The sequence below is a fragment of the Apium graveolens genome, chromosome 11 (assembly GCF_009905375.1).
Source record: "Apium graveolens cultivar Ventura chromosome 11, ASM990537v1, whole genome shotgun sequence".
NCBI lineage: Eukaryota > Viridiplantae > Streptophyta > Magnoliopsida > Apiales > Apiaceae > Apium > Apium graveolens.
The window spans coordinates 84,415,317-84,487,405 of NC_133657.1; the positions used below are offsets into that span (position 1 = coordinate 84,415,317).

The 72,089-nt window shown below is 35.2% G+C and overlaps 1 protein-coding gene, 1 non-coding gene and 1 pseudogene across 2 annotated transcripts; 1 reads left to right on the forward strand and 2 right to left on the reverse strand.

Moving 5' to 3' along the window:
• The first annotated feature begins 5,796 nt into the window (after positions 1-5,796).
• Positions 5,797-5,903, forward strand: LOC141699417 (small nucleolar RNA R71). Its single transcript, XR_012565881.1, has one exon. It is a non-coding gene; the product is annotated as a small nucleolar RNA R71 (small nucleolar RNA).
• A 9,892-nt stretch (positions 5,904-15,795) lies between these two features.
• On the reverse strand, positions 15,796-48,353 carry LOC141695650 (uncharacterized; annotated as a pseudogene).
• A 1,506-nt stretch (positions 48,354-49,859) lies between these two features.
• LOC141695651 (uncharacterized) lies at positions 49,860-52,214 on the reverse strand. Its single transcript, XM_074499881.1, has one exon. It carries the CDS (start codon positions 52,212-52,214, stop codon positions 49,860-49,862), a length of 2,355 nt encoding a protein of 784 aa, XP_074355982.1.
• Between the last annotated feature and the right edge of the window lie 19,875 nt (positions 52,215-72,089).

The window sequence follows — 72,089 nt, forward strand, 5'->3', positions numbered from 1 at the left end:
ACCTGTTCATGCATGAAGCAGGGAACATGGAGTAATTAGTAGTGCCACTCTTGAACTTCCAATGAGTCTCAGGCACACAGAGAGTAGCAATAATAAGATCCAAATCAAAGTCCTCTGGCGTCTTATCGTTCCATGTGTCCTGACCCACCTTCCTCGCAGGCTACTCAATCACCCTCCTGATAGCCTCTGCACTGTACTCAACAGTCATCCCTCTCACCACCGTGAAACCATTCTTCTCCGCCTTCGCCTTGGCATAAAACTCCCGCACAACACTCATGGGCACAGCAGCGGGAGCATCACAAAAAGGAACCCAGCCCATCTCAAGGATCATCTCCAAAAGCTTACCATCACTCCCTGATGGCAAAAACCCCTCTCCTTAGCAATAGGCTTCGAGAGAAGCCTCGTGTACTCCTCTTCATCCCCAGGAGTAGAAAATCTGGGCCTTACACCACCAGTAGATGATGAATTGGCGCTGTTGCTTCCAACTTGAGTTCTCTGTCTTTTGGGTGCCATCGGATTGAAAAAGAGTGAATAAAAGCTTAAGTGTTTAGAGAGAATTCGTGTTTGAGTGTTTGTGAATTGGTGGAGAAGTTGTGTATAAGTGTATGTATTTATAGGTGGAGGGGTGTGAATTTGATAAGGAATATAAGTGGGATTGATTATGGGAATCGTGGAAATAATGGAATTGACTGGGAGAGGGAATTATGGGGTGTGGAAGAATAAAAATCGAGTTTGAAATGATTTTGGAATTAAAATCCTGATTTTTCCTTATAAAACTGTTGTTTTTATTTTTTTTTCTGAACAGGGACTTGGCGCGGCCGCGCGCTGAGATAGCGCGGGCGCACTCTACTTCTGGAAAAGAAGCGCGGGCTACTAGAAAAACGGCGCAGCCGTGCGCTAGAACAGCGCAGGCGCGCCCAGCTTCTGTACTTGGCCCTGAAATTTTTTCTTTTTCTAATTTTTTTGTGTTTTTCTCTTTTCTTCTTGCTTCCTTTACCTACTAATGTACAACAAACTTGGGTTGCCTCCCAAGAAGCGGTTCTTTTATGTCGCTAGCTCGACGTAGAATCTTGAGATCAAGTGGATAATAAAACGGCACTAACCACCTCGCGGTTTGTCGTGTCACCATAATAATGCTTCAACCGTTGACCATTTACCTTGAATGCTTGGCATGGATCATTCTCAAAAATTTCCACCGCTCCATGTGGAAACACAGTTTTGATTATGAAGGGCCCTGACCATCTTGACTTCAACTTTCCAGGATAAAGACAGAGACGAGAGTTGAACAAAAGCATTTGTTGCCCCGGCACAAATTTCTTGAGCACTAGACCCCGGTCGTGCCACCTCTTGACTTTCTCCTTGTACATTTTGTTGTTCTCATAAGCTTGAAGTCGAAATTCATCAAGTTCGTTCAATTAAAGCATCTTTTTCATTCCAGCTGCATCCAAGTCCAGATTCAATTTCTTTGAAGCCCAGTATGCTTTATGCTCGAGCTCCAAGGGAAAATGACACCCCTTGCCATAGACCAATTGAAACGGAGACATTCCCAATGGAGTCTTATATGCTGTTCAATACGCCCAAACAGCTTTATCAAGCTTCAAAGACCAATCTTTCCTTGATGAACACACAACCTTCTCTAGAATGCGCTTGATCTCTCTGTTAGATACCTCAGCTTGACCATTTGTATGAGGATGATAAGCCATAGTAATGCGATGATTCATATTGTATCTTTTCATCACAACAGTGAACTTGCGATTACAAAAATACGACCCCTCATCACTAATTATGACTCTTGGAGTTCCAAACCTTGTGAATATTTGCTTGTGAAGAAAATTAAGCACCACTTTCACATCATTTGTTGGAAAAGCCTTAACTTCAACCCATTTCGATACATAATCAATCACCAACAGGATATACTGATTGTTGCAAGATGAGACAAATGGCCCCATGAAGTCAATTCCCCAAACATCGAAGACCTCAACCTCGAGAAGCACATTAAGAGGCATCTCATCCTTTTTAGAAATATTACCCACACGTTGACATCGATCACATTTCAAAATGAACTGATCCGCATCTTTAAACAATGTTGGCCAAAAGAAACCTGCTTGAAGAACACGAGCTGTTGTCTTTTCTCCACCATAATGTCCCCCATAATTTGTTTAGTGGCAATCTCGCAAGATCCCCCCAGTTTCGTTGTAAGGAATACATCTCCTGATGATTTGGTCAGCTCCTTGGCAAAAAAGAAATGGGTCATCCCACATATACCACTTCACTTCATGTAGAAACTTCTTCCTTTGAGCATAAGATAAGTCGGGAGGCATGATGTTACTCACAAGGTAGTTCACAATGTATGCAAGCCACGGTTCTTCTTCTTGCACTCCAAACAGCTGGTCTTCAGGAAAAGACTCATTTATCAAGGTCTTATCCAATGAAGTAGCATTAGGATTCTCTAATCGCGAGAGATGATCAGCAACTTGATTTTCAGTTCCTTTTCTATCCTTGATCTCTAGTTCAAATTCTTGGAGCAAAAGAACCCATCTAACCAATCTAGGCTTCGAGTCCTTCGAGACGAGATATCGAATGGCTGCGTGATCAGTGAAAACTGTCACCTTAGTCCCAAGTAGATAAGATCGAAATTTCTCAAAACCATAGACAATAGCCAAAAGTTCTTTCTCCGTAGTAGTGTAATTCAGTTGAGCACCATTTAGAGTCTTACTAGCGTAGTAGACTACATAAAATATATTGTTCTTTCTCTGCCCAAGAACTGCTCCAACTGCATAGTTACTTGCATCGCACATCATCTCAAATGGCTCATTGCAATCAGGTGCAGTTATGATTGGTGCCGAGATTAGACTCTTTTTCAATGTCTCAAAAGCCGCAAGGCACTCGTCATCAAATTTAAAAGGGACATCTTTCTCTAGTAAACTGCATAATGGCTTTGAAATTTTCGAGAAGTCTTTGATGAAATGCCTGTAGAAACTCGCGTGACCAATAAAAATGCGGATTCCCTTAACGAAAATAGGTGGGGGAAGATTCTCAATGACACCCACCTTGGCCTTATCCACCTCAAGACCCTTAATGGAAACCTTGTGCCCGAGAATTATGCCTTGACGCACCATAAAGTGACATTTCTCCCAATTGAGAACCAGATTGGTCTCAACGCACCTCTTGAGGATGTGTCCAAGATTTTGCAAGCATTCATCAAAAGAATCACCAAATACTGAGAAGTCGTCCATGAACACTTCCATATTCTGGCCTATCATGTCAGAAAAGATGGCCATCATCATCGCTGAAATGTGGCTGGTGCACCACACAGACTGAAAGAAACTCGTCTAAAGGCGAATGTACCGAATGGACAAGTGAAGGTAGTTTTCTCCTGATCTTCTGGAGCGATACAAATCTGGTTGTAACCCGAATAACCATCCAGAAGACAATAGTACTCATGACCAGCCAACCTGTCAAACATCTGATCAGTGAAGGGTAGGGGAAAGTGATCCCTTTCTAGTGGCTTTATTCAGCTTCCTATAGTCCATACCGACTCTCCACCCCGTGACTGTTCTTGTAGGAATAAGTTCATTCTTCTCATTTGCTACTATAGTAATACCACTTTTTTTGGTACACATTGAACTGGGCTTACCCATGAACTGCCAGAGATAGGATAAATGATCCCTGCATCTAGCCACTTCAAAATTTCCTTCTTTACTACTTTCTTCATGATTAGATTAAGTCTTCTTTGCTGCTCGACTGTAGGCTTTCTACCTTCTTCTAACAGAATTTTATGCATGCAGTTGGAAGGGTTGATTCCCTTGATATCTGTTATAGTCCATCTAATTGTCGATTTAAACTCTCTCAGAATTCTCAGAAGCTTTTCCTCATCACTACCTGAAAGGTCAGATGCAATAATAACAGGCAGAGTAGATGCATCACCTAAAAAAGCATACCTCAAATGTTCAGGTAAAGGATTAAGCTCAAGAGTAGGAGCTTCTTCAATAGAACGCTTGAGGCGTTTAGGAGCTTTGCTCAATTCTTCCATTCCAAGAGATCCAAAAGGTATATCTATCTTCCTCTTCTAGGGAGACACATTCAAATATTACAATTGCTCATCTCTTTCATCATCTTCACTGCCTGAATTTCCCAACAAGGCTTTTTCTAAGGCATCAGACCTTAGCATTTGATCAAGTTCCAATATGACCACCGAGTCGACCAACTCGACTTTTAAGCACTCCTCATTATCAGTAGGAAATTTTATAGCATTGAACACATTAAAAGTCACATCCTGATCCAACACTCGCATTGTAAGCTCACCCTTCTGCACATCACTTAAGGTCCGGCCAGTTGCCAAGAAGGGCCTTCCCAAGATTATGGGAATCTTCTTATGCTTCTCGAAATCAAGAATGATAAAATCAGCAGGGAAGATGAGTTTATCCACCTTGACCAATACATCCTCCAAAATACCTCGTGGATACGTAATAGAACGGTCGGCCAACTGCAAGGTCATATAAGTTGGTTTTGGATCAGGCAAGTCCAACTGTTTGAAGATTGATAAAGGCATCAGATTGATGCTAGCTGCCAAGTCTCATAAGCATCTGTCAAAAGACACTTTTTCAATAGTACATGGAATAGTGAAGCTTCCTGAATCTTTAAGCTTTGGAGGCAACTTCTGCTGCAACATAGCACTACATTCCTCCGTGAGTGCGACAGTCTCTAAATCATCTAGCTTCACCTTCCGAGAGAGAATACCTTTCATAAACTTTGCATAACTAGGCATCTGCTCGAGAGCCTCGGCGAAAGGTATGTCGAAATGAAGTTTCTTGAACACCTCCAGAAACTTCTCAAATTGCTTTTCCAGCTTTTTCTTCTGCAGCCTCTTAGGAAAAGGCGGTGGAGGATAGTTCTATTTCTCCACTGTATTACCCTCAGGCAGAGTGTGCTCAACAGTAGTCTTCCTTGGTTCCACTTCTTCATCCTGCTGCTTTGCTTCTTCCTCAACCCCAGCTTTTTCAGTCAATTCTTGAGTGTGATCGGGATTTGCAACCTTCCCAGACCTCAAAGTAATTGCCTTTACCTGCTCCTTAGCTTCCTTCTTCCCTGGTACTTTAGTGTCACTAGGTAGTGTACAAGTTTGACGATTTAGCAAGGCATTGGCAATTTGCCCAATTTGATTTTCCAAGGTTTTTATAGAAATGGCTTGGCTCTTGCACATAAGCTTCAACTCCTCTAATTCAGATTTTTCATTAGCTTGCTGCAGCTGGAGTTGTTGTTTTGGTGCATACTGCGGTTGCTGAAACCCATGGGGGTTGTACTGCTTAGCTGGATACTGCTGATAAGGCTGTTGAACCGCATTCTGAGCATTACTCCAACTGAAATTAGGATGATTGTGGTTGTTAGGATGATAGGTGGCTCGCACAGGTTGTTGCGATAGCTGGAAGTTGCTCAGGAACTGAGCTGATTTATTAGAAATTGCACACTGATCAGTCTGATGGGCACTAGTACAAAGCTCACAGACACTAGTAATTTGATTAACTCCATAATTAGCCAAAGTGTCCACCTTCATTGTCAAAGCCTTAAGTTGGGCAGCTATAGCAGTTGCTGCGTCCAACTCCAGAATTCCTGCTACTTTTCCCTGTCAGTCTCTGGGAAGGATTCTGGTACTTATTAGCAGCCATCAGTTCAATAAGTTCATAAGCTTCATCATAGCTTTTAGCCCACAAGGCTCCTCCTGATGCTGCATCAAGCATGGGCTTAGAAGCAGGACCCAATCCATTGTAGAAACAGTTGATAATTATCCAATCAGGCATGCCATGGTGTAGGCACTTTCTTAGCATCTCCTTATATCGATCCTAAGCCTCACACAGAGATTCTCCAATTTGTTGTGCGAAATGGGTAAGAGCATTCCTGATTGCTATAATCTTCGCCATGGGAAAAAATTTAGTGAGAAACTTTTAAGCAAGATCTTCCCAAGTTGTGATAGACCCTGCCGGTAGAGAGTGTAACCAGCACTTAGCTTTGTCCCTCAAAGAGAATGGGAAGAGTCGCAGCTTGATAGCATCTTCAGTCACACCATTGAACTTGAAAGTGTCGCAGATCTCGATGAAAACCCTGATGTGCATGGTGGGGTCTTTGGTAGGAAAACCCCCAAACTAAACTAAGTTATGTATCATCTGGATCGTGCTTGACTTAATCTCAAAAGTGTTAGTCGCGATGGCTGGTCTAATGATGCTAGACTGAATGTCATTAAACTTTGGCTTAAGATAGTCCATCAAAGCCTTCGGATTTTCTGCTTGATCACCATAGCTACTATAATTGGCTCTTCAATTTTATCTTCTTCTTCTACCTTCTTTTCTTCCTCGGAAACTTCCCTGCGAATTACCACAAGTTCTTCCTCGGCTTTATCCAGTGTTCTCTTACGAGTACGCGAACTCGTATGCATACACCCTCAATAGATCACCTGAAATAAAACAAGGAAACAAATAAGTAACAATGTCCAAGTCAATGAACTTTAACGACCACTGATGGAAAGCACATAAACTAGTAATTAACACTGTAGTCCCCGGCAGCGGCGCCAAAAACTTGTTAGTCGCTAAACACGCGCTAATATTACACGCAAGTATACGAGTTCGCAAGTAGTATAAGATATAAATCAAATTCAATCCCATAGAGACTGTTTTGGTTAACTATCTAAATTACGCACCTAAGCAACAATGTATGGTTATTATTCAATGCCTAGATAATAACAAAGTGAGGATGTTTATAACTAAGGATTACGCTAATAATTATAACTAAGAGAATAAAATAGACTGGATTAATATATATGACAAACATGGGATTCTAACTTCATTAAGTACTTCATTCAATAGTTTTATTATTCTCAACCTTAGAATGCATTGGTGATGACACTAATCAGATAACACGAAACTGATAAATGCCAACTTTCATTGCACGAGTACCATTCTACCATACATCCACAAAAGAGATGGAAGCTGAATAGGCACCAATTATATTGAGACCCTATATATCTATAGAATTTGACAACATAATGGTTTAAGCACAAGTTATCGATCTTGATTACATAGGGCAAGTAAGATGGGTAAAATTACCTACGAATCATGCATAACAATACATGAACCTATGCTAGCATGGCAAGTTCTAAATCCTTAAATTCACTTTCGCTTCATTAAGAATTAACACGCTGTCTTATAAGTTCGCGACGCTCATAAGATGAATAAACACAACCATAACTAGGATATCATACAATCACCACACACTAAGGCATCAAACAATTCAACTAAAGAAATCCATAAATAAATCCGCTAGAACCCCACGATAACGATTAGTCCATAATTGAACTCATCGCCAATGTGGGTTCCAATGAAAACATGATATAGCAAACGTAGTCTTTATACGAATAAATAAACCAAGTACACATAAGAATATAGGTTCAGCAAAACAAGAAACAAGCATCCAAATTATAACTCAAAACAAAGATTCACAAGAATAAACTAGATCGTCTTCGCCTTTGTTGAATAGTGCCAAAAGGTCTCTTGTTGTCTTCTCCCTCCTTGATGTCTTGAAAACTCTGGATATCTGAATATCTCCTTGAAAAATGACTTAAGTTATGTTTGTACAGCAGTCCATGCATTCCCAGGAGTCCAGAATTCGAATTGCAAAGGAATTAGGATTTTTAAATCCCAACACAGCGCGGCCGCGCGCTTCACCAGCGCGGGCGTGCTGACTTTCTGTTCCCCTGGCGTGGCCGCGCGCAATACCAGCACGGGCGCGTCTGCCTTCTGCCAAAACTTTATTTTTTCTTCTTCTTTATTCCTTGCAGCTTCGAGCCAATCTTTCAAGCTATTATTTCAACACATCCTAAACACCATATTAGCATCAAAATAATGCTAATTCACCTGATTCACAAAGTAAAGCTTGAAATGCAAAAACACTTGAAAACACGTTAAAACACAAATAACTTGAGTACAAATACACCAATTTAAAGCTTATTAGAGCATAAATAAGTGTCATAAATGCCACTTAACATGTGCCCAAATTAAAACACTACTAAAGGTTTTTAACCTTCTTGTAGTCACAACACACACAAGTGATGGCGTCCCATCCAACTCTTATCACACAGACATGTATACCTTGTGTTCCCTATAGTTAGGTTGTTCATCTCAGTCAGAATAAAAATATAAAAGGAATTCAAAACTAATTGAATAATCAAGGGTTTCTAATAAACGACTTGTTAATGCAATCCTTGGATCAAAACTGAAAAGGTTTCAAAGCTAATATTTTTGGAGAAAAATGAAATCCAGAAAACAAGATTCTGGCATAAAATAGCCAAGTGGTGTCATATCACCAATAAACCATCCACCATAAAAAGATAGGTGGAAATTTCAATATCAGAACTTGACAAAGCTATCAAGACCTGAAAAATAGGCTTCATGACAGCCTCTGGCACATTACGTAATTGAAAACGGGTGTTAACAGATACCTCTTTTTGAGAGGTGTCAAGAGAAGTTATAGAAAGAGAAGGTATTGTCAAGGTTTTAATACTTATCTTCTATTTGAACTCTTATATTGACTCGCCATCCGATTCTAGGCACTTTTTCATCTTCTAAGAATATCGATAATCTTCATTGTCGTCGAATCGTAGTAGCCCCAGAAGATTCCATAATAGAAGTTTGAAACTGCCAGGAGTTTTGTCCAGCTCAACACAACCATCTCCAACGAATGCGCATATCTTAGCTTACTCTTTAGTACTATATCCAATAGTCCAACATGAACTCGATATGAGCTCAAACGTCCTTACATAGCTATACACAATCCTACACACTCTCGTTTCTAAGTTACTATAACCTCAGCTCTGATACCAACCTGAAACGCCCCCAAATCCGGGGTCAGGGGATTTGGTCATCACGATGAAACCTCAATCCAAAATAACCTGTTGAATTAATAAACAAATGTCAGCAACTAAAATATAGCTCATGTGACCCCAAACTATACCAAGATCTTTTTAGGTTACAGTTCTAGTAACAAGAATTCCAAATTCCATAAATAACTTTTTCTCTTTCTTTTAAAACTATTTTCAACAATATACAAACTCCAAACTTAACCCGCTAGTATAACTTCAAAAAAAAGTAGACTAGGACCCACTATACAATACATAATTATAAAGTAATATAATATAAATAATTCTACATAATAATCTTACACTAGTCCGCAAACCCTGGACCAACCACCTTCCAAAAGTTTCTTCATTGCTTCTTCAAATTACGCGACTAAACAGCGCAAGCTAATCCTCACTAAAAGGTTAAATTTAAAAACAGGAAATTATGAGCGAAAGAAATGCTCAACAAGTTAAGTATGTTATATAAATGGTCTTTTTATATAAAAACCGACATCAGCAATGGAGCAAAACATTTAAATCAGAAATTGCTGAATCGGAAAAGTTTTAGTTAAGGAATCCCAGAATTGGTTCCTTATTTGTATTCAAAACGCTTTTTATATATTCTTTTGGGCGAAATGATTCAGCAATACTTTGAATCATGACGAGAATAAAACTCGTAAAACAGCGTTTACGGAAATATCATAAACAACAATAACATGAAAAAGTGATTATGTACAGAATCATAAACTTTATTTAAAACCGAACTCTTGATATTAATATTCATTTTCTTATCATATCAAATTAGATATCAATACTAACTTAGATGCTCACAACATACCATTACTAAAGTATTGAAATCAACATCAATCATATATATCAATACCACTTTTGATATTAACAACAAACTAAATGTCAACATCAAGCAAAAACTGAATCAAAATTGTATTTCACCTTTCTATTCAAAATACAAATACTTGATAAATCATTTATTATATGATTGTCAAAACAATATAATAATTTAGATTGGAATCTTTCTCTGACGGACGTACTATCATATGCTGATCAGCCCGTGTGATAGCACTGGATCATGATTCGTAGAAACATGTCCCAAAACACGAGTACTCAAATAAAGGCAATAAATCCTCCTATGGCATAGTTTGTATTATTAAATATTTCATATAATATATGGCCCTCCGTTGGACCGTCCGCCATGGTCACTTACGCATTCATCCAATCTTAAAACCTTTTATGGAAGGGGTCACAATAATCCACACCCTAAATAATTTTATTCCCCCATTCACTTGGGCAGGAATACTGGAAACCAAATCATTTTTCTCAAAATCCAAAACATTTATAAATCCGGTATTTGGATAAGTAAAAACACTTAACTATACTGAACATAGAGTAGCAGAAGAGTACTTGCATAATAACATTTTACGCAACGATATGTAACTCATTTATCTATTATAAACTAAGAATAGGAAAGTAGTACTTGCATAATCATAAGCAGTTGGATTTGAAAAACATTAAACTATTCAGGAACTAGAATAGCGTAGAAAACTTTCCTTTGGTTTTTAGCAGTTAGTCACACTCGAAGTAATGCAATTATCTCAGTCTGGCATCTCAAAACATCACCATCTTTTATTCCAACAATTCACTGATATTCTGCTCCTGCGATTGTTAGAAGCCAGATATCCAATATCATTCCATTTCATTCCTTCCAACGTCTGGTCTTGATCAACTCTAATGATCCGCATTTATAATTAAAATATACAACTTTAATCGTCTAAACAATAATTAATTGACGAACTGCGCGTCAAAACCCTATCGTTTACCCATACGATAACCCACACATAAAGGAAACAGTCAAACACAAGACTCTTGACCCATGTACGCATGTAATTCACATAGCACGTAAGCAAATAACTCACGTATCACATAATTCATATATCAAATAACTTAGATTATCAAAATATTCGACTCGATATGTTTAAAACTAAAATCGAGTCAAAATACGACTTTTCCATAAATACGCGACTCAGAATTGACTTGTAAAACAAGCGTCCTTTCGAAACAAAAGGATTTGTATCTCAAAAGTATTTTTAGCAAAAGAGGAATATTTTTCTGAGTCTAGACGCATTCGGTTCATATTAAAAAAATGAACGGTCTATTTTAAACGATTAAAATAAGAATAATTCAATTAATAATAATATTAATTAAATATTCAATACCTTTATATAATTTTTAAAAGCTCAAAAGAATTTTAGAATATTATTTGGCTCAATTACAAATATTTACACTTTATTTAACTATTTATAAATAAAATAATTGATTAAATTAATTAATCAATAATTAAATGAATAAATAATTAACCAAAACAAATTATAAATAATTAAATCAAATTATAATTTTCGAAAATAATAAAAGATAATGATTTTAAATTAAAATAGATATTTTACAAAAAAAATCAAAATAACATCTTTGTAAAATGGACTTTTCCCCGGGGTCAGAGCTCCTCAAAATCAATTTCAAACAATACAATCCAACTATACTCTAATAAAACGGGCCTGCAAGGGTTGGCTCAGTTGGTTAAAGTGGGGATAATTATCCTCTTTGTCACAGGTTCGAATCACACGGGAGGAGAATTTATGATTATGCCTCCTGAGCCAGAGTATGTCGCTTAAATGCGGTTTACCTAGGCTCACGTGGTTTGCAGGCTACTGCGTGACCCCGTAGGGTTTATCCAAGTGCGCACCCGAATGGTAGCGGCTACGGGTTACCTACGATAAAATAAAAATAAAAAATATATTAAAACGAAAATATGGCACGAACAATTTCTTCTCAAAATCTTGCAATATATATACCTATGCGTAGGTATCGAAGCGCTGATGAAAATTAAAAGTATATAAATGGGGGAGGGACAGAGACAACAGAAGGAGAGGGAGTATGTATTTTGGTAAAAGGAAAGGGGGGGTTTAACCTGGATAATGTAAATAAAACGGGGGGGTTTGGTTTTCCATGATAAGGTGGTGGCTGTGTTTATCTGATCCTTTTTTTTAAACAGAAACATGTGCAACAATTAACAGGGCACGTGTCCCTCCTTGACTTGTGTCCTCTTATGACCTGAAAACTATTTTTTTACTCGCATTCTAATACAGTAACGATACTATTTACGAGTAAAAATAAATCGAAAAATTTACAAAATACTATTAAAATTTCCAAAATATTTGAAAACTAATAAAATAAAATTTTCATAATTTTTAAAACATTTTTGAATTGTGCATCTGACCCGCATTTTTGATTTAACCAAAAAACTTGTAAGTAAAACTAACTCGAAAAAGTACCGAAATACTTCTAAAATTCTCATAATATTTAAAATCTAATAAAATAAATTTTCATAAATTACTATTTTGTCTCCCTCCCTGATCCATAGTTGTTTTGACCTTTATTTCTACAAAACTTCTTGTTGTGTCAACACTTCTGTGAGGTTCTTACTTTCTTCTTCAAATTTTTTTAAAGACACCTTATTTCTTCTACCTCTAGTGGTACTAATCACTTTTTTACACCTTGCAATTTGCCTCTTAAAACTCATATTAACCTCTTGCCCCCAATTTACCAGCATTTTTGAACATCTTTTTCACTTTTCTTGTAACGATCCTATTTGATACTTCTCTCATGTTTTTTATACAATTTTTCTGACAAATTGGCTCCCGTAATCAGGCATTCCCAAAATCTGAAATGCTTTAAATTAGAAGTCAATTCTTCTTTAACAGGCTCAATAAAAATGGGGCAATGATATGAAGTTGATACTTCAAGATTTGAGAGTTTTGCGTCCGTAAAAGTTTTCAAATCAGCTTTTTGACACTAAAGCTCTGTCTAACCTTATCTCACTCCACCTATTCGTTCCTCTAACTCTCTCCCATGTGAATGAATGTCCATTTAAGTCCAAATCTATCAGCTCACATTTTTCAATTACACTTTGAAACCCTTGCATCAACTATGTAGGATACATTCTTTCACCTCGTTTATCAGCTTGCCCTAGGACATTGTTCATATCACCTATCAAACACCACAGTAGGTTATTATCCATTTCCAGATGTCTTATAAGGTCCCAGGTTGCTCTCCTTTTGGTTCTGTTAGGCTCACCATAAAAACCCGTTATACAGAAACCACTCTAACCCTGAACATTAACAACCGCATCAATATGATTTGTACTGAAAAATCTAATATTCACCTCATGCTTATCTCTCCAGATAAGGGCCACTCCTCCACTATGTCATTGGCAATAAACTGACAACATACCCTTAAAACCTAAATGTTTTGTTACGCTTTCAATTTTTTGTTTTTTGCATAAAATTTCACACAGAAAAATTATGTTGGCCTTCTTTAGAGCACTGACTCCTTAAGAAATTGTAAATCCCATGGGGTCCCAAGCCCATGGAAATTCCAACTTAAAATACTCATAACGATTGGTGGGCTTTCGTACATCATAACCCATCACTTATCTGTTTTTTAGCTCATCGTTCGTATCTTGATCCATATTTATCAAATTATCTTCTTCAGAGTCCACACCAAGCTCAGTATTTTGGCCCGTTACATGGTCCATTTTTATTCTTCTTTTCTTATTTTCCATTATTGAGATATTCCATTTTCCCTCGTTGATAATCTTATCTCCAGTGATTGACTCATTAAATTTTTTTTTTATTTTTCGCCAACTAAATAATCCCCAATAGGAGTATCTCCATAATTTTTTCTAGCAACATTTATACCCGAGATTTCCACGCCTGATTTTTCTACAATCTCCAGTCCTCCCTGTTTGTGGCTCTAAGCACTGCTCCCTGCATCCACGTTTATCAGGAATTCATCACCTTCATTACGTAGCCAATTTTCCCCGATTAGCTTAGTTTGTCTTCTGAGAGGTGCTCTGTTGAGTGGCATTTATGACATTTTATTACGCTTCGTAAAGCTTTGAATTGGTGTATTTGTACTCAAGTTGTTGGTGTTTTAATGTGTTCTCTAGTTTTTTTGCATTTTCAGGCATTATCCAGGTAATTAGGTGAATTAGCATTGTTTTGGTGCTAATTTGGTGTTAGGGAGGTGTTGGAATAAAAGCTCTTAGAAAATCGGCTCGAATCAGCAAGGAAAAATGAAGAAGTCAGAATTTTCATCAGGAGGCCAGCGCGCCCGCGCTATGATAGCGCGCTCCCGCGCCCAAAGTCCAGAAACTCAGCGCGCCCGCGCTGGTCAAGCGCGCGGCCGGGCCAAGTCAAGAAAAGAAATCATGATTCTATTGGGCTTTTGATCCAGAAGACTTCTACTCTGCATTGGGCTGTTATATATACATAATTAAGCTCATTTTTTTATGGAGAGACATACGAGAGCACAGTAAGAAGGCGTAAGAAGACCGTTTTAGCACAATTCAACCAAGGCGAAGAAGATCTAGTTTTAATTTGTGATTCTTTGTTTAAGTTGTAACGTTGGATGCTAGTTTTCTTATTCTTGAACCTATACTCTTATTTTGTACTTTGTTTATTATTCGTTTATAAAGACTACATTAATTATACCATGCTTTCATCAAACCCCACATTGATGATAAGTCCGATCATGGGCTAATCGTTATCGTGGGGTTCTAACGGATTTATTTATGGATTTTTTAGTTGATTTGTTTCGATGCCTTAGTGTGTGGTGATTGTACGATGTCCTAGTATTGGTTGTGCTTATTCATCTTATGAGTGTCGCGAACTTATAAGATAGTGTGTTAATTCTTAATGAAGCGAAAGTGAATTTAAAGGTTTATAACTTGCAATGTTAGCATAGGTTCATTTGTTATTGTTATGCATGATTCGTAGGTAATTTCAACCATCTTACTTGCCCTATGTAATCATGATAGATAACTTGTGCATTAAACCGTTATGTTGTCAAATTCTATAGACATATAGGGTCTCAATATAATTGGTGTCTATTCAGCTTCTATCTCTTTTGTGGATGTCTGGTAGTATGGTCTTCGTGCAATGAAAGTTGGGGTTTATCAGTTTCGTGTTATCTGATTAGTGTCATCACCATTACATGCTAAGGTTAAGAGAGAAAAGGATATTGAATGAAGTATTTAATGAAGTTAGAATCCCATGTTTGTCATATATATTAGTTCAACCATTCTTATTTTCTTAGTTATAATTGTTAGCTTATGTTAGTTAAAAACAATCCTAATTTATTAATCGTCTTAGCATTGGATAATAACCATATCATTGTTGCATGGGTGCATATTCTTAAATTAACCAAAGAGTCTCTGTGGAAACGAATTTGATTTATATCTTATACTACTTGCAAACGCGTATACTTGCGTGTATTATTAGCGCGTGTTTAGCGACTAACATGCTCTCATCCAAGCACCATAGGGTTTAACTCTTTCAATTTCATGCTTTTCAGATAGATGACTGCAAAACTTGTCCGAGTGACCTAGAATTTCACAGTTGAAGCAGAAATTTGGGACATTTTTATATTAAAACATTATCTAGATCCATTCATTTCCTGACATCCTTATTTTCATACGTCTTTTGATATGTTTGGTAAGATCAATTATTACTCAAAATCTCAGGTATTCTCTCCACACCCCTTTGAAATTACTTGGGCAAGAAATTACAAATCTTCCCACTTCATTGCCTACTTCTCTGATTATCTTATCTGAATTGAAGCTTGGCTGAAGGTAATATATTTGCACCCATAGATCAATGTTATTCAGAGGAATGCATCAGGGGTTTATACCCTCCTGGCATACGCGAAATGATAAGCACTTTCTTGTTGAATGATCACGGAGTACCTTCAATTACTCGATTAAAATCAATCTCGTGATTGAATTGAAAGACAAACAAATTGACATCTAATTATCTAATATATACCCCCTTTACTGGCCTTCATAATACTGCTAAGTTCTGTTGCATTGCTTGAAAACCCAACACCCCTTCCGTAAGAAAACGGCTTTCCAGACACAATTTCACGTCTCCTGCATTTAGAGATGCCTCCTTATCATTATTATTCTCCACTTCAAACGCAATCCCTCGTTCCTCCTCTTCCTCTTCCTCCAAGATTATACTATTCATGGTTTGTGTGATGTTCTCCATGTTTGATACCGGATCAAAGAAAGTTTGTAACAAAACTTGAGAAATGCAAAAACTTTAACAATTGGACGAATCTAACACAATTAACAAATTAACAATCGACTCATGTCAATGGACAAGACTCATGTCAATTGACAAGACTATGAAATTTTATTTTTTTAACTATAGTTAGAACACAACAAAATGTGTGCAAAAAGTCAAACGTAGTACATTTTTAAAACGGATGGAGTACTTAAAATAAATTTTGGAGATGATTTTGAGATAAAAACATAAAATATTCTTTTTTATTTATATTTAGAAATAAAATAGGCTCCGTGTTTGTTAAATTTTAATTATATTTATAAATATTGGACATTTTTTATCAGCAAGTTGTTTTGCTATTAAAAAACTGTACTATGAAATATTTTTAGCTTAAACACTGTGGGTATATCAGTTTATCTATTTTGCTATGTGTTTATACCTAATAATTATATAAACAATTTATAACACAAAGGTGAAATAGATGGAAAAATTAAGCAGTGTAAAAGAAGAAAATTTCTAGCGGGAATTAATGTGTAGAGTATGGGCTCATAATTAACAACTATAACGAATGAGTTTGAGATATCTATAATTATACTAAATCGTTTTGTTTTGAAAGAGTCATATCTTTTTTAGAGAATTCATCTAACTGAAACTATTTGAGTGACAGCCAAATTTTATTACGAACATGAGAATAAGGTTGGATATTACTCCAGTATTCTGAATAGATATCGGGAAATGGAGGCAGTGATATGCTAAAAATAGTTCAAGTAGTAATGAAAGTTTAAAATGGCTTCAGTTGAAGGCATGGACTATGAGTAGGTTTGAGCATAATCATTCTGAAACTGCTTGCGCCGTACAAACCGTACTAGCTAAACCAAAATTTCAATTTTTAATGGCTTGCTTTGGTTTCAGTTTATAATAGATGAGAACCGATATTTTTTTGTTTGGGTTTGGTTTAATGAATTGTTCGACCGAATAAATCAAATTGAACCCAAAATATATATTTTACATATATTATATATATATCATATATGGATATATAACTTATATAAAATTTTTAATTATAACATATGTAAATACTTCTTATTTTAAGTCCTGATGCTAAGAATTCTAAACTAGAACACCTTTTTTGATTCATGTCTTCTCGTATTCTCCTACCAGTCTACCCGCAAACCTCTGAAGTGTTCAATGATTATTAGATTTACACTGCGATTATGTTTATAGTTTGGGTTACATTGTTTACCTGCATGACATTAGACGTCTGGACTATCAAATCATGATCGTTTGGTAATTATTAAACAATATAATAAGGTTAAATTTGAAGTTAAATTCCATATGTTTACATTTATGCATGCAGGTACAATATTTAGAGGTGGCCAAACAAGCGGGCCGAGCGTGCCATGCCGAGTTTCCGGCGGGCTGGTTCACTAACACTGAGCTTATTAACGGCACGTGAAGATACACGGTCCGTGCCGAGCTGGGCCGAGTTGTTGAAATGGTAAATCGTGCACAGCTCGCGAATTAGGCAATTTTGCGGTTCAAGGACATCTGGCGAGCCATGCCATGCCGGGCGAGCCGAGCTGTTCGTTTTTTTCTAGTAGCACAATGCAGTAATTGTCTAGTTAATTATCTCAACAAAATCTCATATGTTTAATATATATATATATAGTAGTAGTTATTTTACTCAAACAAACAAATATCATTTCATTATTTTAAATATTTTAGTAGCTATTTAATTTCTAGCTAAAAGAAGCAGAAGAAGAACACGCAGAATGAATTCGGGAAACTAACATACATGTGTTAAAATAATTAAAATAAGAAAAAGAGGACAGTAGAGCTAAAAATTTTATTAATTAAAAAAATTACAATTGATTTGAGAGGACTCCTCTCTAAAAAATGGGACAAACCGTGTATATAATTTAAACAAAATACAAAATAAAAAATTCTAAAAATACATGGCAAATATATTATATTTTATTTATTCAAATTCTTCTTGTTCTTGTTGTTCGTTCATTAACATTTCCGATTCCGATGAAGTGTCCATGTTCATTCAAGTCTCATCTTCTCCCTCCGAGTCATCTTATTTCCTCTCTTGTTGTCTCTTTGCCGCTTGATCCCAAACCTTTTTGCAAACACATATCTTTATCACATCTGACACAAGACTTGATCTCTTCTCATCCAACACCCTTCTATCGGCACTAAAAGCGGACTCGGACGCAATTGTAGAGGCGGAAACTACTAAAATGTTCCTTGCAATTTTAGCTAAGACCATAAATTGGTTCTCATGGTTCCTCCACCCCGTTAGTATTGAAAAATCCTTATCCAACTCATAGTTATATGAAAAAACTCTCTAGTCATGCTAAATGAAGTTGTAGGTGCAGATGATGTAGTAGAAATTTTACACTTTTATTTTTTAGTTAGGATACCAATAATTGTACTATTAAACCTACTAGAATTACTAGGCTTAGGTTGTAATATCTCATATTTGCAGATATTATTATTATAATTATTTGGAATTGTTTATGTGATTTTTATGTGAATTTTTGTGAATTATATGATAATTGGAATTGATGTTTGGATGTTTATATTTGATATTATTTGAGTATTTTAATTTGTAATATGTCCAGAATAAAGTATAGATAATTATGGTATTTTTCTGGTAATTTTTGGATTATTATATGATTTTTATAATGATTTACAGATTTAATAATTATTTTCCGTATAATTACAAAACTATTTTATAAAACCGGGAATCATCCAACCTCGACCGTTTTTACGTTTTTACAACCCGAAACTCTTCCGAAAACTCCTTCCTAACCAAATCTGTAATTCCGGACATTTTCCGTATTTTAAATTTTTCAATCCGGGTTACGGTTTGACCCGTACGCGTCCCGGCGTATAATTTTCGAGACGACAATCATTTCGGTTGATTAATAAAACTCGTATTCTCGAGAGACATAATATTTTTACATTATTTTCTCATATGGTGTTTATAGTTACTTAGCGGCTAAGTAATCTATTTTCGGATCATTTTGAAGTTACTTAGCGGCTAAGTAACTAATTTATCGATCCAATACGATCCAACACGAACCAATATTCCATAAATATATATAGCCCTTTTATTATTTCATTTTATTCGTATAATCATAATCAATCTGTAAAATTTCATAATTATCGAGAGAAACAGATGAGTGTTTTTCGCGTTCTTCATAATCAAACCAAGATTTGGAGGTATTACCAAAGTCGGATTTCGACGTACAAGTAGTCAAATTGAAGCACTCGACACATAGAATCCAGTTTAATCATCCACAGTGTCCCAGATTTCATCGGTATTTTTCTATTATTTTTAAAAAAAATCGAATTATTTTGTAAAAATATAAATTTTCGTAAACGATTTGGTTTGTCGGATTCGATGATTGTATGTTATAGAGCATCTACTGCCATTCAATTTGATATATCATATGTTGAATTTCGAGTTCCATAACATGCTCAAAAGGCTGTTTGATTTTCAGATTAAGTTCTTGAATGTTCTTCGTGTTCTTCGTGTTCATGAGAATCAAATTGAAATTTGGAGGCGTTATCGGACTCCGTTTGAAACGCTCTTGTAACCAAATCGAAGCTCTCATCACCACCCTTCCAAAACACTCATCAAATTTGGTGTGAAACCAACTTCAAAATTTGAGTTATTTTTCATAATTTGAATAAATTCTTTAATTTTCCGGAAAATCCAAAACTTTATGATTCCTGTGTGATATGTCCCGCGAGTGGGTTCGATAAGCTAGAGGGGGGGTTTAATAGCTTATCACCTTAAAAATTTAAGAGTTTGGCTTTTAAAAATTTATTTTCTCCTCTTTAATGTTAACTACTTGTAAACAAGTTAATTAAGTGCGAAAAATAAAGATACGAAAAGAAGATGCAAGACACGGTCGATTTATCCTGGTTCGCGATGGCCAACTCAACAATCGGAGTCCACTCACCCCTAATCCAGTCCCCGAGCTCCTTCCCGAACTCGAGATTTTCTCTACTATAAAAAACCTCCTCTATAGTAAGCGGAGAAACCTTTACAAACTAACCACCATTTAAATGTCTTGGAACGGTACACACAAGTAACTTTCTCAAAATAAATAGCAACCCTATTACAAGACTATCTTGGAGCGTAATAACCTAGTCACCTCCTCAAGCACTCGTAAATCCTTTTACATAGCCTTCGTCCTTTTTCTTCTTGGCGGGTCTCGGATCTAGGTCTTAGATCTCAGGTCTTTCCTTTGCCTCACGGTGCAAAGGCTACTAACTCCTCGTTAGTACGCCTAAGACTTGGGTCTTAGCACAAGGATCACCCCACTTCACTTCACCTCACTGCAAAGAAAAGAAGACAAGTTACAAGCATACAAGCAAATAAGCAATAAATATATGACGAGAAAATATATAAATCGATGCTATTACGCGTTAAACTATTCAGCTTTCGCCACGCTAATACGCGTTACACTAGTGCGGAAAGTATATAAAAGATTGTCGGGATATGTCACGCAAGGGACAAATCACACAAACAATATGCAAGACAAGCAAATAAATATGAATGCAAGTGTGTGTTCTATTCGGCCAAGGATGAACACGAAACACGTAAGGGCTGAATGAACAATTTATAGGCTCGTTCTTTAAGTCCTTTTAAGATATAGAATGAAAGGGTCAAGGACTTAAGAATACAATTCTATACCTTTCTAAATGCACTTGGTAAATAGATCGAAACTATCAAAATGCAACCAATGTTCATAGCAAAACTATTCGACCAAAAATAGTGAAACCGAATGCATTTCCGTCTCATTTCTTTAAGTTCTTTCAAGAGAAAGTATGAAAGGGTCAAGAACTTAATAACACAAGACTATAGCTAGCTTAGTGCACTTGTTAAAGAAAGAAAAACAAGCAAGCAACGCAAGGCACTAGAGCTTTTGTATTCGGCCGAGTATAACAACTCGTATGGTCGAAAATTTGAACTTGCTTCTTCAAGTTCAAATGGCCTAGTTTGTTATGTTCTTTTTCAAGATAACTCATCTTGATAATCAAGATTCAAATAAAAAAATCAAGACCAAACTTAGATAAGATTTTGGTATTCAAAAACCAAGAATAAAACCACTTACGGTTTATGCTCGTTTAGGGACGTTGGTTTTAACCGAAAATCGTCTAAATGCCTTTAATCACTTCAAGCTCCTAATCTTGAGTGAAAGGACTTAAAAGTCAGTAGATCTTAGCTACTAACTCTTGGTATGTTCCTACTAAAGCTCCAAAACATACTACATGAATAAATCAAGAACAAGTGCGTTTTTATGCCAAAGTTTACGGAACTTGCACCAAAGTGTATCAAATGGTTAGATCTAGCAAGGATGGGTTCAAGAACACTCAATACACTCCAAATAAACCAATATTATGACTCTTGACCTTACAAAGGCTCAAGCCCCTCAAAATAGAGAAGACTACAAGAGATACGAGATGGTGAATCCGAAAAACACACAAAACTAGTCGCCGGAAAAGTCGCCGGAAAAATGGCCGAAGGGTGGCTTTGGATATTGACTTTTCAAGTCTCAAGTTGTCACTCAAAGGCAGCAAAATAAGGCCAAGAAAGTTCCTAAGAGAGGTGGCCAAATGGGTGTGTATTTTGGTGAGAAAGGGTGATAAAAACCAAGCCAAAATTAAGTTAAAACATGAAAGAAGGAGGGCTTAAGCTCTAGAAACTTTTTTTCAATTTAGTAGCAGAATATAGATGTTTCTAGAGTGGTTTTATCAGCATAAGATTGGTTCACCAAGGGTTTGGGGAAAGAGGAGGGTTAGGGGTCCTTTTATAAGCCAAATATTAGGGTTTTTAGCTTCAGAATAAAGCTAACACATCTTCCAAGGCAAGGAAAAGTGGGGGCTGGTCCATACAACTCATTTACAGCTTTAGAAATTAAAATTTGGAGGCCAAAAATTGGTTTGCCACGTTTTTGTATTATTTAGACAGAGCTGAAAACGTTCTGCGCGCTTACCGACGACCAAAATTGCGTATTTCACTAAAAATCGAAAAATCAATGAAATATTATGAAATTTTGGGGATCCTCTAGAAATAATATCTTAGGATCATGTTCAAAATTTCACCTTGAAATAAGTTGACCATCTATGACTTTTAAGCGACCGATAAATCAATTATGTATCGTTTTTGGGGTCCCGGAAAAAAGTCATGCTAAAATCACGGACATAATATTTGTGAAAGAAGGAAAGATAAGAAATACAAATCCCAATTTTTAAGTCTAAAATACATTTGGAATTATTGTTTAGGATTTTTATGAATGTTAAAACAACCTTCCGGAGCGCTCGGAAAATACATTTGTCTTTACCGATGAGGCAGACAAAAGTTTTGACTTCAAAACTATTCAATAATAATATTCCTTATAAAATAATGATTATGAGGTCCAAGGAATAATTATCTTTGAATTTTATATGATTTTATCCGGATAAATAATGATTTACGGGTATTTTGGAATAAAATCTGTTTTGGGTCTTTTGGAATGACTTTTGGCACTAAAAATTTGAACATAAATATTCAATAAATATATTCAATATATTTGAGAGTAAAACATTTAAGTGTGAAATGCTTTTAAATAATTTGATCATTTTTGGTTCGTAAAAGCAGTGTTCGAAAATTCTCGGTTTCTGTGCCTTTAGCCGTAAGCCTAGGTTTGTTTGACAAAAACAACCTAATATAGAATATATCCTTGAGTTGATATATCTATCTCAAGTCATGTCATTTGAAGATGTGTCGGAAGCATTTTAGTACGGTTTATCCAAAATGACTTAGTTCGACTTGATTCCGGTAAGTGCCTCATATAAAACCCTAAGGGAGGATTCTACGTGACCTAGGAATCTAATTTAATTCTCACTTTTACTTTTGAAAATCACCAAAACCTAAAGGGTAAAAGCGTTGACCTCTCAATCTTCCCCTTTTTGGTATTTGTCAAAACCTACTAATGAAAATTAAATATGTGTGTGCAAGAACTACTTCCCCTAAAAGTATGCATGATGCAAGATACAAATAAAAATATGGAGAGTAGCTTCGCCTAAGTATAAGTACACATACAAGCAAACACGTAAGCAAGCAAATAAGCAAGCAAACAAGCAAACACGTAAGCAAGCAAATAAGCACGTAGAAAGAGAAAATTTTAGAAGTTACCCCTTGTGACAAGCGTCGGAACATATCACTCCGTATGATCCTCTTTCGTACCTACAAAACAATGTTAGCACAAGTAATTTTCATTTTTATCCCGTAGAATACTTTATTCCCCTTTCTGGCAAAAGCCAAAAAGTGAGAATTAGTATTGAGGGAGGGAACAAGGGAAGTGGGTTGGTACGTGATTAAATCCTGATTATTAGAACCAACACAAGACCAATCTCCTTATTACTCTGAACCAATCAAAACATCCCGAATCTTCACATTTGGGACTGGTTATTAATTACAAATTCGTCAAAACCTATTCTACGAATACATAAAGACCACCCATTTTTACAAGATAAAATAGATTACAAAATGTTAGGTTCGTCTTGAAAATGGTCCAATCTTGATTTGTTTGAACTTGGTTTTTTGATCGAATTTGTTCCAAATTAATTGCAAAAGATTCAATTTTTAAATCTGCATTTGGATATAAGTTGTTAGTATCATATCTTCATTAGGAGCATAACAATTTATAACAAAAAGTTTGAGAAATTTGGATCGAATTGTTTCAAGTTTGTTCGAATTTTCCAGAAATTCGAATTTTCCATATATAAGCCCATGATCCATTAAGTTTCTGCAAACATTCATCATTTAACATTGTTAGTACTTTTATAAAATATCTGTAATTATATATCGAGTACTTAACAATTTATTCGATTTAGCTAGATTAATTCGTATTGAATGAATATTATGGCATGCTTTTAATTCGAGATAAAATCTAGCTATAGCAAAATATCATTAAACCTACTAACTATGAAATTTTAAACTATAAAGAGTCGTAGAGGTTTAAGGATAGTATGCTACACAACCGAGTATATATTTTACCAAAAATAATTCTAAATACACAATAGTTATTCTATTTTACACAATTAAAAAACAAATAATGCTAATTTAGCAAGATAAAATTGTAGATTGGTAGCCGATGTGTTTCTTTTGGTCGAGTAGCACTCCATCTTGGAGTTTAAGTCCTGAAAAAAGCACAAAGGTATTAGTCCTTAAGCACAAACTTTGCCAAATTTTACACCTAAAAAAATTGTAACTTAAAATCCATAGCAGAAATCATAAATGTGATCAGCTCAATTCTGTACAATGAATTTTGGTAAGGGGGAGGGGGCAGGGTTCAGACTTCACATCATTACCCTACTACATATACACAAGTTAGTAATATTTCACATCATTACCCTACTACATATACACAAGTTAGTAATCTTTCTAAAAGTGACAAATATAATAATTGAACTTAAGTTTGAGACAAGGAATAAAAACAGTGCTATAGAGTAGTTCCAAATCCAAAAGAACAAGCACCAAAACTGAGATTTCATCCTGCAATAATCACAAATGCAAGTGCTTTTCTACATGTGGCCAATTCCCCCTGGGAACAGATCAAGGGAGCCTCGCAGGAGCCCCCAGGCAGTCCATAGGATCAGTGGCATGTGTGTGCTTGAATCCTAGTATGCTTATGCAGCAGTTCTAAGTCAATGAACATTAGAAAGATTAAAAAATTGCAAAAGAAAGCATATTGCATTAACCAACACAAACTAAGGCATATCAGCCTACAACCATCCAACTGAAACACAAGCTAAGCATAAAAACAACAAACCAGTTTGCTACTGGTACCCAATCAAGGAAACACTAATAAACTATACAACTTAACCAACTAGCATAAAACAGATAGTGCAACAAGCAAAAGGCATACAAACATAAACCAACTAATCAACCTGATTATAAGAATCATAATTTTAACATCCGGGAAATATCGTATAATTATTTGTATCAATATATGATGTGAATATTATATGAATTTTTGGTGAATTATCTGATGATTGATAATAATATTTGGATGTTTGTATTTAATAAAATGTGAGTATGTTAATTTTATGTTAGATATATTTGATAATGTCATGTGTAATATGATATATTTTTAGTTTTCAGATCTTACCTAACAGGACAAATCAGTACTTAACTGGAAATCAGCACTTTACTGAAGACAGAACTTAAGATATCAGAACTTAAGTTATCAGAACTTAAGTTATCATAAGATATTTATCAGAAGATAATATCAGGACTTAAGATGACTTTCAGATAAGGCAGGCGGCTGATTGAAAGGAAAGAAAATCGATACTAAGACAGAAAGAAATATGCATGAAGAAAGAATTCAATGAAGAATAGAATACTTGGAAGAAAAGATAACTAGTTGATATATTTTAGGAAGCAGAATTATATTCCATATCAATTAGAACATTATCTTGTAACTATGTAGTATATAAACATAGGCATAGGGTTTACACTATAAGTGTTATCATTATCGAAGTTATTATTCTTTGTAACCCTAGCAGCTCTTGTGATAATTTGTTCATCACTGAGAGAGGAAAGTTCCATATTGTAACAACGTTTATTGTGTTGAATTAAATCTGTTTTCTGTTACTTGAGTTCTTATATTCGATTTGATTGTAGTAAACACTGTATTCAACCCCCTTCTACAGTGTGTGTGACCTAACAAGTGGTATCAGAGCCGATCTGTTAACACACATACAGTTTAAGATCCATAAACAATCATGTCTGAAGAAGAAACTCCAACCAAGCCCACCAAAACTGATAAACCTCCAAAAACCATAACCCATAGTCGATATGAGACTATAAGAGTTCTTATGTTGAAACCTTCTGAGGATTCCATATGGAAAGTGAAGATGTCTATGTTTCTGGAAGCTACAGATCCAGAATATCTCGACAGGATTAATGAAGGACCACATATGCCAACCAAACTCTCTGTGGAAGTTGCAGGTCAGCCAACAAAGTCTGTACCAAAGGAGAAAAGTGATTACACTGCTGAAGATATCTCATCGATTGCAAAGAATGCAAAGGTAAGACACTTGCTGCATAGTGTCATTGATAATGTAATGTCAAACAGGGTAATTCAATTCAAGACTGCAAAAGAGATATGGGATGCTTTGGAAATAAGGTGTCAGGGAACTGATTAAATCAAGAAGAACATGAAGACTATACTCACTCAAGAGTATGAGCACTTTGACTCAAAGCCTGATGAGTCATTAACTGATTTATATGACAGATTTGTCAAACTCTTGAATAATTTGTCACTAGTTGACAAAGAGTATGATATTGAAGATTCAAATCTTAAATTCCTGTTAGCTCTTCTTGAAAGATGGGATTTGAAGGCCACAATAATAAGAGACAACTATAATCTTGATGAAATAACTCTTGATGAGATTTATGGGATGCTCAAGACTCATGAACTTGAGATGGAACAAAGAAGCAAGAGGAATGGAAGAAAGTCAAGGACAGTTGCCTTTGTGGCTGAGGAGGAAAGTCCCAAAGTTTTTGCCTCAGGGAAAGGCAAGGGCAAGGCTCTCATCACAAAGTCTGATACTGAGTCATCAAGTCCTGATAGTGATGATGACTCGAAAACTGAAAGTATACCTGAGATGGACCCTGATGAGGAGATGATGAAGCTGTGTGCTCTTATGGTGAAAGGAATCACAAAGATTGCATACAGGAAATTCAGGAGAGGAAAGAAATTTTCCAGGAAAGGTGCAAGTTCTGATAAGAAAGGTTTCAGAAAATCTGAAGGCAAAGGAGGAAAGTCTGATAGAGGAGATTACTCGAATGTTAAATGCTACAACTGTGGTGAGAAAGGCCACATATCTCCTGATTGCAGAAAAGGGAAGAGTGGCAAAGGCAAGGATCTTGTCACAAAGAAGAAAAGCTGGTCAGATGCTTCAGATTCTGAGGATGAGGAAAATTATGCCTTGATGGCAAATGCTGATAGCAGTTCTGATACTGCTGACTTAAAGGTACCTCAAACTACTTATGCATTTCATACTGATGATATTACTGAGTTGAGAAGATATCTTAAAACCATGTTCATTAGTTATAAAGATCAAACTTTAACATGTGAAAGATTAACTTCTGAAAATCTTGCCTATAAAAAGAGGAATGATTATTTAGAAAAAGAGTTAGTCATGTTCCATCAAACTCAGAAAGATAGAGATGATGCCTTTTATGTTAGGGATGAAGTGCTAAAAATGAATGAATCTCTAAAAACTGAGTTAGAAAAGGAAAGAGAGATTATTAGGACTTGGACTAACTCTGGTAGAACAACTCAGGATATTCTTAGTAGTGGAAACTGGAAAGAGGGCTTAGGTTATGGAGATGATAAGAACAGTAAGGAAACTGTAGAAACTGAGCCTATAGTTGTTAAACAAAAACCAAAGGTAAATCTTGTTAAGTTTGTAACTGCAAAGTATGATGTTGAGAAATTAGAAGTTAAGGAGAAAGTAACTTCTGACAAACCTAAACAGGACAAGCCAATTGAAGTTAACATAGGCTTAATGACAAAGAAGCAGCTTAAACATAAGCTGAAAGATGTTAAGAATGTAAACAAGGTAAAGCCACCTAGGAAAAATAGGAATGGAAAGGAAGGTGTGAACAAAAGTAACAATTATAAGCCTATTCCTAATGCTCCTAGAAAACCATGTCATAACTGTGGAAACTCTAACCATCTGGCTTCTTTTTGCACGAAGAATAAGAACATAAACTCCTTACCTTTACAGTCAGGAGTTAAGAGTCTGTCTGTTAGATATAAGCCACAAAATCCTTGTTTTCATTGTGGTAGTTTATGGCATTCCATTTATACTTGTAAGGAATATCATAGTTTATACAATGACTATTATCAAATAAAACTTTCTGTAAAGAAAGTTAGCATTATTCCTTCTAGTGTAAGTTCTGATGCAAAGTATGATATTGCAAATTCTGATAAGATACTGTTAACATAAACTCTGATGCTAAATCCGCTGCAAATGTTGACACACTTAAAGAGGCCAAAGGATCCAAGCAAGTCTGGGTCCTTAAAACTAATCATTAGTGGTCTTTGTGATTGTAGGGCAACATGAAAAACATCCTAGTTCTGGACAGTGGATGTTCAAGACATATGACTGGAAATAAAGCCCTGCTATCAGACTTTGTGGAGAAAGCTGGCCCAGGTGTTTCTTATGGAGATGGCAACATTGGAAAAACTCTGGGATATGGCAATATCAATCTTGGGAATGTCATCATTGAAAAAGTAGCTCTAGTCTCAGGACTTAAACACAATATGTTGAGTATAAGTCAAATCTGTGACAGAGGTTATCATGTGGATTTCTTTGAAGAACACTGTAAAGTTATAAGTAATTCAACAGGAAAAGTGGTTCTGAAAGGATATAGGTATGGTAACATTTATGAAGCCAACCTTTCAACAAGTACTGATGGTTCTGCAGTCTGTCTGTTGAGTAGAGCATCCATTGAAGAAAGCTAGGATTGGCACAATAAACTCTCTCATTTAAATTTTAACAATATAAATGAACTAGTCAAGAAAGATCTTGTGAGAGGACTGCCAAAATCAGTATTTGCTCCTGATGGCCTTTGTGATTCATGTCAGAAGGCAAAACAAAGAAAATCTTCATTCAAGAGCAAGACTGAATCATCAATTCTTGAGCCTTATCACCTACTACATGTTGATCTATTTGGTCCAGTGAATGTCATGACTATTGCAAAGAAGAAATATGATATGGTCATAGTGGATGAGTTCACCAGATACACATGGGTGTATTTCTTGCACACAAAAAGTAAAACTGCATCCATCTTGATTGATCATGTCAAGCAACTGGATAAATTGGTCAAAGATTCAGTGAAGATCATAAGAAGTGATAATGGCACTGAGTACAAGAATTTGATTATGGAAGAGTTCTGCAAAAACCATGGAATAAAGCAGGAATTTTCTGCTCCTGGAACTCCACAGCAAAATGGAGTTGTTGAAAGAAAGAATAAAACTCTTATTGAAGCTGCACGAACTATGCTTGATGAAGCAAAGTTGCCAACCTACTTTTGGGTTGAAGCTGTGCAGACTGCTTGTTTTACTCAGAATGCTACACTTATAACAAGCATGGAAAGACACCATATGAGATGGTGAAGAAAAAGAAGCCAAATCTGAAGTATTTTCATGTATTTGGTTGCAAGTGTTTTGTTCTTAATACTCATCCCGAACAGCTATCTAAATTTGATCTAAAAGCTGATGAAGGAATTTTTGTTAAATATCCACCTTCCATAAAAGCCTTCAGAGTCTACAATTTAAGAACAAGGGTTGTCATGGAATCGATCAATGTCTCTTTTGATGATAAGAAGATTACTGGACTTGAAGATTTCAATGATCATGATCAACTGAGATTCGAAAATGAAGTTTTAAATTCTGATTCTGTAACTCCTGACAGTCTAAATCCTGATACTGCAAACTCTGATGGATTAATCTCTGATGTTATTGAAACTGTGGTGACTACGCCAAAGAAAAATGCACCTGTGCAGGGGGAGCATACTGAAGATCCAACCACATCTTAAGAAGCATCAGAACCTACAACAGGCTCTTCAAGTTCTGATGGGCCAAGTTCTGATAATTCTGGAAACTCATGTTGTGATATTTTTGGAAACTCAAATTCTGAAGGATCCAACTCAGAGAGCATAATTTCAGGGGGTGCATCAGAAAATGTTGATGGAGACAACATGGATCATGGGGGAGCATCCAATTCTAGAGAGAACCTTTCATCTGCAAGGAAGTGGACTAAAGCACATACACCTGACTTAATTATTGGAAATCCTGATGCAGGTGTCAGAACTAGAATAGCTACATCAAATGAATATCTCAATCATTCTTTTTAATCTCAGACTGAACCAAAGAAAGTGGAAGAAGCTCTTCAAGATGCTGATTGGGTGCAAGCAATGCAGGAAGAGTTAAATGAATTTGAAAGAAATAAAGTCTAGACCCTAGTGCCAAGACCAAAGAACGGGTCTGTTGTTGGTACAAAGTGGGTGTTCAGAAACAAAACTGACAGTGATGGCATAATTACAAGGAACAAAGCAAGGATGGTTGCAAAAGGATACTCTCAACAAGGGGGAATTGATTATGATAAAACATTTGCACCAGTTGCTAGATTGGAAGCCATACGGATATTTTTGGCTTATATTGCTCACAAGAAGTTTAAAGTCTTTCAAATGGATGTGAAAAGTGCATTTCTCAATGGAGAATTGGAAGAAGAGGTATATGTTGAACAACCTCCAGGCTTTGTAGATCCCAAATTTCCTAATCATGTCTACAGGCTTGATAAAGCACTTTATGGCCTTAAGCAAGCTCCAAGAGCATGGTATGAGACTTTAGCTCAGTTTCTTCTAGAAAGTGGATTTAACATAGGGACTCTTGACAAAATACTGTTCTACCTCAACCATGGAAAGGACTTACTTTTGGTGCAAATATATGTTGATGATATCATTTTTGGTTCTACAAATGACAGACTTTGTAAGAAGTTTGCCAAGCTGATGCAGTCAAGATATTAAATGAGTATGATGGGAGAACTTAACTATTTTATGGGCCTTCAAGTCAAGCAGAATGAAGAAGGAACTTTTATTTGTCAATCTAAGTACACCATAAATTTGTTGAAAAAGTTTGGAATGCAAGATTGTTCAAGTGCATCCACTCCTATGGCCACTGCAACTAAGTTGGATAAGGATACTGGTAAATCAGTAGATATTATTTATTACAGAGGTATGATTGGCTCTCTACTCTATCTAACTAAAAGTAGACCTGATATCATGTATGCTACCTGTCTTTGTGCAAGATTTCAAGCAGATCCAAGAGAACCTCACTTAATAGCTGTGAAAAGAATTTTCAAGTACCTTAAGGGTACAGATGATCTGGGATTATGGTATCCTAGAGAATCAGACTTTAAGCAAATAGGTTAATCAGATGCAGATTTTGCAGGATGCAAAATTGACAGGAAAAGCACAAGTGGAAGCTACCAATTTCTTGGAGGCAGATTGGTTTCTTGGTTTAGCAAGAAACAGAAGTCAATTTACAGATCAACTGCAGAAGCAGAATACATTGCTATAGGAAGCTGTTGTATACAGATTCTTTGGATGAAGAATCAGTTACTGAATTATGGGTTAGAATTTTCTAAAATCCCTATTTACTGTGATAATCAAAGTGCTATTGCTATGACAGGTAATCCAGTTCAACACTCAATGACAAAGCACATCAGCATTAGGTGCCACTTCATACGGGAACATGTGGATGAAGGTACAATAGAATTGCATTTTGTTCCAACAGATCAACAACTAGCAGATATCTTCAAAAAACCACTGTGTGAAGCTACTTTTACAAGATTGGTAAATGAACTTGGAATGGTTTCAAGTTCTTTCTCTAAATATGCTTAGTTTATGTTCTAATACATCAAATTTTATGATCAGTATTTACAGATATTACTATCTTTGTGTATGTTGTGCTTAAATTGAAATTTGCTTAAGTGTTGATTGTTGTCTGATGTGAATTTCTAAACTCTGATAGTGATATGAATGTTTCTATGACTATTCAATCCAATGAGGATAACTGTGCTAGATGCTGACCAAGTAGTCTTTAATATACTAAAGATCCCATGTTTGAAGTAATTGTTTATGTGTAAATCTTTTAACACAAGCAAATTCTGATATTGAGCTTAGTTAAGTTTACTTTGTGTATCTTATTACTAAGTCAAAAACTAGAATAGTGCTTCTTATCTGTTAAGTTCTGATGTTAGTAAATCTAATGGATGTACTAAGTGCTGATAAGCCTTACTTATCAAAAGAAAAAGAAAAGAAAAGAAATAAAAATCAGGTACTCCTTTGAGATCTAGAGTAAAAATGTGGAAGGGAAGACCCAAGTGCATTGCTGGTATTAAGTAATATGCATTAGAAAAGCAAAATAAAAATTTTCTTGGTGACTTTTCACACTCTATGATTACTGGAGAAATACTCTGATAACAGCACAAATTCTGATAAGCAGTCGTGACTCACTTACACTGAGAAGCCACTGTAAAATGGAATTTCAAAAGATGCATAAAATGAGCACAAAACAGTTGAGGTGGACTCATGCATGAACTCATTCTAAAGTAGACTTCAGAATAATGACAGATTTTGAGTAAAGTTCTTAGTTTTGCCTTATTTCTAAGATATACTGAAGTGAATCAGACTTTACTCTTTTTCTGATATTTAGCTTAATGCACACACTTACACTCCATATGAATGATGAAAATTAATGTGGTGATAAATGTTCTTTTAGATGAACAGTCTATGTGTCAGATTGCATAAATTCGGAGGACAAGTTCTGATGGAAGTTCTGATGATTAAGTTCTGATGAAACCATATCAGTATTTATGTGAAGAATTACAGGGATAAACATTCACTTTTCGAGTTAAGGAGCCATATTCTGATGACTTTTAAATCCTGATAATAATCAAGTTCTGATGCTGATGTGGCAGTATTTATTTACTTGGTTTATTTTTGGTCATTACTTGAACGATAATATTTTTACAGAATATTGGTTAATGGAGATAAAACAGTCATATTCATTATGGGTTAGTGGTTAGCGTGTATGTCTTGAAAAACTGCATGCGTACAGTAATTATTATTATATCCCATGCCCATTAACTCTGGCTTTAGATCTTTTACTGACTGTTATTACTACACATCAGTCTAGGGAGTCGAGCGGTCATTATTTTTACTTGTAATTATTAACCAGTCCTCGCGTCCCTTGGTATTCTATTGGCTATTTAAACCGACCATTCATTCCAACCAAAACATCTTTCATTTTCTCACAAACTCACTCTCTTTTTATTCATATCAACAAAAATGGTCCGTTTCAACATGTTCCTGAACTATGAAACCTTTAACATCGAGTGGCATGTCACCGCCATTCCTGACAAGCTTTGGAACTCAGTTCCACAAGAGGTTCACACAGAATTCTTGTTCTTATCAATGGAGTATCACCTCCATCTTGATAGGTTAGAAGAGGAAAGGAGAGAAGCTCTCCGTCAGCAAGAATGGATCATCCATCTTGCAGTGCTCTTCGTCAGTAACAGAAGAAGTAGTTGTTAGGTCTTCTTAGCTTAGGACTAAGGTTGTTGATGTTAAGAATCGTAGAATAAGACTATCTTGTAATTTTTGCATGTAATTTCTAAATTTCATCAAATGTAATCATCTGATATATCAATGAAATTTTCTTTAATTGCAAGATTTGTTTTTTGTTTCTCAAATTATGTGACTGTGCATGTTTAATTGTAATTTATTAATCTTTACTTCATCGACTTTTAATTTTATTTTATGATGAATGTTTTGATTAAATTCTGTTGATTTGAGGAAACAACTGAGGAACAGGTTCCCATATCAGAACCTGTTGTTGTAGAAGCTGAGAAGGTTTCTTCTCAGAAAGATATTGTAACTGGGAGTTCTAGGCCCCTCAAAAGGCTTAGAAAGTTAAATTTTAATGATAAAGCTCCTACAGTATCTCCACCGTTGAAGAAATTAAAGAAACAGAGAGCTCACATGGACATAGTTGAGTCAGATTCAGAGGATGTAGTGGAAGCAGCTAAGGAAGGGGATCAGGAATCTCTGATCTCAACAGAACCAATTTTTATTGAATCACTTCCTTCTGCACAACCAGAAACTGCTCAAGACAGAATTCCTACACCTCCTATGTCACCTATAGTTGATCTAGTACATACTGAAGAACCAGGTACAAGTGCTGAAACTGATATTCATAATTTGATTGTGCCTGAGGTTTTGTACTTGGAAGCTCCACCAATTCAACTCACTCCACCAACAACATCAATTTTGGATGTTGATCAGAACCTGACTGCAGATCAGAATTTAGAGGATGATGTTGAAGCCTCTATAGCCTCACATACTACTATTTTATCAGAGGATACTGATACTGCAGGATCTACAAGTTCTGATGCTGCCAATAAAGAAACTACTGGTGAAGCTGCTGCTAATTTAGATGCTGATGCAGCTGGTCCATCTGGACATGCACCTCAACAAACAGTTAATAAAGCTGATTTAGTCAAGAAGTTTATTACAGGGGAAGCACCAGTACCTTGGAGTGAAACTCCTAGAGGAAAGGAGTGGACTAAGGAATGGAACACAGTTAGTTTTATTCCTTCTGAAAAGATTCTTGCTGAGCATCTGGCAAAAGCTGATGAAATGTTGTTAAATGATGATTTCAAGGCACAGCTGAGAGTTACTGCATTGAGTACTAGGCACCTTCAGGGTCAACACTCAACAACTCATGCCAAGGTGAATAAATTCAAGAAACTTTGATCCAGCAAGATATGAATGTGAAACTTGAAAAGAACAGATTTTTCAAGCCAACCTTTGACATAATTGCCTACATTGAGAAAACTCAGGAGAAGCAACAAACTCAAATTGATGAAATTCTGAAGAATCAAGCTTCTCACCAAAATCAACTCAATGAGATCCAATCCTCAGTGGAATTGCTTGTCTCTCTTCTTTTACCTGCTAATGCCAAAAAGGGGGAGAAAGTGATTAAGTCCAAATGCAAATCTATTCAGACACTGAAGGGAAAGGATGATGGAAATGATGACCAAGGAAACTCTAACAAGGGTAGAGGTCAAGGTCAAGGCAAAGGATTTTCATCAAGTAAAGCTAGAATTACAAGTCAAGGAACAAGTTCTGATACTGGGAGAAGAATAAGTTCTGATACTGGTAAAAGGATAAGTTCTGGTGAACATCCGGAACTTGATGAAGAAATTTCAAAGCAGTTATTTCTTAAAGAAAATCCAGGAATGGACTTTGAGAGTCTAAAGGAAGAAGAAGCTAGACTCAAAGCAGAAGGTGTCAAGACAAAATCTAAAGCTTCTGTTGTTGAAAAGAAATTTCCAAAGCCTAAGGGTATTGTGATAAAGGAAAGAACAAGATCTGAGGCAACCAAAGCCAAATCACAAGTGGAAATTGATCCAAGGTCCAAGGGCAAAGAAAAAGTTGATGAACCTGTAAAGGTTTATATGCCAGTCATGGATGAAGAAATAATTGATGATGAAGAAGATGCTAATCTTACTCTGATGCAAAAGAAGATTTTTCAAACAACCTCTGACATGGCTCATGTTATTCAGAGTCAAGATGTAGTAAATTCTGATATGACAGTAAAGCAAGCAACCTCTGACATAGCTCAAGTTGGCTTGATATCAGAAGATAAGGAAAAGGAAACCTCTGACATTGCTCATGTTAAACCTTCAAAGATACTCCTACCAGGATTCACCAAAGCTAAACAGGCTCAACCTTTGAAGACTGCAACAAGTGGTTTTGAAGCAAGAGTTATTACAGGAAAGGAAGCAAGAGATAAATCTGGATTGGGTAGTTTTGATGAAAGAAGAGTACATAACACTACCAATGATCCAACTTCCTTAAGTGAACCAGGTGTTGGAGCAACTCCTGAAAGATTGAATCGACTTGAATCTGTACAAATGGTTTACCATACCTTTTTGAAAGAACATATCTTGTTATATTTTATGACAGATGGAAGGGTATACCAGATTAGGAAAAATGCTATACCACTGAAGTATTTTGAGGAACTGGAACATGTTCTATTTCTACTTCAAGTGAAAGACAGATTAACAGATAGTGCTGCAGGGTATTTAAAATCTCAAACTCAAAGATGGATGAAATTTTATTCTGTAAAGTCTGACAGCACATATTGTCCCAAGTATAGAGATCACAGAGGTGATATTGTTGAAATGAAGCCTAACTCTGCTAAGATCATAACTACTTTTCTGGGAGATAAGAAAAGCTAAGATAAATGATCTCAGAGCAGCTATTTTTCAAACCGATGAAGATACAGCTGAATTGATAAATGCTAAAAGGAGGATGGTTAATGAACTTGAATATGCTGAGAGATGTTTGTTGAAGAACTATCTCTGAACAACTCCTGATATCAAAGAGTTCAGAAATTGAAGCCAAGTCAAAGATCTACAACTGCTTAAATTCTGAAGTGTATACAGACTGAAGCTGTTATCAGACCTTAAGATGGTAAAGCTGAAAGGACTGTGAGTTGTAGTTATTTAGTCAAATTCTCATGCATTTGTACTTAATGTTTTTGACATCATCAAATATCTGTTGAACTTGTATATTATGCTAATTTACAAGTTAGGGGAGATTGTTAGATATATTTGATAATGTCATGTGTAATATGATTTGTGTTTAGTTTTCAGATCTTACCTAACAGGACAAATCAGTACTTAACTGGAAATCAGCACTTATACTGAAGACAGAACTTAAGATATCAGAACTTAAGTTATCAGAACTTAAGTTATCAGAAGATATTTATCAGAAGATAATATCAGGACTTAAGATGACTTTTAGATAAGGCAGGCGGCTGATTAAAAGGAAGGAAGATCGAGACTAAGACAGAAAGAAATATGCATAAAGAAAGAATTCTATAAAGAATAGAATACTTGGAAGAAAAGATAACTAGTTGATATATTTTAGGAAGAAGAATTATGTTCCATATCAATTAAAACATTATCTTGTAACTGTGTAGTATATAAACACAGGCATAGGGTTTACACTATAAGTGTTATCATTATCGAAGTTATTATTCTTTGTAATCCTAACAGCTCTCGTGATAATTTGTTTATCACTGAAAGAGGACAGTTCCATATTGTAACAGAGTTTATTGTGTTGAATTAAATCTGTTTTATGTTACTTCAGTTCTTATATTCGATTTGATTGTAGTAAACACTGTATTCAACCCCCTTCTATAGTGTGTGTGACCTAACATTTTAATATGCCCAGAATAAAATATAGATAATTAAGATATTTTCTGGTAATTTTTGTAGTGTTAGATGATTTTATAATGAATTATGAATTATTAATTATTTTCCGAATAATTATAAAATTATTTTATAAAGCCGGGAATCGTCCGACTTCAACTGTTTTAAGTTTTTACAACCCGAAACTCTTCCGAAAACTCCTTTCTAACCTAATCTGGTAATTCCGGACATTTTCCGTGTTTTGACTTTTTCGATCCGGATTACGGTTTGACCCGTGCGCGACCCGGTGCAAGATTTTCGATACGATAATCATTTCGGTGAATCAACGAAACCCGTATTCTCAAAAGACGAGATATTATTACATTATTTTTGTATATAGTGTTTTATAAAAAGCCCGGTTGGGATAATTATCTAAAACTGATATCAAATCGGATCGTTATTACAGTTACTTAGCGGCTAAGCAACTAATTTAACGATCCAAAATGATCCAGAATGAACCAATATTCCGTAAATATAAATAGCATATTTCTTATTTTATTTTATTCATTTATTCATTTACAACCAGTAAAAATATAGTAATTACAGAGAAAAACCCTAAAAATGATACGTTCTTGAGAATCAAACGCACGAACGAAGGCAGTACCGAACTCCGATTCAAGTGTGCGATATATAAAAACAAAGCTCTCGACGAATACAATCAAGTTCTACAATCTATATCACTGCATAAACATCAAGTAATTATCTATTTATTTTATTAAATTCGAATTAATTTATGATTAAATTGGGGGTTTTTGATTTTAATGTTATTTATGTGATTTGATGATTGTATCTTGTAGATAATTTTATTCTGATCATTTTGGTATATCATATGTTGGATTTTGAGCTTCACATCATGCAGAAAATGATGTTTGATTTTCGAATTAATGAAATTAGGGTTTTAAAACTATGAATGTTCTTAATCAAAATTTAGGAATTCTTGATTTGTTGATTCTGGGTTGAAATTGATAGTAGCATATTATAGATCGTTGCATTTCCAGTCGAACCATGTAAGCAAATCTGAGATTGGAGGCCTGAATCGACTCGCCGGACCACCTCGGTGTTCGCCGGTTTTAATGGCCTAAGTGGCCGGAAAATCGATTCCAGGGGTTATAAACAAGAAATAAGAACGTTCTTGAGTAGCTGTTGTGTTCAGGTGTCGATTGACATATGGAATCGTATCAAATGATTCTTGTTTTGCTATGAATTGGGTTCGCCGGGAACAAGACCTCGCCGGAATCTGCGTTTGTTTCCGGCAGGTTCTTCAGTGTTTTGTGACCCGTTTGGGTCGGTTTTTGACCCGGAAAATTACCCGACTTTGATCTGTTTTTTTTCAGTGGTTGTTCTGAGAAACTGTTATGCAGATTTATTAAGACCTACCTTTTGTCGATTCAACTTATGTGCTACATGAAGTACGTGATTATGCGTTATATGATTACATGCCTTATGTCTACAGCATGTCTTTTAAACGTTATCTGAATGAGATGTGATCCTTATATGTTATTATCGAGCGGGTAGACGATAGGGATAAATGTATAGACTAGACAATTATATATTGTCAGTTCATTGAATAGTATTATGTGTGATAGATCCGCATAGTACGAGACGCTCAAAGCCAGATAGAGATTGTAGAAGTAAAGCCTGATTGCGTGTAGTACTGAAACGAGTGAATTCAGAATAAAGATAAACCTAAGAGGGTAAATGATAAGAAAGGTCAAGTAGCCGTCAAGGGTAATACAGATGCGACAGGACTGAGTGATATGGCAACTAGTTAAAGATCAGAGGATTATCAATTGAGGCAAGTATTCCTAACCCTTCTCCTTAAATACTGCAAATATCTATTTGCTCCTATTCTAAGTTCAGAATAGTTAACTATTTGTATATTTCACTGCAATTACTCTTATTTATGCAAGTGCCTTTTTGATCTTGTTCCTTGATTATCGATTGATCTCTTGAGCAAGTACCCATTCGTTCGGGTTACTTGCGAACCCTGATTTGGGATGTTTTGAAATCAAAATGATTTGATATCAAAATACTCTACGGGCTGGACGATTATTATGAGGACCAGTGAATAGCTGGATCTTATGGGTCGGGGATGGACCGGACCCTTAGGCCATAGTTTCCTAAGTACCCCATATGTTGGTTGGGTCTATGCAGTTGGGTATAGATCTGCACTATCTCCTGACTGATCAGCAGATTATAGTGCATATGTTGGTTTCTAGTGTCCAGTCTAATTTATTGTTGATCGCCATTAACGGCATTCCTTCCCGAATAGTTCATAATTACGAACTCAAACAGAGATTTGATTTAAAAGGATGAAATATTGAAACGATCACTGTTCTTTTACATTAAAATGTGATTTATGATTAAAGGCCAATGAGGGCCATGTTTTGTTCGCTCAACTATTTAAATTTATAAAGACATTTTAAAATCATTCAACAATCGTTTTCAGGAGTTTTCTGATCTGATGCCTGGAAACCATTTATGATACTTGCTGGCCATTTTTGGCTCACTCTTGCTTTGTGAACCCTTATTTCTTTCAGTATCAAATGAGGGCAAAGTGAATAGCTTTTAATTGACAGCAAAATTGGTGAGATTCCAGCTGAAGAAATTTGGAGATGTCAGAGTGATCAATATAAAGAAATTAGTAATGAGGTAATGAAATTGTATTTAGATAATGTAAATTTTAGAAGGTTAGATTCTTGTTTCATACTATAACCTGTAAGCGATCCTGAATATGAGGGGTTATCTGTATATTTATTTTAATACACATGTTTTTATTATTATTTAAAGTTTAGTGACACCCAATCCTGACCCTGGATTTGGGGGTGTCACAGTTGGTATCAGAGCTACAGGTTATTGGTCACTGAAATAAGAATATGTAATGGTAAGATAGGAGTGATAGGTCATATGAGATAGGAAAGATCCTAGGCATACTCATTTTAAGTTCGAATTGAGTGCGAATGAGGAGTAGCAGGTATGATACGGAATTGGTAAGCCGGTATTGTTGAGGGAGGTGTACGGCGAATATCGCAACGCTATAGGTATATTGAGTTCTCCGATCCTACAGTAATGAGGAATCGATAGATTGACGAAGACTGGATATGTTACCCTATATTTCATACGGTTTTGAAGAAGATGTGATTTTGTCTTGTGAGAACTTCGTGTAAGAGAGGCTAGGTAAGTTTTGGGCACGATTTAACTTAGAATTAGGTAGTAGGATGAGCTTCACGCTGGAGGCAACAAGTTGATGGAAGCTGATGAAGAACCAACATTGCACGTTTTAAAGACGCCACCGCTACGAGAAGATTCCTATCACTTATCGGGAGCTGCGCAAGGAATGATATCTACCTTACTAGGTATAGGTAAGACTAGCAAGAAGATACGAACCTATCTATAGACCGAACTAAAGGAATTTACGGATGAGCAGAAGCGTGATAAAACAATTATTTCGTAAAAACCATGTATCGCACATATAGAAAAACGTATAAAACAGAAAAATGGAGGAATCGTAACCAAACCTTGAAAATCGAAGCTTTATAATATGGTTGCTAGCAGTTGCTCCTCAGTGTGTGAAGCACTCTACCGGTATCCACCAAGAATGATTCTCTTCGATGAAGCTTTTATAAAACCAAGCTTTTATAAAAATGGAGTTGTGGGAGAGAGAGAGAGGAAGAAGATGGAGGCTTGCTCTTCTTATGGTTTTCACAAAACCAAGAGTATATTTAGAATGAGCCATCTCATTCTATTTATAGGGCTCTCCTAGGGTTTTATAATAATATATCAATATATATATATATATTAGCCCCACATTTTATCTTTATAAAATGCTTTAATAATAATTAAAACTATTTTAATCATTGTTTCTTTTTCTAAACTATTTAGAAAATAATTCTCTCTCTCATTATTTCATCAAAGAAAATATTCTTTTATGGTGTGACCCTGTAGGTTCAATATTATGCCGGTAGTAGAAATAAATAATAATAAACTTTTATTAATTATTTACATGAATAATAAAATTCAGTAAATATAATTAACTGATTAATTATATTTATTCTACATCATGAGTGATGCTTCTCAACATATCGCGACTATCCGGATAATATGAATTCACTGCTTAAAATACAAAGAACCTGTCAGTGACTAGTTACCGTACAATGAATTCCTTCTACCCTTACAATATCCCGATTGAATACAAGGCATGGATCTCATGTCAGGCCTATCAAATTTAATCATATGATTTCTTATTCATAATGCAAAGTTCATATTAATGCAAATTATAAACTTCTTTCTAATTTCATACACTCTGGCCAGAGATTCCAGAACTCGCATACTAAGAATAACATAGGATATTCTCTTCCTATACTGGAAGGGGTAGATCCTCTATTGATGTTAACTATCTCTACACACAAATCCCTATGCCCAGAATAGACCTAATGGATGTCCTTGAGACTAAGGACTAAACTAAAGCACAGTTCATTATATACAAGATAACTTTAATGATCTCAAGTCTAAGAACACTTGTACAACTATCACTCAGTGAATAACTATTGACACGTGAGTAATCTCCATTAGTTTTTCAACTTATCGAGTCATGTTCAGTGAACTTATTCCCTAATAAGCACCTACATACTAGCTATAGTGTCACCACACAAATGCATATGAGAACAGACATCCTCCTGAAGGGAGCAAGCATAGTATGTACCAATCTTTGCGGATCCACTAACATCCGAATAGTTATCCTATGATCAGGAACTGTTTAAGTCTAGAGTTATCATCTTCTAGATCTCACTATTATAATCTCATTATAATTCTTGAAGCTTTACTCTAAACTATAGAGCATCTTATTTAAAACACTTTAAATAGATAAAGCCCATAATAAAAACATAACAAGTCTTTTATTAATTTCAATGAAATCAAACAGGAATACAAGAAAGTTCTTCCTAACTCATCATACATGATTGGATTTAGGACAAACACTTTCAATCTCCCACTTGAACTAAAGCCAATCACCCTGGTATCTAATACCCATCTTCTCTTTATGACGATCAAAGTGAATATAAGACAATGACTTTGTGAGTGGGTCTGCTACGTTGTTATGTGTGTCAACTCTCTCAATCTTGACATCTCCTCTTTCAATGATTTCCCTAATCAAATGAAAGCGTCGCAAAACATGTTTGGAATTTTTATGAGAACTAGATTCCTTGGCTTGTGCTATTGCTGCGTTGTTATCACAATACAACACAATAGGCTCCTCAATTCTAGGAACAACTCCCAACTCAGAAACAAATTTCCTCATCCAAATAGCTTCTTTTGCAGCCTCACTTGCAGCTATATATTCTGCTTCCGCTGTGGAGTCAGCCATTGTAGACTGTTTGGAACTCTTCCAACTAATCGCACCACCATTCAGAGTAAACACGTACCCTGACATGGATTTGCTATCATCACTTTCTGATTGAAAACTAGAGTCAGTATAACCCTCTATTTTCAACTCAGATCCACCACCAAAAACAAGAAAAATATCCTTAGTCCTTCGCAAGTACTTAAGGATGTTCTTCACTGCTTTCCAGTGGTCTTCACCTGGATTGGACTGATATGTGCTCGTCATACTAACTGAATAAGCAACATCAGGCCTAGTATATAATATCGCGTACATGATAGATCCTATTGCTGAAGCATAAGGAATCTTACTCATACGCTCTCTTTCCTCAAGTGTCTTAGGAGACATCTTTTCGGAAAGGGACACTCCATGACTCATCGGTATGAGACCTCTTTTGGAGTTTTCCATTGCTAAACCTTTTAAGCACTTTCTGGATGTATGTACCCTGGGTAAGACCTATCATTCCTCTAGATCTATCTCTATAGATCTTCATACCAAGAATGTAGGATGTTTCTCCCAATTCCTTCATAGTGAAGTTCTTTGATAGCCACACTTTGACTGATTGTAACATCGGTATATCATTTCGTATAAGAAGTATGTCATCCACATATAATACAAGAAATGTTACCGCGCTCCCACTAACCTTCTTGTAGACACATGGTTCATCTATATTTTTGATAAAACCAAACTCTTTGATTGTCTCATCAAAACGGATGTTCCATCTACGAGAAGCTTGCTTTAAACCATATATGGTTCGCAGCAGCTTACACACTAGGTGTTCATTTCCCTTGGAAAGAAAACCCTCTAGCTGTGTCATATACACTTCCTCTTCAAGTTTCCCATTGAGGAAGGCCGTTTTCACGTCCATTTGCCAGATCTCATAGTCGTAGTAAGCAGCAATCGCAAGCAAAATCCGAATTGATTTTAACAGGGCTACAGGCGAAAAAGTTTCATCAAAGTCAATCCCTTGCCTTTGTCTGAATCCTTTTGCCATGAGCCTGGCCTTGTAGGTCTCCACCTGGCCATCTGCTTCAATCTTTCTTTTGTATACCCATTTGCACTCAATAGGCTTCACACCCTCAGGTGCTTCAACCAAAGTCCATGCTTGGTTGGTATATATAGATTCCATTTCAAATTTCATGGCAGTTTGCCATTTCTCTGAGTCAACACTACTCATAGCCTCATTATAGGTCATAGGGTCGTCATCATCAATGATTGACAACTCATTATCATTCTCAATGACAAGGCCATAATACCTCTCAGGTTGGCGAGACACTCTCCTTGACCTACGAATGGGCTGTTCCACAATAGGTTGTTCAGTCTGAACAGGTGTTTCCACTTAAACCGTAGTAGTTTATGCTTCTTGAACTTCATCAAGTTCAATTTTGCTCCCACTGTTTCCTTCAAGAATAAACTGCTTTTCCAAGAAGGTAGCATGTCTGGAGACAAACACCCTATGATCGTTGTAAAAGTAATACCCTAAAGTCTCTTTAGGATATCCCACAAAACTATATTTTACGGATCGAGATTCTAGCTTATCAGGGTCAAATTTCTTGACATAAGCTGGACATCCCCAAATCTTAACGTGTTTAAGACTTGGTTTCCTTTCTTTCCATATCTCATATGGAGTTTGAGGAACATATTTGGAAGGCACCTTATTCAGTAAATATGCTGAGGTTTCCAATGCATAACCCCACAGGAATACTGGAAGATCCGCATAGCTCATTATGGACCGAACCATGTCTAACAAAGTTCAATTTCTCCTTTCAGATACCCCATTCAACTGTGGAGTATATGGAGGAGTCCACTGGGAGACTATACCATTTTCTTTAAGATAATCTAGAAATTCTCCATTCAATTATTCACCACCTCGATCTGATCGAAAAGTTATAATACTATGTTTGGTTTGTTTCTCCATTTCATGCTTATATTCTTTGAACTTTTCAAAGGCTTCAGACTTGTGTTTTATCAAATACACATATCTGAATTTAGATCGATCATCTATGAAAGTAATGAAGTATGAAAATCCACCCATGGCTTGCGTAGACATTGGTCCACATACATCTGTGTGTACCAATCCTAGCAAATCTGCAGCCCTCTCTCCATGTCCACTAAATGGAGAATTGGTCATTTTACCCAATATACAAGACTCGCATGTAGGATATGATTCAAAATCAAAGGGGTCAATTAACCCTTCCTTATGCAATGTCCGCAGTCTATTTTCACTAATATGACCAAGTTTGCAGTGCCACAAAAAGGTGAGATTTTCATCATCCCTTTTTCTTTTATTAGTATGTTTAATTTGTAGTAAATTATGCTCTACGTCACATACATACAGACCATTATTTAAAATACCACTTCCATAAAGAACGTTATGTAACACCCTATTTTTATAACGATAAGACTACATGATATAAACAAGTCTAAATTATATTAAACTGCAATAATGTAACAAAATCGAATAACATAATAAAAATCCATGGTTTAATCCTCCAATAATAATAGATAAAGGATGTAAAATACACTAAAAGATGTTCTCGAATTTATTAAGTCCACTAAGCTGAATCTCAACTAAAATACTGGGTATCACTCATCACTCTTCCCGCTTTACCCCTAATTACCTGCGGAAAGGAAACAATAAAGAGTGAGCCAAATGCTCAGTACGAATACAATATAAACAATATGCGATGTATAAATACGAATAGATTATGTCTTACCAACACAGAGAGCAAAGATAAAAATGACAAAAAGGTCAAGAATATAGATCTGAAATAATGTATCAATATTTATTGAATCAACATAATATAATTTAACACAATTGGGCTAATAACAAATCATAAAGTAAGGCTAAATAGCAAATAAGGTGGGTACAAATATGAGTCTCTTACACAAAACTATACTCGCCAAACTCCAATCACCGGCGAAGTATAGGACAATGATTCCTTCCTCGGTAATCCAGAAGAAGAAATAAGGAATGCAAAATACATCCCAACAATACAATAGCGATCATGATCTAATCACATCTCGTACCCCAGAGACGCACTCGTATACTCACCCACCGATACGAGTTGGTGCCAAGTTCACCTTTACTCCGAACTCCATGTGAACATTGTCCGTGATTAACCCACACAGATCGGTCTAAGAGCCCAACAATAAGGTTACAAAGGTTGCTTGACTCGTTGCACAGTACGAAATAAAATAAAACAATGTCGCAAGAAAAATGCGAAATAATAATATAAACGAGTCAAGGCAACAATAATCCAAAAATAGGGAATTCGAAATGAAAACGGGAATGCGTACAAATAGGTACACATTGAGTACATTAAGCTCACAACTTTAGAAAATGGATCAACAATAAATTTAACGAATATCTTATTATTTAAAAATTAGGAGAGAAAGATAAGGAATTCGTACAATAATAAGCTAATCCAGCAATATAAAGGTAAATCCGCTAAGAGGGACTGAAACAGTACTCCTTATTCAATCTAAAGGGAAAATTTAATAACTATATATTAGTAAAACTAAAAAATATATATATATATTAATGAAACCCAATTTATTTCATTACAAAAACTAACGTCATGCCCCTCTATAATAGATACTAGCATCCTCACGTATGGGAACAATATAAGTCATATTACAAATAAAATAATTATAAACTTAGTCGCTAGTAGAGTAATTTCCCAGACTACAAGGCTATTAAACATCATATAGTCAAATATATGCATCAGTTGATTTTAAAAAAAAATATTATGGGGACAATAAGGTTAAGAAGAATTAGTAATTTGCTCTCGAAATTTGAATAATTAACTACATGTACAGAACATAAGGAGATGTAAGCTTATTTATGAAATATAAATTTAAAACCCTTTCACAACTAAAATAAGATATACAAGAAAAAGAAAAAGTTTATAGGCTTAGTATTAAATAACTATACTTACCTTGCCGAGACTTTGTTATCCTCCGCACATTCACCAGACCACAAAATTAATGTGTGATACCAGTACTATAAACTACTAAAGAAAACAAGTATTGACGTTATAAAATACCAAAATTTGAATGCATGCAAAAAAAAACTAAATAAGGTACAAAAGTCCTGCCATTAATATCGAGGCATGTACTACATTATTTAAATATTTATCAAAATATCATGTTTAGAAATTATGTTCTATAAAACTATAAACTTGAGAAATAATAAATATAAATGACAACATTTTCCATACTTAAGTCTAATAACAAACAAGAGGGTATCTTATAGTAAAAAAAACTTAGTGACAATAAACTAATACGAGATCAGAGTAAGATGATTTAATAAAATAAATAACAAATGTAGATAAGCTTAGAAATCAGTTACAACAATTTAAAGCAAAACCATACTTGTACGCTAGCACTAGGCATATAGTTCAAATGCAAAGTGAATATTCTAAATATATTGCCACTTATAACGGACTTTACTAAATAAATAATGTACTAGTAACATAGAAAATAAATGTCGTCTTGCATACGTAAATATACTAGCAGTTAACCATAATTTAAAGGAAAAGAGTTACTATGAAAATAAAAAATTAAAATCAATAAATTCTTCATTTAAATACTAAATTAAAGAGGATAAATAACCATTAAATTCACTAAGATTCACGTACACAAAAAAAAATACATGCAAAATCTAAAATCATTATAATAAAATAAATAAATATATGATTAATAAAAACTACGAATAATAAAATATTGCTTACAAGATTTGGATCGGAGAAGAGTCGCACGTGAAAAACGGACAAATGGACTGAATCACCGAATTGCTGAAAATATATATAAAACAAAAATCTAAATCCAAAATCATATAAAATAATTGACTCAATAATATCTAATATGATATATAAGCACATGTACCTTTTTGTTGTAAGGAAAGAAACCAGAGTCTAGTTACGCCTTAGGATTCAAAGACTTGCCCCTGTATTTGCACGGTGAACACACAACTTAATTATACCCACATCAATTAACTTGACTCATGACACAAGTGAATAATTCACTTCAATCCTTACCGAGGCTATCACTTCTTCTCTAGCTGACGCAGCTGTGCACTCTCACATGTGCCTATGACCTTATATTTATAGGCTTATAACGATAAGTATAACCCGATTAAGATTGGACTCTAAAGATATATATAAACTAAGCTTAGCATTATCACTCTGTTTTCTAGAGTCCAGCTAGGAGTCCGATTCTAATTTATAAAGACTTCTAGATTTTTCTTTTTCTTTATTATTATTTTTTAAAAAAATATATATAAATATATATATAATATAATTTAAATAATTCAGAATTTAGATATTAATATATAAATAAAAAAAATTATTAAATAAATATCGGGGTATTAAATCCTTCCCCCCTTAAAATAATTTCGTCCTCGAAATTCTAATAACTCACCTGATTTGAAAAGATAAGGATATTTTGTCCTGACTGAGTCCTCTATTTCCCACGTAGCCTCTCGAGCATCGTGATTTTTCCAAAAAACTTTAACAAATGGAATAGTCTTCTTACGCAAAACTCTTTCTTCTCTCTCCAATATAGCTTCAGCTTCCTCCCCACAAGATAGATCCTCGTCAATTGCGTCTAAAGGATATTGAACAATATGGTGTGGATGATAAACATACTTCCTCAAAACTGATGCGTGAAATACGTTATGTACTCGGGACAACTGAGGCGGCAAGGCAACTCTATATGCTACTGCTCCAACCTTCTCGAGAATTTCAAATGGGCCAATATATCTCGGACTCAATTTACCTTTCTGACCAAAACGTTGAATGCCCTATGTTGGAGATACCTTAAGAAAGACCTTATCTCCAATCTTAAATTCATACTCTCGCCTACCCTTATCTGCGTAACTCTTCTGTCTAGATCGAGCTTGCCTAAGTTTCTCCAAAGAAAATTTTACCTTATCAGTAGTGACTTGAACTAAGTCAGGACCTTCCAAAAGTTTCTCTCCTACTTCATTCCAACAAGTCGGTGTTCTGCACCTGCGTCCATATAATGCTTCAAAAGGTGCCATACCAATGCTCGCCTGCCAACTATTGTTGTACGCAAATTCAACCAACGGTAATTACTCATCCCAATTTCCAAACCATTCTAGTGCACAAGCTCGTAACATATCCTTCAAAGTCTGAATCGTCCGCTCTGACTGTCCGTCAGACTGCGGATGAAATGCTGTACTATAATTCAGTGTGGTGCCCCATGCTTTTTGAAATCCCTGCCAAAATTTTGAAGTAAATCTCGGATCTCTATCAGAAACAATAGAAACTGGAATACCATGAAGTCTAACAATCTCATTCCTGTATGCTAGTGCTAAACTCTCCAAAGACATGTTCCCACAAATCGGTAAAAAGTGAGCAGATTTGGTAAGCCTATCCACAATCACCCATATCGCATCATTCTTCCTCAAAGTTTTCGGCAATCCAATAACAAAATCCATGCAAATATTCTCCCATTTCCATGTAGGCAATTCCAATGGCTGTAATAATCCACTTGGTCTCTGATGTTCAATCTTCACCTGTTGACAAGTCAAAGACTTTGAAACGAATTCAGCTATGTCACGCTTCATACCACTCCATCAAAAGTTTTCCTTCACATCATGATACATCTTCGTCTCACCTGGATGAATTGAGAATGGAGATCGATGGGCTTCCTCCAATAATTGCTCCTTAAGTTGCTTATTATCAGGCACACACAATCGGTTACCCTTCCAAACAATACCATGTTCGTCAACGCGAATTTCTGGTTGCTTTCCTGATTCCATTTTCTGTATAAGATACCATATGTCTCCATCACCATCCTGAGCCGCCTTTATCCTAGAGATAAGATTAGGCTCGACATGCATACTAGCTAATATACCATCTGCGCCTTCACGATAAAACTCCAAGCCAAACCTTTCAATCTCATGCCGAATAGGTCGTTGATGTGACATCAATGCTGCCAAATTCCCAGAATTCTTCATATTCAATGCGTCTGCAACCTTGTTAGCTTTTCCAGGGTGATATTGAATACTCACGTCGTAGTCTTTCAAGAGTTCAATCCATCGCCTTTGTCTCATGTTAAGCTCCTTCTGTGTAAAGATATACTTCAAGCTTTTGTGGTCGGTAAAGATCTCAAACTTATCACCATACAAGTAGTGTCGCCATATCTTTAATGCAAATATAACAGCAGCAAGCTCCAAGTCATGTGTCGGATAGTTTACCTCATAAGGCTTCAATTGCCTCGAAGCATAGGCAATCACCTTTCCATGTTGCATCAGTACACATCCAAGTCCCTTCTTTGAAGCATCACTATAAATCACATAACCACCCATTCCAGATGGTAGTGTCAACACTGGAGATGTCACAAGTCTCTTCTTCAACTATAGAAAGCTAGCCTCACATTCCTCGGTCCATATGAACTTGTTACTTTTACGAGTCAATTGTGTCAAGGGCATGGCAATAGTCGAAAAACCCTCAACAAAGCGACGATAATAACCAGCAAGTCCCAAGAAACTCCTCACCTCAGTCACAGTGCTAGGTCTTGGCTAATCAGTAATAGCCTCAACCTTAGCTGGATCCACTTTAATTCCATCTGCTGATACAATATGTCCCAAAAAGGCAACCTGATCAAGCCAAAATTCACACTTTTTGTACTTTGCAAACAACCTATTTTTCCTCAATATCTCCAATACAACTCGTAGATGCTCCTCATGCTCTTCTTTAGACTTCGAATACACCAAAATATCATCGATGCATACAATCACAAACTTGTCGAGAAAATCTTTGAATACCCTGTTCATCAAGTCCATGAAAACTGCTGGTGCATTTGTCAACCCAAACGACATGACAAGAAACTCGTAGTGCCCATAACGAGTCCTAAATGCAGTCTTCGGGATATCACTTTCCTTCACTCTCAACTGATGGTAGCCGGAACGTAGATCAATCTTCGAAAAATATTTTGCTCCTTGCAGCTGATCAAATAAGTCATCGATCCTCGGCAGTGGATACCTATTCTTTACAGTGATTCTGTTCAATTCTCGATAATCACTACATAGCCTCATCGAACCATCCTTTTTCTTCACAAACAAGACAGGTGCACCCCAAGGTGAAACACTCGGTCTGATGAAACCTTTCTCAAGAAGTTCCTGTTGTTGTTCCTTTAACTCTTGCAATTCCAATGGAGCCATGCGATACGGAGCCTTGGAAATTGGTTGCGTACCGGGAAGCAGGTCAATAGAAAATTCCACCTCTCTTTGTGGTGGTAGTCCATCCAAGTCCTCTGGAAACACATCTGAAAACTCATAAACTACATTGACATCCACAAGTTCAGGCGATTCCATAGAAGAATCAATCACATGAGCTAAATATCCTTCACATCCATGTGTAAGCATCCTCTTGGCCTTGATGGCTGAAATAAATTTACCCAAACCACTAGGCGTAGAACCCTGGAACTCGAACTCATGTGAATTTGGATGACCAAAAATTATTTTCTTCCTTTGACAATCAATAGTGACCTTATGCCGCTCTAACCAATCCATCCCCAAGATGACATCAAAATCTTGCATTGGAATAGGTAAAAGATCCACAAATAACTTCCTATCATCAACTATGACTACACAATCATGGTACAGAGAGTTCACATATGTATTTATCCTAATAGGGTTACCAATAGAAAATTCTGATAAAAGTGTAGTAGGTGCAATGCATAAATGTTTAACATAAGATGTAGAGACAAATGAGTGTGTAGCACCAGTGTCAAATAAGACAGTAGCATTCTTATTGCCAATCGAAGGTGTTCCTGTAATGGTACCTGGGGCATTTGCAACATCCTTTGCGGTAATAGAAAAGACACGTCCACTAGTTTTCTGATTGTTTCTCCCGTTCTGGTCCCCAGACTTCTTCAGTGGCTGCTTGCAATCTCGAATAGTATGGCCCTTCTGGCCGCAGTTGAAGCAGGATCTAGTAATCCAATAACAAACACCACTGTGCATCTTCCCGCAGTACTCACAAGATTTTCCTCCATTATGATTTCCAGCTTGAGTCTCTGACTTGTTCTGCTGATTACCTTGACTTCCATTTCTCTGCTGAAAACTGTGAGTGTTGTACCTCTGTTCATTCGGTTTAAATTTGCCTGCAGATCCGCCATTTTTCTGAAACTTAGAGGAATCATCATCTCTCTTTCTTTTCTGATTCTGCATGTCTCGCTGTTTACGAAAATCAGTCTGATGAAGTTCTTGGTCTCTGGCACTATCCACTAAACTATCCATCGTAGTGTAGCGATTAGCTATGATATGGTTACGAATAGAAGTCTTCAAGGCCCACTTGAATTTCATGATCTTATCCTCCTCAGTACCAGCAACAAATCGAGCATACCCAGCCAATCTCTGAAATCTGACCTGAAAGTCCGCCACAGACTCATCTTCTTTTTGAGTTATACTCTGATATTCTCGAGCATACTCCTCACGAATACTGGCAGGAAAGTACCGTTGATCGAACTGTGCCTTGAACACATCCCAAGTGATAGTATTCTCGTATCCAGCTGCGTGAGAAGCCACCACTGACTTCCACCAAATGCTAGCATCCCCCTCAAGACGGTATATAGCAAATCGGGCATTTTCCTGCTCAGAACAATTTAAAACCCAAAATGATTTTTCCATTTGATCAATCCACGCTTCAGCATCCATCGGGGTCTTAGCTTCCTTAAAATAATTAGGCCTTTGCTTCATGAATCGATCGAACATAGTCTGACCTTCCTGATTCTGCCCATTATTATTATCACGAGAATTCTGTTGTTGTCGGGCTGCAACTTCGTACACCATGTCCATAAAAGTAGCTCGATCCATCACAATTTGATGATGGGCATTTCCAGTATTATTCTGGCTTGCACTGCCTCGCGCCATCCGGTAAAACTTTTCATAAGTGCATAAATAACACAAAGAAGTATTACGATATTCAATTCAAGAATCGAGAAATTTTAATCTACCCATGCGAAGTCAACCCAAAACTCACAGGTCAATGCCTAAAAAAGACAGTCTACAGAATCTATAATCGTAGCTCTGATACCAACACTGTAACACCCTATTTTTATAACGATAAGACTACATGATATAAACAAGTCTAAATTATATTAAACTGCAATAATGTAACAAAATCGAATAACATAATAAAAATCCATGGTTTAATCCTCCAATAATAATAGATAAAGGATGTAAAATCCACTAAAAGATGTTCTCGAATTTATTAAGTCCACTAAGCTGAATCTCAACTAAAATACTGGGTGTCACTCATCACTCTTCCCGCTTTACCCCTAATTACCTGCGGAAAGGAAACAATAAAGAGTGAGCCAAATGCTCAGTACGAATACAATATAAACAATTTGCGATGTATAAATATGAATAGATTGTGTCTTACCAACACAGAGAGCAAAGATAAAAATGACAAAAAGGTAAAGAATATAGATCTGAAATAATGTATCAATATTTATCGAATCAACATAATATAATTTAACACAATTGGGCTAATAACAAATCATAAAGTAAGGCTGAATAGCAAATAAGGTGGGTACAAATATGGGTCTCTTACACAAAACTATACTCGCCAAACTCCAATCACCGGCGAAGTATAGGACAATGATTCCTTCCTCGGTAATCCAGAAGAAGAAATAAGGAATGCAAAATACATCCCAACAATACAATAGCGATCATGATCTAATCACATCTCGTACCCCAGAGACGCGCTCGTATACTCACCCACCGATACGAGTTGGTGCCAAGTTCACCTTTACTCCGAACTCCATGTGAACATTGTCCGTGATTAACCCACACAGATCGGTCTAAGAGCCCAACAATAAGGTTACAAAGGTTGCTTGACTCGTTGCACAGTACAAAATAAAATAAAACAATATCGCAAAAAAAAATGCGAAATAACAATATAAACGAGTCAAGGCAACAATAATCCAAAAATAGGGAATTCGAAACGAAAACGAGAATGCGTACAAATAGGTACACATTGAGTACATTAAGCTCACAACTTTAGAAAATGGATCAACAATAAATTTAACGAATATCTTATTATTTAAAAATTAGGAGAGAAAGATAAGGAATTCGTACCTCGAGTGAATAATAAGCTAATCCAGCAATATAAAGGTAAATCCGCTAAGAGGGACTGAAACAGTACAAAAGTCCTGCCATTAATATCGAGGCATGTACTACATTATTTAAATATTTATCAAAATATCATGTTTAGAAATAATGTTCTATAAAACTATAAACTTGAGAAATAATAAATATAAATGACAACATTTTCCATACTTAAGTCTAATAACAAACAAGAGGGTATCTCATAGTAAAAAAAAAACTTAGTGACAATAAACTAATACGAGATCAGAGTAAGATGATTTAATAAAATAAATAACAAATGTAGATAAGCTTAGAAATCAGTTACAACAATTTAAAGCAAAACCATACTTGTACGCTAGCACCAGGCATATAGTTCAAATGCAAAGTGCATATTCTAAATATATTGCCACTTATAACGGACTTTACTAAATAAATAATGTACTAGTAACATAGAAAATAAATGTCGCCTTGCATACGTAAATATACTAGCAGTTAACCACAATTTAAAGGAAAAGAGTTACTATGAAAATAAAAAATGAAAATCAATAAATTCTTCATTTAAATACTAAAATTAAAGAGGATAAATAACCATTAAATTCACTAAGATTCACGTACACTAAAAAAAATACATGCAAAATCTAAAATCATTATAATAAAATAAATAAATATATGATTAATAAAAACTGCGAATAATAAAATATTGCTTACAAGATTTGGATCGGAGAAGAGTCGCACGTGAAAAACGGACAAATGGACTGAATCACCGAATTGCTGAAAATATATATAAAACAAAAATCTAAATCCAAAATCATATAAAATAATTGACTCAATAATATTTAATATGATATATAAGCACATGTACCTTTTTGTTGTAAGGAAAGAAACCAGAGTCTAGTTACGCCTTAGGATTCAAAGACTTGCCCCTGTATTTGCACGGTCAACACACAACTTAATTATACCCACATCAATTAACTTGACTCATGACACAAGTGAATAATTCACTTCGATCCTTACCGAGGCTATCACTTCTTCTCTAGCTGACGCAGCTGTGCACTCTCACATGTGCCTATGACCTTATATTTATAGGCTTATAACGATAAGTATAACCCGATTAAGATTGGACTCTAAAGATATATATAAACTAAGCTTAGCATTATCACTCTGTTTTCTAGAGTCCAGCTAGGAGTCCGATTCTAATTTATAAATACTTCTAGGTTTTTCTTTTTCTTTATTATTATTTTTTAAAAAAAATATATAAATATATATATAATATAATTTAAATAATTCAGAATTTAGATATTAATATATAAATAAAAAAAATTATTAAATAAATATCGGGGTATTAAATGTTATCTCTAAGAATTAAACATTTATTATTCTGAATAACAAACGAAAATCCAGCCAAGTCTAACATGGGAATAGAAATAATATTCCTCACAATCGAGGGAACAAAATAACAATTATCGAAAACAATAGTCTTGTCCGTAGGCATATGTAAATGAAATGATCATACAGCTTCAGCAGCAACTCTTGCTCCATTTCCCATCCGTAAAATCACCTCATCTTCCTCAAGAGTCCTACTTCTCCTTAGTCCCTGCAATGAATTGCAAATGTGAGAACCACAGGCAGTATCTAATACCCAAGTTGAAATTTGATTTAATGACATATTCACTTCAATCATGAACATACCTGAAACAGAAGCGGTAGTCTCACTACCCTTCTTCTTCTTCAATTCTGCAAGGTAAACCTTGCAGTTCCTCTTGCAGTGCCCCACCTTATTATAGTGGAAGCAAACAGCTTTGCTCTTGGGGTCTTCAGCTTTTGGTGGAACGGGCTTTTTCTCACCTACTTTCTTCTTCTTGGAAGGGTTCTTATTCCTTTTCTTAGGATTGGAACCTTCACCAATTAGAAGAACTGAGCTCTTCTTAGAGGGAAAATTCGATTCCGCAGTCTTCAACATGTTGTAGAGTTCAGACAGGCTGACATCCAACTTATTCATGTGAAAGTTCACAACAAACTGCGAAAACGAACCCGAAAGTGATTACAAGACCAAGTCTTGACTCAGCTCCCCATCCATGGAAAAACGAAGTTGTCCAAGATGTTCAATCAAATTGATTATCTTAAGTACATGGTCATTCACAGATGATCCCTCATACATCCTACAATCGAATAACTCCTTCGATATCTCATATCGAGCTGTCCTCCCTGCCACATCATACAACTCTTGTAGATGCATAAGGATAGTGTGAGCATCCATATGCTCATACGGCTTCAGTAGCTCAATGTTCATGGAAGCTAGCATGATGTATTGAGCAACATTTGCATCATCTATCCACTTACGATACACAACATGTTCATCATTATGTGCATCGTCGACAGGTTCAGCAGGCTTAGGTGAGTCAAGCACATATTCCAGCTTCTCAAACTTGAGAACAATTCTCAAGTTTCGAAGCCAGGCAGCAAAATTAGGACCAGTCAACTTGTGAGCATCTAGTATGCTCCGGAGTGATAGTGCAGAAGACATAACGTATATAGTAAATCTGTAAATGATGAACACATAACAACACTTAGCAAATATTCAATTTCATTTCAAAATACTATATGAATCGGGTCTTTATTCATAAGTGGCTCCCACTAGTTAATCTAATTTATACAACCCCCTAAGTGAAAAATTAAGCATTCATAATGCTAGTGGGAATAGGGATCCTACATTCCATCACACAACCTCGGCTGTAGCACGAAACGTCATGTGATGTTCAATAGGCAGACAAATCTTGTCAATTACATCTTATGTTATTCCCTAATAAAACTTTAGCCTCTTGAATAATTGAGTCACGGCTGTAGCATGACAGACTCAATATTCTAAGTCAAGTCTAACCCAACATTTCGTACAATTGAATCAGTCTCCAACGACCCACGACTGCAGCACGTAATGACCTTTAGATTCTAATTCAATGTACACATCTCTATGTAATAGACAAGTATTTCTTATTTCGAAATCAAAGCCCTCGGCTGTAGCACGAAACGACAATGATTTAAAAATAAGAACTACTTTCTACCATGTTGGAAGGTTATGACCGACACAAGCTCGTTGTGTCATTGGCCAATTACAACTTGATATTATTTAATTTTAGAGGGATTATATTATGTTACAATCATAATCATATTATAAAGAGATTCTTCCTTTTAAATTAAATATTTCAAATCAATAATCGATAATTAGATGATTCCCAGATCGGGGGGAGCATTGTCAAGAGACGTCACTTAATACCCCTTTCTTACAGATCGAAATCTGCTTTTGACAGAATCATCCTTTCTCTCAAAATTGAAAATTCATATTTAATTACGTGTTTCATAAACACAAGAATCTCATGATTGTATTCATAATATTATTGTTAAGGCGAGAAACGATTCCTATTCTAGATTTTCTAGAGCACGCCTTATATTGATTTAAGTTCACCTAAATCTATCATCGCATGGTAAACATAAGCATATATCTCATATGTAAAAATAAATAAACAAGTAAGCATGCAAGTAATATCATGTCACATATTGATATAATGATGTATGGATTTATTATAGCATTTAAAAGCAATTAAAACATGCTTTAAAACACTTTCGGGAATATAAACAGTTCAAAACTTTTATATAAAAAAATATTTGACCACTCCATTAGATCCGTCTCGAAAAAACAAATCCAACGATATATTGCACGCCCAAAACGGAGTTACGAAACTCCCAAAAAATCAAATTTAATGTGGACAGGCGGGCTGTAACGCATTACAGGAACGCGTTACAAGAGCTATAACGCATTCCGATAATGCGTTACAACCCTGTTAAGCCATTAACGGGTGTAACGCATTCCGTGAATGCGCAACAGGGTGTAACGTATTCTCGGAATGCACGACACCCCCCTCTGCGCGTGCGCTTCACGCGCCTGCACAGCAGCCGACCTTTTGCAAATTTTGTTTTTGTTTTCTTCCTGCCGTTTGTCTGCTTCCAGCCGTTACAACAAAAAAGGTAACCTCCCTTTTCCTTTACTCCCTCACTTAATAACTTTTATTAAAATGTTATTATTTTAATTTTACTATTAATAAATTAATTAACATTTAATTAATAAATTAATAAAAATCAAAATAATATAATTTCTTAAATCAGGCAGTAGCAAAAAATTAACAGATCATCCAGGGGTCCTTGTGCAAATTTTAATCATAATTATTCACATGCATAATTATTTCATGAATTTTAATTAAAACAATTTTAAAAAAATCATAACAAATAATCTACACATCACAAAATTATGAAAAAAATACCTAGATGATCTACAATACTTGTAGAAACTAGATCAGTAGTCAAGATCTTATGAAAAAATTATTTCGAATTAATTCATAATTAAATCTAAATAAACTTGCAAAAATCATAACAAATCCATACATTCATAAAAAAATCTGAAATTTTTTATATGAATCTCTATATGCAGAACCTAGCTCTGATGCTAATGAAGGAATTTACGGATGAGCGGAAGCGTGATATAACAATTATTCCATAAAAACCATGTATCGCACATATAGAAAAACATATAAAAAAGAAAAATGGAGGAATTGTAACCATACCTTGAAAATCGAAGTTTTATAATATGGTTGCTAGCAGTTGCTCCTCAGTGTGTGAAGCACTCTACCGGTATCCACCAAGAATGATTCTCTTCGATAAAGCTTTTATAAAACTAAGCTTTTCTAAAAATGGAGTTATAGGAGAGAGAGGGAGAGGAAGAAGATGGAGGCTTGCTCTTCTTATGGTTTTCACAAAACCAAGAGTATATTTAGAATGAGCCATCTCATACTATTTATAGGGCTCTCCTAGGGTTTTATAATAGTATATCAATATATATATATATATTAGCCCCACATTTTATCTTTATAAAATGCTTTAATAATAATTAAAACTATTTTAATCATTGTTTCTTTTTCTAAACTATTTAGAAAATAATTTTCTCTCTCATTATTTCATCAAAGAAAATATTATTTTATGGTGTGACCCTGTAGGTTCAATATTATGCCGGTAGTAGAAATAAATAATAATAAACTTTTATTAATTATTTACATGAATAATAAAATTCACTAAATATAATTAACTGATTAATTATATTTATTCTACATCGTGAGTGATGCTTCTCAACATATCGCGACTATCCGGATAATATGAATTCACTGCTTAGAATACCAAGAACCTGTCAGTGACTAGTTACCGTACAATGAATCCCTTCTACCCTTACAATATCCCGATTAAATACAAGGCATGGATCTCGTGTCAGGCCTATCAAATTTAATCATATGATTTCTTATTCATAATGCAAAGTTCATATTAATGCAAATTAGAAACTCCTTTCTAATTTCATACACTCTGGCCAGAGATTCCAGAACTCGCATACTAAGAATAACATAGAATATTCTCTTCCTATACTAGAAGGGGTAGATCCTCTATTGATGTTAACTATCTCTATACACAAATCCCTATGCCCAGAATAGAACTAATGGATGTCCTTGAGACTAAGGACTAAACCAAAGCACAGTTCATTATATACAAGATAACTTTAACGATCTCAAGTGTAAGGACACTTGTACAACTATCACTCAGTGAATAACTACTGACATGTGAGTAATCTCCATTAGTTGTTCAACTTATCGAGTCATGTTCAGTGAACTTATTCCCTAATAAGCACCTACATACTAGCTATAGTGTCACCACACAAATGCATATGAGAACAGACATCCTCCTGAAGGGAGCAAGCATAGTATGTACCAATCTTTACGGATCCACTAACATCCGATTAGTTATTCTATGATCAGGAACTGTTTAAGTCTAGAGTTATCATCTTCTAGATCTCACTATTATAATCTCATTATAAATTTAGAAGCTTTACTCTAAACTATGAAGCATCTTATTTAAAACACTTTAAATAGATAAAGCCCATAATAAAAACATAACAAGTCTTTTATTAATTTCAATGAAATCAAATAGGAATACAAGAAAGTTCTTCCTAACTCATCATACATGATTGGATTTAGGACAAACACTTTCACGAACATCGAGTCGCATGCGTGGTTGCAAGCATAACGTCAAGGACGACGACAAGAATGTCAAAAATAGTACTAGATGTCAGCATTGCGGTAGGATTGTGAATAAAATGATATACGACGGTAAATGAAGTTTCGTCGACTAATAAGTGTGAGAAGAATCCAAGGAAAAGTAGATGATGTACCAAAATGGAGAGACCCTTATATGGGCATTCCTTCAGTTAGATATTTCATTAACGGATTAAGAGAATAGAAAGTAACTTATATGGTAATGATGACCAAATATTGATTTTCAAAATTTTAAAATGAGATTTCGGAGAAGATTTTCTTAATCAATTTTCAGAAGATTTTTGTTTGAAACGAGTTCTACAATTTCGTTGTCAAATTACTATTTATGTCCCTGTTATTATAAACAGAAAATGACCTAAAAAGAAGAATGGATATAGACTCAGTGTTGTTAGTTCGAGGGACTAAGTAGACTCCCCCCAACAGGGAGAAAGTTTAAATTTTTCGTGAAAGACGGGACTAATCTTTGTTTAAATAATATCAATAATTAAATCAACATGTTAAAACATTATTCGTGAAATTATTAAAACTTAACGAAAATTGTGATTCGAACGGACCGAGGATGATTGAAGAAAATGGAAGACTCTTCCAAAAGATTGGTGAAAAATAATAATCCTGATCGTCGAAGTTGAGGCAATGCGTGATCAATGGTTATTTTATGCGGCATAAATGGAAATCCGAAGCAGTAGTTATAAATTTCGCAAGAACGCAATTATGTTCAAATCATTGAAGCATTTAATGTGGAGGCTTTTCCAGATGACATTTCAAAGTTATAATGTGACCTAAATTGTGAATCTCTCATTCGATTGGTTCTGAAGGCAAAATTAGGTGAAGCGTGGAAGGTGATCAACATCAAAATTCCTCTTCTTAACACGATTGCATATGTTCTTCTTGATTCTTGGATACGTATAATTTTCTTCTGTGGATAAATCATATGAGGTGAAGAAGAAAAAAATTTTGTTGTATTCCTTCTGAATTATTTCTCTCCTCAAATCACTGATTTCTAATTGAGACAAACAGTATTGTGGTATGACGCTTTGTCGAAATGATGAAGAGTCGGGTGGGACGCCACCTAATCATGTGTTGTATGCCATATAGTATGAAAGACTGGCCATCTTGAGTACGGATATGGTTGTCTCATTCACATCTAAATCTTCACTCATTCTTCTCCCTTCAATTTTATGAATTACAAATTCTCCAAACCGTTTGTGGCATTGTTATTCCTTATTCAGTTTTTAATCAAAATCATATTCGCAAACTCTCTTTTTGCATAAATTCTGTTCTTTGACGATTTTAAAAGAAATGAAATAGTGTGGTATGTGGAATCATACAACAAACATAGATAAGACTGTAAACCGATAAATGGTGGACAATTGCGGGTAAGGAAGAAGAAATTCATCAATAACATGGGTGTGGCGAAGACATCAAGTTAGACTGTTGTTCGTGTTATGAGGATCTCATCAGTATGATAGATTGTGGTAACATGACGCGCATCAAATCAGAGGATTTTGACGTGAAATGAATGGTTAGCGAACTGTAACGAATAAATTAGTCATAAACTAAAGAAGTAAGGTTGTATGCAAGCGAACAAATGTCGGGACAACAATCGGAGATCAAGGGAATTCTGAACACTGACTCAGACAGGCAATCAATACGTGAAACATCCCTTCATCGCGGAAAGATATTTATCGTGAAGATTCAAGATCGAAGAAATCTTAATTGCAAACAAATTATGAACATGTTTTTCCAGAAATTGTGAAGTTCTCTACCTTGAGTAAATAAGTTATGGTGAATTTAATATCCATAAGCGGGCCAGATACGAAGGTTCGATACGGGAACACAAGTGGAGATGAATAAATGGTAACTCGACTGTGAAACCTTTTAAGAAATAATGATTTGACAATTGAGTTTCCACCAGACTGTGGTGATAATAATGAAAACCATGTGTAGTTATTAAAAGATAAATGGATTAGTTAATGAAATTAAGTGTGTATCGTCAACAATAGATGATCGGTGTGACCAATGGAAGGATGCGGTATAATTTTTAAAAAGTAACTATACACAATTAGTAACGACAATAAATAAGTCAAAATACTCGCGAAATAAAATTTTGAGACACGAGATAAATTTGAAAGCTTATTGACAAAATTTTGTAATATCTAGAAAGAGCTGTGAAGGGAGTGGTTATATTAATCCTTGTTAATTTAAGACCTTAAGTCTCATTTCAAAAGATATATGTTATGCCAGTTAATCATACCTATACTAATCAGAATGATATAGTTCGAGCTATGGTGGATGGATGAATTTGGTTGATGGAAGTGGATGGATGTGATTGTAGATGATTTGGTAGATTGATGGTGTCGGCTTGAGTCCGAGTGGTAGTCGATGGTATAGGGGAGATGCTGCCCAAATTTTCAGAAATTACCCTACATGTAAGGATAAAGGAGTATATTCCCACTCCCAGTTGTACTCCAAACGGTTGTGATTTTGGTTCTTGAGAAAGAATGTTATGATCGAACTGACTTTATGTAATTGGTCTTTGATTCTAGTTAGCTAGTCTTCACTTGGTTTAAGTGATCATTTAAAAGAGTTAATTGATCAACTTTACCAACTAATGGTTAGCTAAATGGAGATCGATTCCAATTAGATTGAGTCAAGCTCTAACATGATTTTCAGATCCAAAAATCAAAATGGTTAGCAAGTTGAAGGAAGTGATGGCATTAGCAGGACTCGAAAGTTTAGTAGAATTAGCGTGATGTTACCATAGACATGTGCGAGACTTTATCTAGATAAATACGCTCTTTTTGATAAACAAGAGGAACAAAAAGTAATTGGTACATGCTAGTAAGAGGAAAATTTTCAAGAACTGAAGGTTCAAGATAAAGCAAAGAGATTCTATCATCTGTAATAGCATTCCAGGAAGGACTTGAAAGTATACCCATATCGAATGGTGATTGAATAAAAGTTTTCGAAAGCTCACAATCCAAGTATCCGATGTAAGACAAAAACTAACGAAGTACACATGTGAACTTGGGAAGAAGAAATGTTGATCAATTGGAAAAAGCCAAGTATGAGATCAATGATGATTTAAGTGAGGCTAAGAAAGTAATCATCAATGAATTTGATAATTCTGTCAATAAAAGCCTTTTATTTGCTTCAGAACTGGTTTATCTAATAACGCACATATTAATATTATCAAGAAAAAGACATTCCTTATGTTAGAAGAATTAATGAGTAATGAGAATGAAGAACTAAATAAGAAAAGAAGTGAAATCAAAAGAATGATAAATAAATGTTATAAAATAATCCAGGATATATGTTGTGAACATCAGATATGCCAGAACTAATAGGGGAATGAAGTAAAACACCGGCAATTGAAGACAAGAATTTCATTCAAAGAATGCGTGTAAGCAGGGAAGATTAAACAACAGTATTCGTGGCAAACTATTAGAGAAGAACAATACAATGAATCTCATATCGGAATTCCCCATAATTAAAGTGAAGTACCGAAGATTCTAACGAATGATTTACCAAGGTTACCTCGGGAAATGAGGTAAGAATTTTCATCAGTTACTGTACGAGTCGAGCTGGTGTCAAAAGCCCTGTATCGTATAACCCAGTAAAAATGAGATATTGAGTTAAGGAAAATTTCAGAAATGTGGAACGAAAGAATAATGAAATAAAGAGTATTTCGCGCTATACACCAAAGTGATTATGGAAAAAAGAGAAGGGAGGTATGAAGTCACGCATCGCTTATCAGAGATTGTAAGTCTGAAGATTAAATGAACATAATGTATAAGAAGTGATTGGATAGTGTAATTGTATTTATAACATCCTCGCCCATTCAAGAACTAAGGAAGACCAAGTTGAACACCTGGAGATATGTATGTGAAGGGTGGAAGATTAGCAACTGCGTTCTAAGCTACAAAGGTATGAACTCTGGTTATAATTAATTGTGAGCTATAAAAGTATGGTTAATTACCAACCAAGCAAGATCCATTCAGAGACAGATGCCTTGAGTAGAACAGAAAGAGTGAATATCACTAAGATTGCTGGGGAGTGGATAAAGGAATTGGAAAAGTTAGAAATGGAAAACAGGTTTTGATCCGACTTCTGGATTATACTAATACTTACTTTGTTGTTAGATATCAAAGGTGGTATTAATATAGATGATTGATGTTAATTTCAGTATGAAATGTTGTGAGCATCAAAGTTCATATTGATATCTAATTTGATATGACAACAAAATTAGTATTAGTACCAAGAGTTCGGCTTTGAATAAAGTTATGAATCATTCTATGTCAAATTAATATTTCCTTTCCGATAGTAAAGTATTCTCGCTCAGTGAATATACTTGATAGTGATTGAAAATAAATTGAAGTATACTACAAAGTGGTGAATTAAATACAATTGTCGAGATCTTCCTTTAACTTTTAGTTTAAATAGATTTAGAACATTTTGAAGCATCAGGCGCTATGGATTCAATATATCGGGCGCAGATGGATTGAAAATACAAGAGACCAGCTAAAGATTTTCGAATACGATTGAAAACGATTATAAGCCAAACTAACCAAACAGAAAGAGACGCGAGAAGTAAAGTAGAACAGTCAAAGAAAAATGAAAGGTGCATAAACACAAATTATTAAAATTACAAAGAGAAGCAGATTAGCATAAATTAAGTTGGTCCATCGAGACAATGAGATAGATAGAACGATTACGAATGGGTTGACCCGGTTGTTACAGGCATAACAAGTTCATAAAATGTTCAAATATATATGGCTAAGAAAGGTAATTTAGCTCCCAATGTATAAAATGAAGGTTGATTCGAGTTACGAGAACGATAGAAAGCAAAATATGCCTTGGTCTCGGTGCATAATTTACAAATAAAGAAGAAGATTACAGGAACGATTAAAGAGCCTCGAATGCGATGGGAAGCGATTACAAATTAAGTTATTTGAATGAAGAAACATATGAGGACGAGATTCAACACCGAGTAACAGTTGGAAACGCACATAAGCACGAGTTACTAGAATTAGAAAGAAAAAGAGAATTAAGATGTGTTATGCTGGTCCCTCATAGATATTAAATAGACAGGATAAATAGAAGTGAGTTGGCTTCATCGCTACCCGTATAGCGAATTCATAGGGCGTTTATATGTATATATCCAGAAAGAGTAAGTTAGCTCCAATATATATAGAAGATGGAGATTTGAATTGAGATATACAAGCAACAAATAGAATACGTTGTTATCGAGAGGCTATTAAGGAAAGATTAATATTATGCGTTAAAATTATGAAAAAATTATAAGGTTGAAAGATTCACCTGAGAAAATAAAAGTGATATACTTGAAAAGTATTAGTACTATTCCTTAGTGTGATTCTGAGGACAAAATCCTTTTAAGGGGGGAAGGATGTAACATCCGGAAAATATCGTATAATTATTTGTATCAATATATGATGTGAGTATTATATGAATTTTTGGTGAATTATCTGATGATTGATAATAATATTTGGATGTTTGTATGTAATAAAATGTGAATATGTTAATTTTAATATGCCCGGAATAAAATATAGATAATTAAGGTATTTTTCTGGTAATTTTTGGAGTGTTAGATGATTTTATAATGAATTATTAATTATTTTCTGAATAATTATAAAATTATTTTATAAAGTCGGAAATCTTCCGACTTCAACCGTTTTTACGTTTTTACAACCCGAAACTCTTCCGAAAATTCCTTTCTAACCTAATCTGGTAATTTCGGATATTTTCCGTGTTTTGACTTTTTCGATCCGGATTACAGTTTGACCCGTGCACGGCCCGGCGCAAGATTTTCGATACGATAATCATTTCAGTGAATCAACGAAACCCGTATTCTCGAAAGACGAGATATTATTACATTATTTTTGTATATAGTGTTTTATAAAACGCCCGGTTGGGAAAATTATCTAAAACTGATATCAAATCGGATCGTTATTGCAGTTACTTAGCGGCTAAGCAACTAATTTAACGATCCAAAATGATCCAGAACGAACCAATATTCCGTAAATATAAATAGCATATTTCTTATTTCATTTTATTCATTTATTCATTTACAACCAATAAAAATATAGTAATGACAGAGAAAAACCCTAAAAATGATACGTTCTTGAGAATCAAACGCACGAACGAAGGCGTTACCGAACTCCGTTTCAAGCGTGCGATATATCAAAACGAAGCTCTCGACGAATACAATCAAGTTCTACAATCTATATCACTACAGAAACATCAAGTAATTATCTATTTATTTTTTAAATTCAAATTAATTTATGATTAAATTGGGAGTTTTTGATTTTGAAGTTGTTTATTTGATTTGAACATTGTATCTTGTAGATAATTTTATTCTGATCATTTTGGTATATCATATGTTGGATTTTGAGTTTCACATCATGCAGAAAATGGTGTTTGATTTTCGAATTAATGAAATTAGGGTTTTAAAACTATGAATGTTCTTAATCAAAATTTGGGAATTCTTGATTTGTTGATTCTGGGTTGAAATTGATAGTAGCATACTGTAGATCGTTGCATTTTCAGTCGAACCATGCAAGCAAATGAGAGATTGGAGGCCTGAATCGACTGGTCGGACCACCTCGATGTTCGCCGGTTTTAATGGCCTAAGTGGCCGGAAAATCGATTCCAGGGGTTATAAACAAGAAATAAGAACGTTCTTGAGTAGCTGTTGTGTTCAGGAGTCGATTGACATATGGAATCGTATCAAATGAATCTTGTTTTGCTATGAATTGGGTTCGCCGGGAACAAGACCTCGCCGGAATCTGCGTTTGTTTCCGGCAGGTTCTTCAGTTCTTGGTGACCCGTTTGGGTCGGTTTTTGACCCGAAAAATTACCCGACTTTGATCTGTTTTTTTTCAGTGGCTGTTCTGAGAAACTGTTATGCAGATTTCTTTTTAATATTAATTCAAAAATCATTTATAAATTTTATAATTGTTTTTAAATTCAAAAATTAGTGTAGTTAATTATTTAAATAATTAGTTAAAATTATTTTAAATCTAGAAAATTATTTTCTTAATTATATTCAAAAATCCATAATTTGATTTAGTTAATTATGATTTATTTTAATTAATTATTTATGGATAGTATTTAATTTTTGAAAGTTATTTTTTAGTTCAAAATAAATCTTAATTATTTAATTAATTAACATTAGTTGATAATTAATTATTTAATTAGTCAATTAATTTAAATATTAATTAATTAATTAATTAAATTAGTTATTAATTACTTTCAATTGATTTTTTAATTAGATTTAATTATTTATTTTTAATTTAAAAATTCCGGAAAAATAGTTTCGAGCTTTAAAAATATTATTTAAAATTATTTTCAAGGCTCGATAATTATTATAAAATTATTTTAAGGTCGTATTGGGTATTTGAACCCTATTATTTAATTATTAAATGATTCGGAGACCGTTTTAATTCCGAAAAATGTTCAAAAATTTATAATAAATCAACCGTTCGTCCGTTTAATACGAACGAACGCCTCTAGACTCCGAAAAATATTCTGCTTCTATTAAAAATATTTTCGAGACCTAAATTCTTATGTATAAAAAGGATATTTGTTTTATGAATCATTCTGAGTCAATAATTGATCGATAAAATATGCTTTTGACCCGATTTCAATTTTAAACATATTAAGACCTACCTTTTGTCGATTCAACTTATGTGCTACATGAAGTACGGATTATGCGTTATATGATTACATCCCTTATGTGTACACCATCTCTTTTAAACGTTATTTGAATGAGATGTGATCCTTATATGTTATTATCGAGCGGGTAGACGATAGGGATAAATGTATAGACTAGACAATTATATATTGTCAGTTCATTGAATAGTATTATGTGTGATAGATCCGCATAGTGCGAGACGTTCAAAGCCAGATAGAGATTGTAGAAGTAAAGCCTAATTGCGTGTAGTACTGAAACGAGTGAATTTAGAATAAAGATAAACCTAAGAGGGTAAATGATAAGAAAGGTCAAGTAGCCATCAAGAGTAATACAGATGCGACAGGACTGAGTGATATGGCAGCTAGTTAAAGATCAGAGGATTATCAATTGAGGCAAGTATTCCTAACCCTTCTCCTTAAATACTGCAAATATTTATTTGCTCATATTCTAAGTTCAGAATAGTTAAATGTTTTTATATTTCGTTGCAATTACTCTTATTTATGCAAGTGCCTTTTTGATCTTGTTCCTTGATTATCGATTGATCTCTTGAGCAAGTATCCATTCGTTCGGGTTATTTGCAAACCCTGATTTGGGATGTTTTGAAATCAAAATGATTTGATATCAAAATACTCTACGGGCTGGACGATTATTATGAGGACTAGTGAATAGCTGGATCCTGTGGGTCGGGGATGGACCGGACCTTTAGGCCATAGTTGCCTGCGTACCACATATGTTGTTTGGGTCTATGCAGTTGGGTATAGATTCGCACTATCTCCTGACTGATCAGCAGGTTATAATGCATATGTTGGTTTCTATTGTCCAGTCTAATTTATTGTTGATCATCATTAACGGATTTCCTTCCCGAATAGTTCATAATTACGAACTCAACCAGAGATTTGATTTAAAAGGATGAAATATTGAAACGATCACTGTTCTTTTACAATAAAATGTGATTTATGATAAAGGCCAATGAGGGCCGATGTTTTGTTCGCTCAACTATTTAAATTTATAAAGACATTTTAAAATCATTCAACAATCTATTCCAGGAGTTTTCTGATCTGATATCGGGAAACCATTTATAATACTTGATGGGCATTTTTGGCTCACTCTTGCTTTGTGAACTCTTATTTCTTTCAGTATCAAATGAGGGCAAAGTGAATAGCTTTTAATAGACATCAAAATTGGTGAGATTCCAGCTGAAGAAATTTGGAGATGTCAGAGTGATCAATATAAAGAAATTAGTAATGAGATAATGAAATTGTATTTAGATAATGTAAATTTTAGAAGGTTAGATTCTTGTTTCATACTATAACCTGTAAGCGATCCTGAATATGAGGGGTTATCTGTATATTTATTTTAATATACAGGTTTTTATTATTATTTAAAGTTGTGTAGTGACACCCAATCCTGACCCCGGATTTGGGGGCGTCACAATAATTGATTACAGAATTAACTAAAGAAACATTCTCACTAGCCCTAGTGCCATTTCCATTTCCAGCAACATCCTCATCTTTGCCAACTATTTCCATATCAACTTTGTTAATTTCCTCAATGACAGTAGCAGGAGCAGCTTGAGTAAAGGTAGAGTCAAACGGAATTTGAATAACTTGAGAGAGATTACTCTCCATTGCACTCACTCTACCCATAACTGAGCAAAAGACAGTCATAAGAATGCCAACCCTTCCCAATAACTCAGTAAATCTTTCATTTAAAAGATCATATTTGAGTTTTAAGTCCTTGTAATTCATGTCATTTTCTTCACATTTTCCAGAAAGCTTAACTAGTACATCAAAATATGCAACTAGCTGGGCATGAGTAGGACTGGAAGTGGGGACAACACTTGGTGGAATAGCAACAGTAACAGCAGGCAAAGCATTCACATAAGAAGGAGCAGGCAAAACACAAACTGCAGTAGACAAATCATGCAACGAAACAGGCAAGGAAGGCATGGAAACAGACACAGGAGAAGGCACATCATCATCAATCACAATATGCATGGCATTCACAGAAGTTTTGGCAGGCACAGACTCAGAAAACAAAGGAACATGAGGCAAAGAACCAAACTGAATACTAACAGAAGGAGGCATGGCATTTTCAGGTAAAGGAAAGACAGTCCTAGGAGTCTTATCAGAAATGCCAGGGTTCACATAGAAATGGGGGTGAGTAAGCAAGTCATAGTGGAAGTACTCAAACACATGAGTGAGAAGAAGACCATAAGGCATATAACCATGTTGAGCAGCAGAAATCATTTTTGTCAAGATCACATAAGGCAAGTTAAAATCAACATATTTTGAAGCAAGTTTGTTCATGATTTTAAGCTCTACAAAGTTCAAAAACTTGTTTGTGTTTGAAGGATAAAAATCATTTTTAACAATTTCAGCAAGTACTTGATAAAAAGGAGTAAAGTGCTCATAGGTTATACCCTTATCTTTCTGAAAAACATTTTTAAGGACTCCTTTCCCACAGAAAATAGTGAGGAACTTATCAAGTTCATCATTGTTGAAGGTGAATGTGGAAGAGACATCAACTGGTGGCAAGCTCAAGATGGAAGAATCAAGTTTGAGAATTTTTCCCAACTTAGCATAATCAATGACAACAGATTTGCCATCAATTTTGGAAGTAAGAAAACAAAATATGTTTTCCCCTTACCCCAACCCCATGTTACTATAGAACTCAGTGACAAGTTCTGTTAAGACTCTCCTAGTAGGGTAAAACAACAAGGGTTCCCACTTAGCAACAGCAAACAAGTGAAACAACTCAGACTCTCTATCCAAAATGGCAACTCTACCAGTTAAGATCCTTGCCTTAGCAAATTTCTTTTGGTTATCAGTGGTCATTTTGGCTTTCTTAGCTCTCCTAGACCTAGCAGCAAGAGTGCCCTCAGGCAAAGACTCAACATGCAAAGAAGAAGGAGAACTGGACAAATTGAGAGTGGTGTCAACTGGTGTTTTGTTCATGGTGTGCAAGGGGTGTGTATTTATAACTAGCAAAGAGAAATAAATGCAGGAGATATATAGTTAACATAATAATAAACACTCTCTTCAATAGCCAAACACATCACATAAAATCAGTACATGAACAGTGACAGGCAGTAGAACACAGTAAAAAGTAACCTAGAATTGACAGTTAAAGGACAGCACAGTACATGTAAGTACACAGAATTTCAGGAAGTACTATCACACATCAATCTATCAAGATCCAAAAAGCTGAGTATCATCATTTACAATAATGCTAAAACCAGATACCATCATACAAACAAGGTAGGAAAGGATAATACCATTTAGGGAAACAGTGAACACATTTAATGCAAAGTTGATAGCATGCAACAAAGAGTAGATATTTGTATAAAACAAATACTATTAATGCAAAGAAGGTCATTTCAAGTTGCAGAATAGGCATGGCTTAGTATCATAAGAAATCAACAACTCATAAGCATGCACATCTTACAACTAATACACTGCATATATATCCATTGCACAAATATTACAAGCGTATACATTATTATCTCTTAGACATGTTATAACCAGTCTTCCATTATTATCAAAGACGGAATAATGAGTTGGATAAAATGTAACCTTGCATCCATTATCACAAAGTTGGCTAATTGACAACAGATTATACTTTAATCCTATGACTAATTGTACGTCATATATTTTAAAGTTTTCATTGCCAAGATCACCAATACCAATGATGTCACATTTGCTACTATCAGCAAATGTGACAATTCCTGTGGTAACTTTTCTAATGTTGTTCAAAAGGGATTTATTACCTGTCATGTGTCGTGAACAACCACTATCAAGATACCACACATCTTTTTTAGCAATAAGGCACACCTATACAGAGGATCAATTAAACCTATTGGTACCCTTCTTTCTCGAGGGTCCGGGTGTTAGTGCATCATATGGTATACTAGAGTTTGCATATAGAAATCTAGGCATATGATAATCATTATTAACACCAAATAGATTTCTAGACGCTTGATTCCTATTAGAAACATGATAAGCATTTCTACGAGGAGCATAAGACATATTTCTACGATAGGCATGATCATTTTCGAACCTAGGATATGCAATTTGATTCGAACTTTTATCAGTAACATAAGCATGATGACTCGAATTATAATAATTAGCACGAGGATAGATATTAGGTGTGACGCCCTCAATCTCGGGGTTAGGAAATGAGGACCCACACACCTTTAATCTACTAATTAAATCAATATAAACCCCGATTAGCTACTAACAGGATCAAACAGGATAAAGTATGAGACAAGATTACAACTACCAACAATAAAATATAACTTACAACCCCAAAATAAAATCAAATATACATAGTCGATCCAGGCTTGGAACCGACAGATAACCCATTGTATCTTTACAACTCTCTGGCTAAGCGCTTACTCACTCAAAAACTTTACTACCTGCTCTGGCAACCGGAAGCCCTAAACACAATAGGGACCACAAGGTACGCTCTTACGAGCAGTGCGCCTAAGCCTGGCCATCTTCTTGCTTAACTGCCATGGTTAGATTAAAACAAAACATATGAGTATAAAACTCAGCAAGTAACTAAATAGCAGTTCTACAATATAAAATCCATAATAAACTTTACTGATCTCAGGGCATTCTACTTTAACAGTTCTAGGTGGCAGATTTCTATCTTTCAGTTTATAAAAAGGGGTTATGAAGAAAATTTTGGGCTTTCAAGGAACAAGGCTCAAAGCAGGGTGAAAGCCGACATTCATCACAAATCATTAAAGGATCAAAACAGATCTTTCAAATGGAAAGCGACAAATCTTTTCATTAT

Bases quoted from the DNA above. Each gene is read 5' to 3' on its own strand.
- LOC141695651 (XM_074499881.1), bottom strand. From the start codon at position 52,214: ATGGCGCGAGGCAGTGCAAGCCAGAATAATACTGGAAATGCCCATCAT.